Source organism: Sphaeramia orbicularis, chromosome 9, assembly GCF_902148855.1.
Source record: "Sphaeramia orbicularis chromosome 9, fSphaOr1.1, whole genome shotgun sequence".
In the NCBI taxonomy this organism is placed as follows: Eukaryota; Metazoa; Chordata; class Actinopteri; order Kurtiformes; family Apogonidae; genus Sphaeramia; species Sphaeramia orbicularis.
The window spans coordinates 50,642,841-50,714,929 of record NC_043965.1 but is presented as its reverse complement, the minus strand read 5'-3'; the positions used below and the strand labels follow the sequence as shown (position 1 = coordinate 50,714,929).

The window sequence follows — 72,089 nt, the reverse complement described above, 5'->3', positions numbered from 1 at the left end:
TCTAAAGCTACAGAAACTACACAGGTTAAACTGCACAAAAACAGGGGAGAAGTCTGAATACTTTCCTGAAGGATTTATTTAATGCAACAGTGGGAATAAAAGGCCGACAGATCAAACAGCGACCTGTCCGAACAGGGTGAAGGCCACGCTTTTTACAGCCTCCGTGACTTCTCCGTGCAGCTTTCATCAGTGTGTGTTATGTTAGGCTAATGAATGTATGTCTTTATCTGAGCTAATCCCAGGCGGACGACTGGGCCGAGGGGTCACGCTGTGGTCAGAGGGGCGGGGGCTCCGTCACCGCGGCTTGACACGCTCAAAGGAGCAACTTCCCTTTCATCATACCAGGGGTCAGAGTTTTACTACTTCACTGAGCCGCTGAACGTACTGCACTGTGCAAACTCAGGACTGTAGCAGCCATCTGATAATAATCATCGTATACACAACCGGAAAAAAAAAAAGGAGTAAAACAGAAACTAGGCAGGATATCATCCTGTGGAGACTCAACTCTTCTTAATCTCATTTTACACCAACATTAAACACAAGACAAAGAATTTCACAAGTGACATGGTGAAATTAATCTCATCTACCTTATTGTTGACACTCACTATCAAATTAACCAACAGCTATACATACTTGATCATCTTATGAGTGATTATTTTAAATCAGAAAATTCTCTGATTGCAGCGTCTTAAATGTGAATAACTGTTTTCTGTCCTCTCCTCTGACTGTAAATATACTTGGGTTGTGACTAAGGACATTTGAGGATGACATTTTGGCTTTTAGACCCACATTGTCACCATTCTCTGACATTTTAGAGACAAAACAATTAATTAAGAAATTAATCTTTAATTGCAACCCTGAACTCACCATTAAGCAAGTTGGATCTGCAATAGGTCCATTCACAACAGATGTTTTATGACATTATTGTTCTTTCTCTTCATCCTGAGTACCTCACTCTCCTTGTGCAAATGAAATAAAGCTCTATATGTTCAGATAAACAAAGTGCAGTGGCTCATTAATAAAATGTACATCTAACTGCAAGTTTTCAAGCTGATGGACTTTAATGTTCTAGTCTGCTATAATCTCTGCAAAAAAAAAAAAAAAAAGATAAAACATCAATCAAGTATTAATAAACTGAAATACATTGCAAACACAGCAAACCAATTATTTAAAATTAAAAATGTGTTTTCTCCTTTCTACTAAAAGCACAATCAACAGCATTTCTCAGTTTCTTCTACTTTAATCACAATGAATGCTCTCTTAATCTGAAGCAGTGTTAGTTTCTGGTGAGTATTTATGACCACCTTAAAAAGAAAAATCAATAGTTAGCTGCAGCCTATTGTGACGACTTCACTTCTATTCATGTACAAAATAACCTCAGAGGACATTCGTTCCTGAGTCTTGTGCTTATTTGCATTTGTGTGTGTGCTGAGGTAATGAGAAGACTAATGCAGAGCGCATTGGACAATTCCAACTCTTTAGCAGATTCCTGTTAAAAGACCGAGTCTGTGTGTCTTTTCTGTTGACTGTGAAATGCCTGCTGATGGTTTTCATCTGTAAAACACTGAGCACTGTTGAGGGTGTTTATCGTCATCAGCTTCTTCTGGATTTCAACCGCAAAACATGACTCCCCTGTAGGTTAAAGTGAGTTTATTCTCCAATTTAAATATCTAAGGGGGTAACACCTAACAGTTGTGACTGCTCACAAGAGACTACAGTTTCCCTTCTAAAATGGAAATGGCGTTTTTGCACTGAAACTCCTCAGCTGCTCTTTTTATAACCCTTTGACAACTGCATCCTCCAGTGCTGCAGTTTCACAGGAAAGCCATTCCTACTCAACATACCAAGTTCAGTGTTTTACAGCTGCCTGTAAACTCATCCTCCACCCAAATTCAAACTCAAATTGAAGACGTTTATGGCCTCTAGCTAGGCTACGCGTTGAATATCACAGAAACCTGACAAAAGCGTGACTCTCAGATCCCCTGCGTCACTGTACCAACTGTCCCCATGCATACTGTAATGGAGGGGTGTCAAAACCAGCCCGCCAAAGGGTCCGATCCAGCCCATTTTTGCATTTGTGACATGCAAAAATTACACTGGGCATATTAACAGTCAAGGATGTCAAAAATAATTTTAGCTCAGGGGTCACATACATGACGATTTGATCTAAAGTGGGCTGGACCAGTAAAATACTATCATAATCACCTTTGCATAATGACAAATTCAATTTTTTGTCTTTGTTTTAGTGTAAAACAAGTAAAATTACATGAAAATGTTTATATTTACAAACTATCCTTTCGAAAAAATGTGAATAACCTGAACAAATACAAACAACATAAAATGTCTTAAGAGAAGTAAATGGAATTTTAATAATATTCTGCCTGTTACTAAATGTTGTGTGTATTTGTAGATCCACTGTGATCTGTAAGTGGTATTGCACATATGTAAAAGATAAACTGAGCCATAATATTGTTAAATGGCACTTAATTTTCTTAACAAGGATTTATGTATGTACTTATTTAAGTTTCTGGTATGTTAATATGGGTGTGTATGTATGGGTATGTGAGGATGATAAAAGTGAAGTTAATTACTCATAAAAGATCTAACAGACTTGATTTTTCATATATTATGCTGATAGGAAGCTAAAGGATAGACTTGTATGGAGAAGGGGTGGGATTAAATAAGTTATACTTCCTCCCACTCTTTTTTGAATGTGCAAATGAAGTCGTACTTCACTTTCATGTATAAGTTTGTTTGTTTTGTTTTTTTTCGCCATGATTTTAAAGTATGTTTTATTTCTAAGGACTAAGAAAGATTACTTTGTTTTGTTGCATATTGGAAATAAACTACAAAAAAAAAAAAAAATCAGGTTGTTCACGTTATTTACATTTTTTAAAGGAGACTTTGTAGACAAACATTTTCATAATGCAAGTTTACTTTTTCACTGTTATTTTAGTGGTCTGGCCCACTTTAGATCACAATGGGCTGACTGTGGCCCCTGAGCTAAAATGAGTTCGACACCCGTGCTGTAATGCATCAGCCCATAAAAAAATACAACTTATGGCAGTGTGTCACCTCCACCTCACATCCTCCCCACAACATGCGGCTCATTACCAGCTGTTAAAGGCCTCGCGTTGTGCCGAGATTCGAGCTATCGAACATTTCGGAAAAGCAAGCCTTAGAGTCACTCGGTCAGTCAGCCATCACACACACGGCCTGTAGCTCATGGATCAAGTGGAGGCTGTAAATACTTTCCTGGGTTACATGGAGGTCAGCAGAGACCGGGCCATTAATGCTTCAAGAGCAACATCCCGCTGACCCTGGTCACCATTCCCATAGTGCTCACTGCCACCTCCCCCACTTGTCCATCACAGTCAACACAACAACAAAATAGCAACCGTAGCCCCGGGGAATCTCTCACAGCCCTGAAAACACAGCTGAAAGTCACACAGATACACATGACGCAAAGAGTGAATGCCGGATATTTAACCATCAGTCAAAAAAAAAAGGCTGAATCAGTCCATTATCACCTGAGTAGATGCATTTATACAGGTATTAAAAGTCGGATAATGGTAATGACTAACAGTTTTAACAGCCTGTCATCTTTCAATTCATTTATTTATTCATTTTATTCAAGTATATTAAGTATTTCTTTCATATAATTGTATGAATTTCTTCTTTTGCTTTGTTTGTTTTGCTGGCGATCATTTGCTTCATTTGCTTAAACTGGTGTTTGTATTGTTTTTTTATTTTTATGTCCCATTCATTCATTTACTCAAAATGATCCACACTGATTTAATCACATCTAGAAGTACAGAGAACATTCAAGTAATCAATTAGTCGGCAACTATCTCAACAACTGATTAAACAGTTGGCGCAAATTTTTTAAGAAAACAAAACATTTTTTGATTCCAACTTTATTTACTATAAATATATATATATATATATATATATATATATATATATATATATATATAAAAATTTGCAGGATTTTTTAGACTAAACAACCATAAATCAAGAAAATAGTTAAGAATGAAATAAGATTGGCTTCAGTCCTCATCTAAATCAAAATGTTTACATCCAATCTTCTACAAACACTGTATTTACCCAATTTTTAATGTCATTACTTAGAATCTACTTTGCGTTTCTCGCAACAGATTTTAACATGAAGGAAATGCACAGGTGAAAATAATAAATTCAATGACGGCTGGATTCCATTCTGTGGCTAATTTAAGACACTTCAGTATTTGCTGACTCACCATTTCCTGGCTTTTTTCAGCCTCTTTTCTTTCTCCCTTTTTCCTCTTAACAGCTCACATTTGTTACATTAAAACTGCTATGGGACTGATTGTTTTCTATCGATGCCTTGGGGCTGATCACTATTGATAAAACAGTACAATTCTCTTTTTTCTGTTTCTAATCTTTACTTGTTTTTGTATAATGAACATCATCATGTTAGGTCACTCATTGAGCAGATAGGTCAATCATTAAATATCAGGTCATATATTTAACAACTGGAAAAAAGGATTGTTTTATTTATAGTTTCTAAAGGTGTGTAAAAAGTAAAAGGACTGTAACACCACTACCACATAAACTTATATTAATTTTTCTTTCTTAACTTATAGAACCCAATTAATTTATCCTCTTTTTATGGTAAATCACTTTGTCACATTGCTTTCAGAAGGTGCTACACTTATTTTAATTTATTAACTTTATTTTTAAATAGAGATTAGTTTTTGCTTTGACTTTAGACTTTGTCACTCCATTAAACTGATTCATCTCCTCCAGGGTTAAGGGTCTCTGCGAGATAATGCGGCTGCAGTGTCGCCTCCGTCACATCTCACCTCTGTGTGACGTCATGTGACCATTTTCTCATGATAACGCAAGAGGACTGAGTGATATGTAATTTTTACGTGGGGTCAATGCTGTATGCTGTTGTGCATAGCAGCTGATTTGCGGCCTCTGTTGCATCGGTCTCTTCATTCTGACCACACAAACGTTGTGTTGCTTGGAAACAGCAGCATCAGGGATGAAGGACATCCAACCTCCAGACCTATTAGACCTCTGCAACTCAGCATCTAGATCCTTTGAACCCTGCATAAAACCTGATTATTTATCAAGCAAAAATCAAGGATTACACAAATAAATTAAAATGAGAGCTCTTATTTGATTTGCTAAATTACAAATGATTTTTTTTTCCTTTCATTTAGAATTGTCTGATGATTCCCACAGCTGCTAAATATTCAAAAATTTCTCAGTTCATTATCAATACGATGACAAAAGTCTTAGGCCACCTTAATCTTTGTTGTTTTTATGGGGTTGAAATGAGCATACATATTTATTTCTCAATCTTTTTTCTTCAGATACAAGAAAACACATGAAATATGTGCACAGCCTTAAAAGACACACAACAAACTGAACTATATGCATTCCAGGGGTTAAAGTCACTATTTAGTGTGACCTCTGACCCCATGACAAGAAGCAGCACAAACGATTAGAAATATCTGACAGGTATTGAATGAAACCGGTTATAAAACACCAGAAAATTAATGCAACAAATCTCATATTGTCTGCACAAAAGGGTTAAAGACATGTTAGTACAAAGGGAGGTCACACTAAATTCTATCACTTTGGTTTATAGAAGCAGTTTTTACCTTAAAATTTTTGTTTTTCCTGCTGTACATACTTCAAATATCAGACTGGATCTAAATACAGAGATTAAGAAATGCAAGTGTGGATATTATGACCCAATGTTGGCCTAGGACTTCTGCACAATACCGTATAGCCTATTTTAACATTTTATATCAGTGGTTCCCAACCTTGTTTGGCTCATGACCCCATTTTAACGTCACAAATTTCTGGCGACCCCAGACATTAAAAATGGAGACCTTTGTTTTGCTAAAATTAATTTGTTTTTGATCATGTAATAATTTGCTATACTATGTTGCAAATAAACAATTTTATTAAACATTTCAGCTATATAATGTATATTACTATGGATGGAGGCAGAAAAGCCAGGTGTAGATTATTGCACAAAGTGAGAAATTTATTTTTCGTGGTCAGGATATGTACAGTCAGTCCAGCTTGTATTTACAAGGCTGAAAAGTAATACTGAACAAACAAGAACTCAAACTATAAATTATGACAGAGCTGCAACATCTTAATCCGGCCTCAATGAACATTTGAAAGATAAACAGTACCACAGTGCTTCAGTTTCAGCTTCAGAATTTGTCATGTCTTTTATGCATTGTGATTGTCTCTCAACTCACCATATATTTTATTAGTAAGTTGTTTTGGGGTTTTTTTAATCCATTACTAGAAATTTCAGGAGACCCCTTCTGAATTCCAGGTGACTCCACATGGGGTCCCAGCCCCAAGGTTGAAAAACAGTGCTTTATTGCCTCACAGGTGTGAAATATCTTAATTTAATAATTAGCAATTCAATAAAATGTTAAATATTTCTAACAATTGTTACAAATACAAACAATTTTGGGCATTTTCCACAGTTTCATGATGTATTTGAAAAGGAAAAATATAAGTAAGTTGTTATGAAAGAAAAATAGGAGATAGTTCCACATTGGGAAAATTTACTCATAATACTAATATTAAGTGGGACACCTTTAAAAGGCTATAAGCCTAAATATACATGGAGATAAATGCTCCTATTGACAGTTGTGATTCCTGACTAAATATGGATCTGCTAAATTTAACATTTTAACTGCTGAACCTGACGCTATCAGCTGTTTTTTTTTCGTTTGCTTGTTTGTTTGTTTATTTTAACCACAAAATTCGTCTCACTCTGTATAAGTTCTAAAGTACAAACACGTTAAATCGACTCCACAGTTTCGAAACGGAGTGATACCTCCACGCGACAAACAATCTTTGGCTAAGCGCAAACTCATCCTGACGACAACCGGGTTTTATTTTATACGTCTTCAGATTAAAACCTGATAAGAGTGACTGAGGTTTTATCACTTCAGCAGACGGCGGTAACAATGGGGAGGAGATAACAATGTGCGCACAAGACAATGAGCTCTGCGTCGGAAGTCACACCGGTGCGTAAAAACTATTTTTCGCTTTGGCGCAATGGAAACTGCAGACGTGGTTGCGTCAAGTAAATTGCTTTGGGTCTTATGAGGCACTAAAACGTGACGGCTCTTATATGTGGATTAAAAACGGTATCACCTAAGCGTTAATGAGCCCAACTGATGCGCAAACAGAAGCCTCAAAAAGAAAATCTGACACAGAGGCCACAAACAAACCCAGTGGTGATTTTTGTAAAGGTTTATACTATAACTGTGGCCCATTTTCGATTTAAAAAAAAAAAAAAAAAATGATGAAAATGTTTGCTTATGAAACTGTTAAATATAACAGAAAGAAAATGACGCTCCTTAAATATGTTCAAATAATGCAATAATGAGAGGTTAATGGAGAATAAAAGCAGATGTTCCTCTGTAATCATTACTATTAATATTTAGCCTGTATCTAGATCATTTTGTCAATGATTAATTTAATGTTCTTTTTATTATTTTAGTTATATTAAAAGCACATGAGTACTGTGTTGCTGATTTTATTACTTTACCTTATTAAATTAACAGATTGAGCCAAATTCCTTCATAAAATAAGATGTATTTTTGTGTCTTTTTCAATAATGTTATATTTTATGATGAATAGATCATTAAACACTTAAATTTATTTTACAAACTGTCATGAAAGAACCATGTGAGCAAGTTAGGAGTTATGATATTGCGGCCTTTATTTGCTTCTATCTCTTCTTTAACACTAGTTCTTTTTTTAGTGTCATTTTGTGACATTGTTTTTATAATTTTAGTAGATTTTTTTTATGGTGACATTATGGGAAACTGACGTGTTGAGCAGGACTTGTTGGAAGATGAGGTATTTTCTCTCAATGGGGCCTTTCTGCATAAATAAAGGACACATAAAATAATTGAACTACCAAATTAATGAATCCGTCTTTGTTAATGAAAGACTACAGTCCAACTGAGGACAAATGACGGAGCCGTAGACTCATGTTGGACTTTTTATTGGCTGGTCTCGCTCATTTCCAGCCCCTCCAGCTCCTCATTATGAGGACACACACACACTGTAAAAGTGGCTTCATCCATCAAAATTAAGAACGCTAAAACCATCTGCTGTGTGAAGCGTGCTGAGAGATAAATCACTCTGTTTGAAATGCTAATCAGCCTGCATGAAGAATTATCTGAAAGCCGTTGATATTCCAGAGGAGCGTGCCCTAAAAGAGAAGGAAGCTGAGGCCAAATGTGATCGACATTAACCACTGAAGTAAATAATCAGACTGGAAGAAGCGTATGGAGACTGATTATGTGACTTTTCCAAGGTTTACTTTGTTTTGACAGGAATTTAAACACAGATGACAAAATGTCCAGTCTTTTCCCACAATTTCCAGAAGTAGAAATACTTGATAGATGTGAAAAATACCTCAAATAAACTGAGTTACGTGGAGTTTAATGATGAATCGGCGTGTTTCAGATGAGAATTCTAAGAAATCCTAGTTGTTTTTTTGCTTACTTAAGGCTTTATTTTGAACCCTTAAAGACATAAAAGTATTTTTTTTGGCAACTTTCAAACTATGTTTTCTCTACATCTAACTTACCCTCTCCATTAAAATTAAGTGTTAATTAATTGATCATGTAGACGTTCATAAAAGCCAAGCGTAAATTCAAAGGTTATTATATTAAAACGGAGAAAACTGAAGAAAACGTTACATTTTCAACAAAACATATCATTAACTCATCATAAAACAAGCTTCTCCATCCACTGTCATTGATCCAACTCCATGGGTTTTACTGGTGAATCAATGTTGTAGAAGATGACGGTGTTTCCACGTTCACTACAGAGCCTCTGAACGTCCAAATGAGTCATATCTGATGACCATGAAAAGACGACAAACTGCATTTTACACCAGTTATGTACATGTATGGATAAGATAAGTGGATCAGAAGGTAGTAACTATTTTGGATCAGTAAATGGTTTTGGCGGCCGGTGGCTTTTTGGGTCTGAGGGTTAAAATGCAATCTTGAGATGCTATTTTGTCTTATTTTGTTTGTTTTTTTTACTCTTCCTGTTGTTCATTTTATTGCTGTTTTAATGTTTATTCTTCTTGACATTTACTGCGCTTGATTGCTTTGCTCCAAAAAAGTGATGGTATTTGCTTTCAACCGTTATTTCTAATATAAAAATGATGTGCTCAAAAACGCAGACCTATGTTGTCAATTGTAGCCGTTTAATTTTTGTGGTTTCTTTGGGATTTTTCCCTCTTTGCAGCAGTGACTTCATGCATTTTCAGCAGCGACCTGTTGCAACATTAAACATCAATTCCAACGTCTAAAACTAAAGTGTGAAAGAGACTTGGGGTCCAGCTCCTGTCACCGTCCTGTCCACCGTTGACACAGAAAGCAGAGGGAGTCAAGTTAAGAAGAAAACACAACATGATGAATTACATCTGCCCGCATGCACCCCCACACACACCTCCTCCAGCAACAACAGCAGCTCCTCCTCCTCCTCCTACTGTACTCCTCCTGGCTCATCATTCAAACATCACAGCAGGAGGGGGCTTCGCATCCTGTCCCTGCCCCACCCGAGCAGCCAGCCGGCCGCCCGTCCCCTTCACCCAGCCCCGAGGGACACTGCAGACCCCGGAGGCCCCTTTTTACCCCCTTCAGCCTTCAGCAGGGGCTGACAAAGCACTTTCTTTCAGTCTATCTGCTCCGCAATGCCAGGCTGCAAACCCCCGAGGCCCAAACACTGAGCAAATATTTAACCCCCCATTCGACCCTATACAAGCCGCCTCCTCCTCCTCCTCCTCCTCCTCCTCCTCCTCCTCCTCCTCCTTCTGCCTCCTCCTCCTGCCTCCTCCTAATGAGTTCAATTACATTAAAACAAGCATTCTTCATTGAGCAGAGAGCAACGGGGGGTAAAGCCAAATTCCCGGTCAATTCAAAGATCAATAAAAATTGAGTTTGGTCTTTTAATGTGGTTATGTGAGAATGTGCAGCACAAGCAGGAAGGAGGTTTTGGCTGCCTTGCTCAGACTAAAAGTATAATAAAGACGGCTTAAAACACAATTCACACTGCTCTCAAAGGAGGCAAAGCCCCTGCAACATCTGTAACATCCGCCCATCTCCGAGCTGTCGTTATCTGCTCCAGGTGATTTCTCTTTAATCTAATAGGGATGATCATGGAATGTGACGTGTCTGGAATATAATTGGAATTTTCCACAGGTCAGAGGAACATCTGGAACATTTACATTTAAAAAAGGAAGAGAGCAGCCGATGAAAAACGCCGGGCAATTACAGGAAAATTGCATAAATTAATCAGTTGTCAAAATAAAACGTATAGTGTTGCTTTCTTTTTTTCCAGGGTTGAAACAAAAACTATGATTTACTCAATTATTATTTTAATATAAACAAAGAATTAAGTAAAACGCTAAAATGTCACAAAAATAGTGATAAATGAGAATATGTAAATTGCTCATGTTTCAGTCCAAGAGATTTCATGCAAAAGTTGCAAATCAGGGCTGGGCCTTTTCTACGTATTAATTCAATTAGTTGAGGTTTTGTTTTCTGAAAATCGTGGAAAATCCACAAACTGAAAAATTAAGATTATTCCACTACAGACTTTTCTCACTTGACAAAAGTGTGAAATGCAACTTGTTCGCGTCTAGTGATATATTTATTATTAATGTGTTTTTCCTGTCATACATGTCAGAGTTTTAGTAAAGAAAGAGTATTGTTGAATCATGTTATGTCCTCAGGTCATGTGACCAGAATTAAGCATCTAAAAACACTGAAAAATAAAAATGAGATTTCATTTTTGACCAAATCGTCAAAGTCTACTTCAGATCCTCACATTGGACAAAGGAACTAGAAAATAGCTGCATACATATAGTAATGGCCTAAAATTTGACCACTAACACAAAATCTGCTTTCCTGCTTCAGTTTTCTTTAATTTTTTCTTTTTATTCCCCACATGTTTCTGGATTACACTGAAGGGAATTGTAAGCATTTTATACGTTTCCAAGACTGTCACTGGCAAATAAATCAGTTTAATGCACCGAGTCAATTGGTGCCACTGACAAAACTAGTGGCCATGACCATGATATCAGACTTAAAATGTGAATTAAAAGGTTTGTGGATAAAAGAGCTGGCTGCTAGTCTTCCCTTGGAAAGGCTAACATATATTGTTAAAAAGGACAAGAAATTTGCCCGTTAATGGGGTCCATATATGGCTTTCTTGAAAAACCACAGCTCCGTATGACTTGATTTCCTATTCTGTGCTACAGCTGTACAATACTATGGTCTAATTTTATAACTGTATTGTCATTTTATTTTATTTCATTTATTCATTCATTATCTGAACCCGCTTCATCCTCACTAGGGTCATGGGGGTCACTGGAGCCTATCCCAGCTACTTTATGGGCAAAGGCTAGGTACACCCTGGACATGTCACCAGTTCATCGCAGGGCTATTTTATTTATTTATTTACTATTTCTATTTATCTAGAAAATCTTCCATTTTATGGTAATTATTTTTAAGTACGTATTTTCTGTATGTGTGGATTTATATTTTTCTGCCAGGATTGGGGTAATGTTATTTCTTTATTTTCTTCTGCAGATGAACAAAGGAAAAAAAGTGAATTAAATAATACTTTTAACACTTGAGCACCTTGATTTTTTCATGACCTTCCAGATAAACTTTCCCTTCAGAGTCATTACCTATGTTTATCTTTTGATAGTCATTAAATTAAAGTCTGAAAACCTCTGCATTTTGGCTCTTCTTCAGAAAAAACAGTAGTATCCAACTAAGCCTAAAGGGGACGGTGGGCTCCACAGTGGGTCATGGGTGTGGGGGCAGAGGTTTACCTGTCTAGTGTAAATCTACTCAACTGAAACTCAGTTCCAGGGTAAATCTAACCCCATTTTATCTGCCACTAAAAAGGATAATCGTTCTATTTCCAGAATTGCCATGACACTACATTTTGGAGGATAAAGCTGTTTCTATGTCCTAAAACACATGCGTGTGTTTCATCTTTCCTAATAAATTAATATGCATGTTACTTCCTGGTCTCAGAGGTTCTTTTAAGTCGACCTCAGCCTCTTCCCAAAAGGGTAGTAATACCGGACATGACAAGAATGTGTGTATAATTTGCTGCTTGTTCCTCACATCCACTCAAACAACTAGTCCCTCGACAAAAAAAAAAAAAAGGAAAAAAATCTGCTGATCAGTAAATTATTCTACAATATTTAACATTTTAAGCAGCACCAAATTAGGCTGAATAAAGCCTCTTAAATTTTCATCATTTTCAGTTTTCTTTCTTCCTATGATAGCAAGCTGAATATTTTAGGATTATGTACCAAGTATCTTGTAAAACTGTACCTTTGATTTTGAAGAAACGCTTTTTCTTAGCATGTGCATTCATTTTACAGTGTATGAACCTCAGAAAGGCACAAGACTTGTGTAAATATGTTCATACTTTGCTCTTTTACGTATATTTTTCTGTTCTTACTTATTGCTCCTGTTTTGACTGAATGGTACTTCATATTTTTGCATACATTTTTTATATTTTTATTTGAATCCTTGCTTAATATTACTATCCTTATGCTGCTGCAAACTGTAAATGCATTGTGGGACTAATACAGGATTATTTTACTTTATTCGCTTTTTTAATCTTAGTTTTGCTTTTTGAAAATCGTGGAAAATGCCTGAACTGCAAAATTTAGATTATTCCACTGCAGAATTTCAACAAAATGCAAAAAGCTACCTGTTTGTTTCTTGCAACTATGAATGTTTTTCTCCAATCACATAAGGCAAAACAAGAGATTTTTTGAGTCATGTCTTGTTTTCAGTTCTTGTTGCCAGAATGACTCATACAAAACAATGAAAAATCAAAAATTAAGTTTAATTTTTGGCCAAATCATCAAACTCTACTTCAGATCCTCACATTAGAAGCTGCAACCAGAGAATGGATTCCAATAAAACAAAGCCATGGACAAAAGTTTTAGCAATGACACAAATTCTGCGTTGCTGCTTCAATTTTTTTTATTTTTTTTAAAATTTCCCACATGTTTTTGGCGTACGCTGAAGGCAATTATAAGCATTTTATAAGACTAAATGGCGAATAACCAATACAAGATTATCTCATTCAGTAGTTTATTGACGAACAACTGAGAGTCATTGAATCTAGAATGAGCTTAATCATGTTAATGCAGCTGTATTTGTTTTTTTGTTTTGTTTTGTTTTTTTTTCCCCATATGCAAACATACTGTGTGTTAACTTCCAGACCCAAAAGTGACAAATGCAGTGTGGTCCCCTGCAGGCCTGCTCACATAAGACACCATTAAACCCATTAGCTCAACTGTTTTTCTACAATCACACACTGACACACAAACACAAACCTGACAACCAGAGTCCACGGTCCACGCCACTGTCTCTCGTAACTCACGGTAGTGTGTGCGGACTTAAAGGAATTTTAATCTTGGAAATGTCAATAAATCTCGAGTCACCCGCGTGGGGGCACGATATGGGACTGGCGCCTGGGACAGACACCGCTGCAAGGCATTGTGGGACTGAAGTTAGGCCTGCAGTGGGTCAATATAGAACCGAATGGATAAGAAACTGTGCGTGAAGCGAGTGAAAAGTAGGGAAGAGGGGTGATTTTTTTTTTTGCACTTTTGCACTTTTGCATTGAAGTCAGTGTTGCACCTGGATCTGCAATGCAACCCACACCTTTACCTGCATTTCCATGTTTTTAATTCTGAAAAGTCCCTGCTGCAACACTGGGGTTTGGGGACTAAAAAAAAAAAAAAAAAAAAAAAAACAAAGAAAAAAAACAAAAAAAACAAAACAAACCCTCTAATGGCTTCAGGGCGTTCTCCAAGTTCAAAAGTTCACCTTTTACGATCTCCCCGAGCCTGACTGACCACCTCCAAATAAAAACATTCCGACCTCTGTTCCCAGAGAGTCCTGCTGCAACTATCACACACACACACACACACACACACACACACGACAACAACACGCAAACACGGACGCAGATTAATGCAACAAGACGCAAAACGTACAAATAAGCGCAAGGAAGGTGCACAAAAAGTGACAAGATTGACCCATGATCAAATTTAACGTCTGCATGCATGACTCACATTAGTTAATGTCTGCAGAATAAATGTTGGAAAAACATCCCACTGGTGTTTTATTTTAAGATGTGGAAGGTGTGTGTGTGTGTGTGTGTGTGTGTGTGTGTGTGTGTATTTGTAGGTAAGTGTTGCAGTGCATGCAGCAGCAGTAGAGGATGTGTCACTGATAGGAGATAATAGGCTAATATAGAGATCTAATGCAGTGTTTTTAGGATGAAAAGTGAGAATGTGCGTGGACAGCAGCTGCAGCAGCGTGTCCGTGGATCATGCACGCACGTCCACGCTCCGCTTACCGTTTACGGACTTGGCGTTGTTTCTGTCCGGGTAGTCGAACCCGTTCGTCCTCTTCTCTATCTCCATCCTCCCGCATTCATGAGCGGATCTCGAGTCAGCTCGCAGTCGGCTCACACCGCCACGAAAAAAAGCCCCGAACCGGTGAAGATGAGGAGGAGGAGGAGGAGGAGGATGGTGATGAAGAGGTCGCAGGGATGGTGTGGTTGTACGGTCTGATGTGGATCAAGCTCGTCCCTCTCCTCAGCCTGGATGGCTCACTGCTCGGACCGCCGTCCCATTAGCACACTGCTTCCAATCAGTGGGGAATAAACTGGATCCACACCATCCACACCCCCAGGGACGATGCGTTCAGGTGCCCCGGGAACGGTGGAACATTTCAACTTCTGCAGAACTAAAAGCTCATGTGCATCAACCACCAAACAAGAGACACGTCACTCAGAAACGTTTTTGTGTGTCTGCATGTGGAGTGAAACTTTGGAACAGTCTGGACATCCAACACAAGCAATGCCAAAATATCCACAGACTTAAACTATTACATAAACACACAGTCTGGTCCCAGTATAAAGACAGAGGGTCTTCGTACTGATGTTACATCAATATTCTGTCTAACAATGTTAATGTGTACTTGTTGTTCATCATCTACTTGATATGTGTTGTCCATTACCTTCTGCTATTGTTCTTACCATTGCTGGTATGTGCTGTCCTTTATCATTTGTGGTGTTGTAGTTTTATTCTTACCATTGTTGGTATGTAATTATCATAATGTAAATTGACAGTTAACTGTTACCTGTGGTAACACCACCAGTAATGTACTTTGTTTCTTTTTTCACACACATTTTGGTTAAATAATGTAAATACTGTTGAATGAGTTTATTCTAATTTGGTATAGCCTATTTTGTTCATTGTTCTGCCTTGAAGTCTAAGGACAGGAGTGAGTAATGTTATCATGTTAAGTTATTTGGTGATGAGAATGGGGGTGGGATTAAATAAATTTTTCTTCTTCCCACTCCTTTTCTAGCGTAAATGAAGGATTTTGGAATTTTTGAACTAGCATATATTCTATAAATGCTCAAAATAAACAAGAAATGAAAAGAAATTAAAATTACATAGGAGAGTTTTCTGGAGTACAAATGTCAGGTAAAAGCTTAACAAATCTCATAAAGAAACAAACTTTATAACAAACTTTCTCAAAAACAAGTAACATAAAGATCATTTGATGTTGAGACGTATCTTGAAAATAGAAAAACCTCAAAGTAAAGAGATATTTTATTAAACTTCTCCTGAAAATAATAAGAGTTTTAATCATTTCTGAGGCCGATTTTTTTCATTTTTGGGCAATTCCTGTCACATTTCTGGACTCTTTAGACTTTGATTTCCCAGTGTGTGTCCGCACTTTAACAGTTATTTTTCTTCTTCCTCTTAATCCATTGCTCTCTGCTCATTGTATTATTTTACTGCATATATCGGTATTGTTTTGCACTTTGTCCTTTTTTTGTTCTGTGTACGCTGCAACTGACGATTTCCAATCTTGAGATTAATAAAGTTTCAGGATTGAAGATTTTTATTTGTCACATGGTCATGGTATAAACCAGGGGTCACCAACCCTGGTCCTCATGATCTACCATCCTGCATGTTTTAGATGTATCCCTCTTCCAACACACCTGATTCAAATGATAAGCCTATCATCAAGCTCAGCAGAAGCCTGATAACGACCGTCAGGTGTGCTGGAAGAGGGAAACATCTAAAACATGCAGGGTAGTAGCTCTCGAGGACCAGATTTGGACACCCCTGGTATAAACAGTGAAATGCATGAACTGTTCACAAAGACTGCAGCAGAAATTAGACACCCAACAATGTATTTACCAAAAACTTACTCTTAAGACTTAAGTGAAGTCATAAATAGATAAAAGGTAAAATGTAAAACATATATAAAATCTAAAATTTAAGCTGCTAACCAAAACAGACTTGAAACTAATTCTTATATTTCCATAATGAAAGTATCACTGATTCTGATTCTGTATTAAAATGATCTGCCTGTACAAAACTAAAAAAGCCTCTCCTTTACATAAACTTATATTATCAATGCTACCAAAGGTTCTTCTGGCATTAGCTTGCAAAGAATGGCAAGTATCCTTTTGATTTTCCTCTGTGTTGGTATAATTTGCTATATTTTCATCTGATATTAGCAAAGCAAATAAAAAAAATATGTAGACAAGTGTCAAAAACATCAACTACACCCTTTAAAATATGTCACTAAATTTGTAATGCTCTTAGAGGTGGTTAATCCCAGCTCCATAGAGTAAAACTCCTGCCATGAATTGGTTCTACCTGTTCACTTAACACAGGTGATTCCACTAGTTATCCCTTCATCTACCTGTACAAGGAGTTGTGCTCATCCAAATGGGCTGGTTCAGTGAGTGGTTGGAACAAACACATAGCAGGACTTTTACTCTATGGAGCTGGGATTACCCACCTCTGATATGATCTCAGATTTGGCATGGGCATAGTAGCTTGTAGAGTGATGTAAAGTCCTACGGTTCATGAAGGCAGCACAACGAAAGGAGTGGGTCTGACGGCATTATGGTCAATGGAGTCCCAGGCCGCCCTTTGGCCCCGGCTCTGAATCTGATGAGCTGCGTTTTACAGAGACAGGACACGCTGATATTGCTGTTGTCGGAGTTGGACAGCGTTAGAGGAAGTATTCTGATATTTTATTGAAGTAAAAGTACTAATACTGCAGTATTAAAAATACTCTGGATTTCCTGCAGACAAAGCCAAAGGGTGTTCTTAAGGAAACAGGAATAAAAGTAGGCTACAGAATAATATATGACCTGGATTATGATTACCAGTGCATTAATGTGTTCATCACTTTAACCATTAATATAGCCAACTGTTAGTAGTTTAATCTGAATTTAATATTGCATCTATATTGATAAGTATACTTTTATTTGATAGGTACATTAATAAAAGGAATCTGCAAAGTGACCTATTACTGAAATAATTTATAAAGAATGTAGTGAAACAGAAGTCCCTGGGGGTGTATTGTACCACGTGTTGGGCTATTCAGTTCCACTGATTCCTGATGTTCTATATCTTTGTAACTTTCAGGACACTACCATTCTTTAAAAGGATGAAATGTTGGATCAAATACTCTACATAGCTGGAAAACAACAACAACAACAAAAAACTATAACAAGGAACTGGGGGAAGGCAACCATTCCATCAAGGACCATTGGATATCCACTATTAAAAATATATTTCTAATGGAAAAATTAGCACACAGACTGAGACTGCAAGAACCACAACTGGATAGAAAGTGGAATAAATGGACTATATTTACACAAAACCAATAGACTGACTGTTGCTACATTGTTTTCTTTTGCACTCATTTGTTCTCTCATTTGTCTGTTCTTTTTCTAGTGTTTTTTGTTTGTTTGTTTGTTTCTTTCTTTCTTTCTTTCTTTCTTTCTTTCTTTTGTTTTTTTGTTTCTGTTTTGTTTTTGGGGTCTTTTTTGTTTGTTTTTGTCTGGATCTCTTTTTTGTTACTGTTACAATTCTACATAAAACTCAATAAAGATTTAAGTTACAAAAAAAAAAAAAAAAAACAGAAAGTCCCAAGTATCATAAAATGTTAACATCTTCAAGTAAAGTACAAGTATCTCAAAACTGCACAATACTTAAGTAGATGTACTTGTCAAACTCTACCACTGGTGTCACAGAAGCTACTTTGACAGGATTCAAAGGCAAAAGTGAAGATATGTTTGGCAAAAATGTGGTTTGGTTGACTGGAAGTACTTTACAGAAGTAGTTTATTCTAATTTACAGGAAACAATCAGTTGTTTGTGTATGCACGATGCAAAATTATAATGAAATTTGATACAAAAAGTCAAATATTATTTTATGAATAAACTATTCAGTTGTGTTTATTGAACAAAAAAAATAGTCTCTTGTTCACAGATTAAAGGTTATAATCAAACTGAAATAATAATAATAATAATAATGGACGCATATATTCATGGAAAAGTACAAGGGTTTTCAGATTTGGTTTTGCAGGATCCCTCAGATAGGCCAGGTACTATCATGTAACAAGTTCCTGGAACATTTTAGACTAAACAGCCATAATTAACACTTGACTGACACATAAAACAGGTTATTTAAGTGGAGTTTTAAACAGTTAGAGTCAAAACTATGACCAGATATTTTCACACATGAGTTGACAACCAGGCAGTGATATAGTAAGACAGGGTACACATACCCCCAAGGGTACTTGGAAGAAGCCCAGTGGGTACTTGAAATTTTTTTGGGAAAAATACATTAAATAAGTTATCATGTACTGAATACAAAATAAATAATGAGAATTAATGCTGAAATATAAAACACAATAAATACATTAATACAATAGTTTTATTGTCAATTATCTTGTTTAAGCTTTGGTAACATTTTAAGAACATTTCTATTTTATATTATTTAAAATGAGTTTATTTGAGTAGATAAGTAATTATTTTTGTTGATGAAAGGTTCATTTACTCATTAATGATCAATTTATCTATTTTTCTTATCAATGAAAGAGGGCACTTTTCAGTTTATATTTTATACACAAAATTTACTTTAAAGAATTTGTTATTTTTATATATATATATATATATATATTACAGTTAAATATATGTTGTTTGTTTACAAAGTTTTGAAAATATAAACAGACACCTTTGGCACAGGAACAAATTTTGCCTAATTTTTTTTCAATTAAAAATGCTGAAGCGAGAGTTGGAGGTACTTGGCTAAAAAAGTATATTCAGGGGGTACTCCACTGTAAAAAGTTTGAGAACCACTGCGGTAAGAGATTCATGCTTTCTATATGACCCACAATTGTTTCTGTACTTAACTACACATAACAAACACTTTGAAAAAAATACATTTGACTAAACTAACCGAAAACCTACAACACAGTGTGACGTAAAGACAAAATAAATGACCCTGTGCAGTAACTACTCAACAAATGTATGTCAAAACTTAGTAATATGCTGAAAATGTTTGGGTACCTTCATAGATCGACACCTTCATTTGACTGATAACCTTTTTAAAAGACAATGCAGAGGTAAGACTGAAGGACTTAGAGATGAGATAAAATTCTTGAGATGTACAAGAATCTGACTGAAGGCACCGTGTCTTTTAACATGGTGGCTCAGTACAGACACCTGAATGTCAGATGTGAAGCTGAACTGTGAGAGGTAAATACAGTGAGTAAAATAATCCAAAACATACAGATGCAGCTCATGTTGTGAGTAACAAAAAGGAAAATCTAGACGTAACAAGTGATCTGTGTCATCCACTGAACTCCCATTTTAAGATGCTTCCCTCAAGAAGGCATTTTATAAAATATGTCTGCAAGAAAGTCTTTTAAATTGAGTTAAAGACTCAGTGTGAACTGGATTAAATGCCTGTAACTGACCCCAAGCTCTCCTTTCTTTTTTTAAAAATGTTTTTTTACTAGTTGATTGTGTTGTTTCTGTCTCTAAATCCTGTTTCTCTCTGGAATTACACACAATTTTCCTCTTTGCGGATACTAAAGTCAGCCTAATCTAACCTAATCCAGTTACATGACCTCTTTAATTACATGTGGTTTAACCTTGATCGTTATTTGATCACATTTACAGGAGCAGCAACAAGTTTCATTGAGGTTTCATATGGCTAATTGACAGTGAACAGCGCCCTCTTGTGATGGTTTGATAAAACATGCAACAGACATTACACCAGGGGTCACCAACCCTGGTCTTCGAGAGCTACTATCATGCATGTTGTAGATGTTTCCCTCTTCCAGCACAACTGACGGTCCTTATCATGCTTCTGCACAGCTTGATGATAGGCTTATTACTTGAATCAGGCATGTTGGAAGAGGGATACATCTAAAACATGCAGGATAGGAGATTTGGAGGACCGGGGTTGGTGACCCCTGTGTAACACCATGCTGCAGTAGTTTGAATATTTTTACTCACAAATCCTGTTTTACTCAGGTGCACTCAGTTAAAGTTGCTTTTATTTGGGTGTTTTTTATCCACTCTGTTTCCGATGCAGATGCTATACTCTCCTCTCCATTTATCAACTAATTTTATTTGTTTAATTTACAAGAGTAAACTGCTTGAGGTCTTGAGGTCACAGAGAAAAAGAGCAAGACTGGAGTGATAAACTAAAAAGCAAATACACAAAAGACAAAAATAATGGAAGGTAGGGTGGGAATTTCGTTGTACATATTTTGCTCGGGGGCGGGGTTAGGGTAGAGCCCTTATAAAGAGAGTTACGACATGCTTTGATGTCACTGCTCCAGTGATCATGTCGTTCATGTAGGCCTGAATTGTTCCAAACAAACCAAGCGCTCTCATGTTCCTCTATGGGACAAACGGCAGTGAGCATGGTAAATCTGAAAATAAACCACACACAACCGTTGCGTCGCTACTGTATGTATTGTTGTGTGTGTTATACTTTTGAGTAGTGGGGTTGACCACTGAAAGGACTGCATTTAATACTTTGAAAACTTAAATTTTGGGGGGAAAGGTTCATGTTAGCTTTGGTAGACCACTTATGTGAGTGGTGCTAATATTACAAGTTCATTCATTCTGCAGTTGTACTGTACTGGTAAGGAGATGGACAATTTACCATTTTTAAGTTTTACTATTACAGGACTGTGGTACAAGCAGAAAACAGTGGTTAGCTGTGAACAGGGTGATTCTCTGAATTCGGTGCCATTTGGGGTCCATGGTTGCTGGAAAAAAAAAAAAAAGACTATGTTTTTGAACACTGCATTTGGTGAAGGACTATTTGAACCTCTGTGAAAACATGTTTTCCCACCTTAGGCATTAAATGTCATTCAGTATTATGATTGTGTTTGTCATATATGGTGTATTAAAATCAGCCCCATAACAGGACATTTTGACTTCAGTGTGAATATTATCCGAAAACATATTCAAACTAATTCTCTCTGTGTCTTGGGGAACACCTGTCCCTTGAGTAAAATAACTCATCGTAAGTGTATTTTATTTTATTCTAACTATTTTTTATTTGAGTGACTATTACGATATGGTATTTGATGTACAATTGGTCTTCATAAATCATGAAAAAATACTTTTACCTTCAAATTAGATAAGGCTTCCATATATTTTCTACTTGTCCCCTAAGGGCTGTTAACATTTTAACAAACATTTATCTTCTATTAGTTGTTATTATCAAAAAATATATAAAAATGTATCAAGTAACAGGGTTGAGCACAATGTAACGGGGTTGAACGCACTGTAACAGGGTTGAATGAAATCCAACATTTAAGCAAATTAAAAGGAACTTCATTGAATTATGAATTAATGAATGAATAAAAAACGTACATTGTTGTATTCTCTAAACAAAAACTTCAGTAAACTTCTCTAAAATCTTGAACTAACAGAAGTTTTCCTGCGTGCACGCTCCCTCCTGAGATATTCTTCCCTTTTCTCAGGATCTGAATTTATTCTCGCTCTGTACTCCCTTTGCCTTTCTGCATTGTACTTTCCCATATCTGAAAATAATGAACATGAAATAACATAACAGAGCAAGAACAGTCCAACCTTCAACTCCGTAACAATGATTCAATCCCGTAAGAGCATTTTTTGTTACGGGATTGAATGTTATGGGGTTGATTATTTTAGCTGAAAGTAGCCACAAATCTCCATTAGCTGGGATATGGGACACCACATGGCATGAGGAAAACAAGAATGTAATATATTTTACCAACATTATCATTAGATTTTTCCAAAATAATATTAAATATCATTCATACACATAACGGGGTTGAACGGGGGAACTTGACAATGCCAGTCTGACAATAAAAACAATGAAATATAGGAAAGAAAGCATGTTAACACCTACCTCTCTTTACAGTGTCAGTTGGAGAAGACTTGAGTGATGTCACTTCCTGGGTGCTGAGGAAGTTGGACTGAACCATTATGTTTAAAAAGGGGGGTTTGGTGTTCTGTTACGGGGTTGAGCGAAACTGAGGGACATGATTAAATAGTGATATTTTATTAGTAAACTGTGTATTTTTCTCAGATTTCTTTTATGTAGGTTAAAGTAAAAAAAATCCGGTCATTTCATCAATATAAAAAACTTTGGGGTACAACTGTTTATTCTTGGTTTTAAATCCAGTAAAAATATAACTTTAGTCACTTGGGACATGCATATTTGGCTGACCTCTACACTTTCAGCAATCTATAAAAAAAATAAATAAAAAATGATTTTCACAGTATGTTTGTGTGTTATAGTCAAAGACACATGGGCCTTTCCATTTCTGACTTAAAAATGCATTTTGTGGTTTACTGTATGTGAAAATATTTAAGGTAAACCTGTGGGACACAAAAGGCACCGAATTCAGAGAATCACCCAACACTGTGTGTCTGCCAAGCTCTGCTCTGATAACACACACAATACGACATTAACCAGCGGAGAGCATATCAGCTAACTTAGCATGTTAGCGTTAGCACAGACGCTCAAAACGGAAACTCAAAACTCAATAGAATTCTTATAGGATGACTCAGAGATTACAAATGCCAACTTATAGAAATTTCGCTTCCTTTAACTCATGAATAATAACTTTATTGAACTTTTATTGGCAGAGCTCAACTCTACAGCAACTCTCCTCCTAATTAGTAAATTCCCTCAGCTGACAAACTTAAGCGAACACCACCACATTCAACAAAACAACTAAAGTAAAACCCACTGATGACAACATTTGGACTAACGTTACCTTATCTTAAAAACTCTACAATTTGTAGTAGGGATGGGAATCGAGAACCGGTTCTTTTTGAGAACCGATTCCCAGTAGCTCAATTCCTTGGAATCGTTTGCCTGCCTGCTTAACGATTCTGCTTATTGATTCCGCCTTTGTTGTGCATGTGCGATGACGTCACACATACCCTGCATTGTTTTGGTCAGAACGTAGCCAACATGGCGTTGAGGCAGAAACGGTCTAACAAGACAACACCAGGTCCACTTACTTGGAACACTTGCAAAGCTTCCATGTCTTCAAAAGGGTGGAATCCCTCCAATATCCTCAAACATTTGTCCACAGCATGTGAATCATTTACAGGAATGTCACATATTTGATACTCTACTTAGCGGTGCTTGTGAATGTAGCTGCACCGGGCCGGTTCCGGTGTGGGCAACAAACATCGTAACTCCTCAAATACAAGTTTCCGAAGGTAAGAAGGGAAAGGAAATGAGGTGCACAACAACGGGAGACAAGCCGAACCGAGTCAAACCGGTTCCACGTGGTAGAAATGCGGCAATAGAGGAATTAGTAAAGCATCTTCAGTTTCACTTTCACTATACGCCCCCCGCCCCCAAACACACACACACACACACACAACCGGGCCCGGCATCATCTGTTATTATTATTTGTACATACTTTATATGGTATATTTTCTGTGCAGAGATGGAAATATAAAAGACAGTTAATGCAAACACACCTGTTTGTACTCTTTTATTCCCTCACCCAATGAGAATCGATAAGAGAATCGATAAGGAATCGGATCTATAAGCAATATTGATAATGGAATCGGAATTGTTAAATTCTTAATGATTCCCATCCCTAATTTGTAGTTATAGTGGTTAAATCTTAACAGCTGGACAAGTCAAGCTAGCAAACTATAGGGCTACAGCTGAAAATCCAACATAACAGTAGTTTAAGATATAAATGTATACAAACTCTAACACATACCAAATAAAACAGAATTTATAACATAAATGTCCACTAATACAGGAAATACACTTGATAATTTGAAAGATGACGATATCTTATTAATTTAGCACTGGAATTGCTAGATCAGCTGCAATAGAAATGAATGTGTTCCTACAGCTTTACACCCAATGCAGGAACTATCGGCCCCTCCATAACCCGGAAGTAGGTCCATATTTTGTCCGCCATGTTTTACAGCGGGAGTCTATGGAAGTGTTGTGACTCTGTTTATATCAAAAACTCTGGGTTATGGGTTAGGATTAGGGGATAACCGGATTATGACATCATGCCGACCCACATCAAACACATCAGTGATGCAGGACATAACCTCACCCCAAGGCCAAATGCCCCAAAAAATAAGAGTCCCAGGTAAGGTGACCAAACGTCCTCTTTTGTCTGGACATGTCCTCTTTTCACGTCCTGACCAGGTGGTTTATACAAATTAGCGAAAATGTCAGGTTTTCATTGTTTTTCACAGGAAAAACTCTTCAAATGCATCTGTATACACACGCGATTTCGATGTCCGTCACTGTTTGTGCAATCGGAAAAGTTCCAGATCCTGCTGGAAGAAAAGACTTTGGTCTTTCCAGTAGCATATGGGACATTAGGGCAGTGGAAGGCACTGATCCACAGCAGCCTGTGGACATGGGTGGATGGACCTGTCCATAGACACACAATAGCAGGAGTGGTAAACATGCGGCCCGTGGGCCAAACCCGGCCCACCAAAGGTTCCAATTTGCCCCACTATATGGATTTTCAAAGTGCAAAAATTATACTGAATTTAAGAGTCAAAGGTGTCAAACTTGTTTTAGTTCAGGGGACACATACAGACCAATATGATCTCCAGTAAAATAATATAATAACCTATAAATAATGACTCCAAATGTTCTTGTATGTTTAATGTGAAAAAATAAATTCATAAATTGAAAAAATATGTATATAAGTCCTTTGATGTGATATTGATGGGATGTCCTTGATGTTGTTCCTGGTATCTGCTGGTTCCATCCTCCTAGTTTAGGGGTCACTGCCCCTAGTGCCCCCATCACTACTGGGACCACTGTTGCCTTCACACACCTCATTTTCTCTATCTCCTCTTTCAGCCGTTGGTATTTCTCGAGCTTCTCATGTTCTTTCTTTCTGATGCTGCTATCACTTGGGATTGCTATATCTACCCCTCCACTGTCTTCCGATGTTTATCCACCACCACTATGTCAGACTGATTGGACATCACCATCTTGTTGGTCTGAATCTGGAAGTGCCACAGGATCTTGGCTTGTTTGTTCTCTGTCACCTTCTTGGGTGTTTCTCATCTGGACCCTGGGACCTCCAGTCCATACTCAGTACAGATGTTCCTGTACACTATGTTCTCTACCTGGTTATCCTGTTCCATGTACGAGTTCCCTGCCACCATCTTACACCTGCTGTGATGCGCTGGACTGTCTCAGGGGTTTCTCCACACAGCCTACACCTGGAGTCTTGTCTGGTGTGGTAAACCCCGGCCTCTATTGCTCTGGTGTTCAGGGCCTGTTCTTGTGCAGCCATGAGTAGTGTCTCTGTGTCTGGTGGTGAATTCTCCAGTTCCTGCCCACTTGGCCCCCTAGTAATGTTGGGTCAAACACATGACAAGCCATTTTTTGGGTCCGGATACAGTAAATTAACAATAGAAATGAATATATTTAGAACATATAAAGTTAAACTATTTTGTCTACTTTTTGATTTCACTTATATTTAAAGCAAATGAATTGCAAACATATGTGTAAAATTATCTCTTGCGGTGCAAAATTGTCATTCAGTGTAATGGTCCGAAATTCAATATCACTATTACATCTTTAAATAAATACATAAAATAACAAGCAAAACTATGCTTTCACTTTCTGGACATATTTTTATGAGTGCTATGAATGTTATATTAAAAGCACTAAAGGCAAGGCAGCTTTGTGATATGTTTACATGCCGAGTAGGGGTGGTTAATTGTGATGGCCGTCAATGTGATGTTTTCTGACAGGCTGATGTTTTTCTTTTCTTTTTTTTAAAATGCTATGTATTCTCATTTCAGAAAGTGCCTTGCCACTGCTGTTGCCTATTTCCTGTAGTTTTGCTTATACCAGGCCAAAGATTCAAAAGATTCAAAGATTATTTATTGTCAATTCACTAGATGTACAGAACATACAGAAAATTGAGATACTGTTTCTCTCTCACCTTGTTAGATGTCATGCAATTAAAAAAAAGAAGTAGAAATAGAATAAATAAGAATAAATAGGTGGTGTAAAGAATAAACTATAGCAGAACATAAAGTGTACATTGTCAATCTATTTACAGTAGCAGCAGGGTGAAGTCAAGGGAAGGTTAATATCTGGTCCAAAAAAAATTAATTACAATAATCTACACCAAACTTATATTTTTATGAGTGTGAATGTTTGGAAAGTGACATAGTTTTGTGCTGTCATTCTGGGTTCATTTAAAAAAAAAATTCTCATAAATAAACTAAATTTGTTCCAAATACATTGATATTTGACTATTATATTATTTATGTCATATTCTCTTTATCCAGAGAGATGAAGATTTCCTTCATTGCAACACACATCATTATTGATTGTTTGAATTAGTTGAAGTAGAAGCTTGTATCTTAACTGCTTTTCTGAAGTGAAAAGTAGACATTAACCAGTAGATGGTGCCAGAACAACTGCTAATTTATGAGTGATGGCCGTTTTGCGCTCATAAAGGAATATTGTTTTTACTTCACCACAATTTATTCATTTATACCCATCATATTACACAACACTCATATACTGGACTACAATCATTATTTATTTAAATCAGGCCTGAAAACACTATTGTTTACCGCAACTTTCTCTTAAACTCTAAGATAATGTCTTTAAAATGAACTTTAAAATCACATTTTAACGCTAATAATTGTAATGTCTATTTTAGTTGTAATGTTAATGTTTTTAATGTAATTAATGTCTTTTATTTTAACTTTCTCTCATCTTAAATGTAATTTTATGCCTCCCTTGTGATGCTTTATGTTTGATGTAAAGCACTTTGAATTGTCATGTACATGAAATGTGCTATACAAATAAACTTACCTTGCCTTACAAAAATTATGAAATTCAATATATACACTACATAATAATAATAAAAGCAGAAAATGTATATATTCTATTATTATTATTATTGTTGTTGTTGTTGTTGTTGTGGTTGTTGTTGTGGTTGTTGTTGTTGTTTTGGAAACCCCACCTTTTATTGCAGACCAAACACGCATTGACAGCAATTGTGTTTGTGCGTAAACCCCTCCCATCTGTGGATGACAGATGATGCGCACAGTGCGCCGAGCTGAGGACAGGGCGCACAGCACAGTCCACTGACATCCTCACACACAGACGGACACACACTGCATGATCCTCTCCGCGCAAAGTAAAGACATGGAGCTAAAATAGGCTCACTTTTGCACCTGACGGACTGAATGTAGCGACTGTCCAGATTTGGATTCCTCAACTTTACGCGCACAATCAGAAGAGAAAATGTGGAGATACACGAACTTGTTTGCCTGTCTTCTAGTTTTGTGTAAGGATGCGTCTTCACAGAGCAAGGTAAGAGAAATGTCACGCAGATTGTATTAGTTACAAATTTCAATAAATACACGAAGTAAATCAAAGTATCTTCTAAGTGTTTAGTACAACTGTAAAGACAAGGGAACCTATTCTCCACCTCTGTTCTGTCTACACCTCACCTCTCACCTGACTCATGTTCTATGTCACGGTGCCTCTGTTTCAGACAAATAAGTGACTTGACCTATACCCAACATTTTCCTCCAGCCAGACCTTTAAATTTTCTGTCTAAGGTCGGCAGATGTTTCGGGTTAAGTGTCATTTTTTATGAGTCAAGGTAATCCTCCCAATAAGAGCCTTTGTGTGACACTGGTAACAATAGGTTTATGTAATGATACGTCCAGTGCGCGCAGGCCTGATGCCAGCGAGTTGTGGGAGAGATGGCACCCAGTGGGGTAACAGTAATATCTGGCTGCTGGTGTTTGTACAGCTGCTGGACTCCGGTAACCTCTCACTCTCCCCTCAGCCTAATCCGGCTCTCCACACCCATAAATACGCACACACATTACGCAAAGATAAGATACACGTACAGGGCATGTTATATAGAAGGAAATCAGACGCACTGTCATTAATATCTGACGCGTAAAAGAGTTGTAATCAGCACTTAAGTAAGTTAGAACCGGCACAACTCCCACTAGTGTTGTAAGTGTAGAGGGATTCAGCAGTAACTCTTGTTAATACCACCAATAATAGAAGGAATATGTGGGATTATTAGCAGTAGAATAAGTGGTATTTACACCTTCCTGTTTGGTTCAAGTGTTTGGATTGTGTTGTTTTATGTTCTTAAGTCTGCCATGCACTTCCAAGGAGATCAGAGTGATATTACAGAGGCTCCAGCTTAGTGAAAACAGCTCATCCACCATTGCTGTTCAACATGATAAGACCTCACAAAGCCAGCTCCTTCTCTGTACTCTGGAGGAACTCGACTGGTCTGACCTCAACTCCTTTCCAATATCTTTGGGATGAACTGGAACACCGACTGTCCACATCTGTGTTGGACTTTACTGATGTTCTGAAGCTGAATGGGAGCAAATCTAGAGAGTCTGATTCCAAAATGTGGAGCAAAGCATTAGATAGTGTCCATGGTTGTAGAATCACACATTTGGAGACTGTGGATCATATGCTAAATGTCTCATAAGGCCATAATAGGTAGAATTGTCAGCGCTAGTGATTATATGTGCAGACATGTAGTTGCATTAGTGATAAAATTAGTAGTGAAATTTAGAGTGGCGACTTAACTGTGAGAGCAGTATAGGAGCAGTAGCCTGTTAATAGTTGGACTCCTTGATTACAGCTTTGACAATTAAGAGACCAGTGCCAACTTCCTGACTCTAACCCAGTTTAAAACCTCTGAATGTGATGAGGTGGAAGACAGATGGTCACAAGCCATTGCGCAACAATGAGCCAGTTGAATTTTTGTGCCAACAGTGGCATAAAGCAACCGAGAGCCATGTGAAAAACTTGTGGAGGGAATGACAAGATGAATGAACGCTGTGATTGGAAACCAGGGTAATGCCATGAAATAATGATTTCTGACTTAAATATAATAATTTATTTAAGAATATGTACTTATTTTCTTTGCATTGTTCAAGGTCTGAAAATGCTGTATCAGCAGTTTCTGCAATAAAAAAAAAGAAGGTTCAATACAACAGCCTTTTCCCCAGATATTTTCCAGGCTTGTAGGTTGTCTGCTGCCACTAGTAGAATGTAATTGATAGTAGATCATGTTTTGTTCATATTTCTTACACGTTTCTGCTGCTATTGTGTGCAAAATAAAGATTTTGCTAGTTCATTGTCCAGCTTTAGATTAAGTTAAATTCCCCCTGTGAGAAGGCTGGCGTTCAGGTGGGCGGTGTGGCAGTGAGGAGTGTGAGATTGAGAGATTGAGAAATTTCTTGGTACTGAAAAAAAAGTTGATCCTAACCTATGTGTCCTTGGTATTAACTTCTTGTCTGGTCAGAAGGCAAAACCACTATATCATGGTTGCATGCAGCACACCTTTCAAAGCTACATGTTTTATTGATGTGCATGCATCTACATTATCAGTGTGGCTTGATAAATTACTAGGAGAGGTTTTCCAGTTTATTACAAAAAACTTTGATCAAGTTTGTAAAGCAGTGGCCCCCCCTTAGTACTTATGTAGGCTCTGAAAGGCCATGATTAACTTGTCAAATGAATTTAATGAATGTATTAGAAATTTTGTCAGTACTGTGCATCTATTGCTTTTATGTGTTTTTCTGTTTTGATGGTTTAATAGTTTCTGTTTGTTTTTTTTTTTTGTTGTTTTGTATATGTGCACACTTTTGGATAGCAGTGTGACAAAGGTGTGTATTTAACTTGACTATGCTATATGCACACAGCTGATATGACGTTTCAAAATAAAACAATGAGTGACAAGAACCGTTGCAACTTATAATACAGCGCCAATGTTAAAATTGTGTGTTAGATTCATTCATGTTGCAAAGGGACTATACAATCTATCCAGTGACCTAGGCGAAGTAACATTGAAGCTATGAAGTTTTAATAGGAGCGGTAGTAAATGTTAACAGTGATATACGGTTGAGCGGATCACTTCAAATATATCAGAGCATGACAAAAGGGATTATTGATCTCAAGCACAATGTCTTCCACCTTACTTTTGTACTCATAATGAAGAACCAGAAGTAAATGTTATGACCAATAAACTTGATGCAGGATCTTCAGTTTAGATTTAACTGAAGCTCCTAATGCAACTGCATTAGAGAAGGTTGAATGTGCAATTATCATCCATCATGAAAACTTTATGATTATGTATCTGTAAAATATTAATGTATGGTCATGACTGTTAAGCTCCTTATGTTACACGTCATTCTTTACTTTCCTATTAGTTTTTGTTAGATACTTCATTACTTTATTTTCACCAAAAATAAAATTCATTACTAAAGCTCATAAAATGATGACAACATTGTAAAGAGTACACAGTACAGGGGTGTCAAAAAGTGCAATTAGAAAAACTATTATGTCTCAATTTACCATTTACACATGTGCATTACAGCTTACAGTAATTTTGAGAAATTTGAAATAAACATGGACACAATTAATAGGAAAAAAAAAAAAACTACAAATATGAACAAAATAAAGAATTACAAGAACAAGGTCCTGTGTATGATTCCAACACCAGCCGATGGGGGGGACCTTTTTGTGTGGAGTTTGTGTGTTCTCCCCGTGTTTGCGTGGGTTCTCTGGGGTACTCCAGCTTCTTCCCACCACCCAAAGACTGCACTGATGGGTTAATTGGTTAACCCAAATTGCCATGGGCGAGACTGGTTGTGAATGCGAGAGTGATTGGTTGTGTGTCTCTATATGTCAGCTCTGCGATGAACTGATGAGTCATCTGGGGTGAACCCGCCTTCACCCATAGGTAGCTGGGATAGGCTCCAGAACCCCCATGACCATCCTGAGGATAAAGCGGTTCTGACGATGAATGAATGAATGAACAGAAATAAACAAATAAAAAAAGCCAACCGATACGATCAAATTAACCAATAACAAGAACAAACATGCCATTATTTCTAGGTTATTATGATAGTATTTTATTGGTCTGATCCACTTTAGATCATATTGCTCTGTATGTGGCCCCTGAACAAAAATGATTTTAATAAAGATGTAATTTTTGCATTTCACAAATTCATCCTACTGGCCAGATTGGAGCCTTCGGATGGCCAGTTTTGGCCCATGGGCCATATGTTTGACACCACAGACATAGTATGATCTCACAACGACATGCCTGCTCATGTTTCAGTATCACAGATTTTAGGAGTTGTCTGCTGAGTTTCTCCAGCCTGTCTGGGAGCACTGGCATTAATGAGAGACAAAGCCCACTCAGATGAGGGCACAGAGGGCACCGTGGGGTGGCGTGGGAATCAGCGCGTGCACCTGCTTTGTGTTTTGGTTGTAAACAAACCCGAGGACAATCAGCACAAGGTCAACTGAGGGCTAGAGAGAGGCAGACGGCGGGCTGAGATGCTCAGTCTGAAAGAAACGATCCAGAGCCCAGACGATAGGCTGGAAGGAGCATGAAATGACAGTACGTGATGCCATGTTATGTCAACACCGCTGCGTTTAATTGGGGCTGTCACATGGAGTTTGATGAAGTGTCAACATTATCAGTCCGCGCAGAGTTAAAAGTCTCTCTGTTTGTGGTTAAAACAGAGCTGCAAGCGAGAGGCTGTCAAACTGAGGCAATGATCCAGTAAGAAAGTGTCTTTGGTTGAGTGGGTTACCAGTCAGCATCGGACCTGCAGGTGCACAACCATGCACATGACCACGGCCTGAAACAAGTTTGCTTTTCTCCAAAAATGGTAAAAATCAACATATACCATATTGTAGGCTTTTAACCTGCTTAGATGTTTGATGGACATTTAATGCAGAGTCTAAGAGTGCAAAGGCAATACAAGCAAAATATTCCATTCTTCCCTCTCTCCTGAAACTACCATTTATCACCATGTAAGATTTTCATATTTACCCTGTTTTTATCTGAATTCTACATATTGATGCTTCTCGCCAATGATGCACCTACAAGAAGGCATGTGTGGACCAGGACCACCCAAACTGAGAGCTCTTTGCCAATGCAGGAAGTATTGATTGCTAAACGTTTTGTCAGTGAAACAAACTGACTCTGCATTGGAATCATTTGCTGATAAATGTCTTTTAAACTTTAACTGTTCTTCAGTTGACATCTACAACATAATTTAAGTAAAAGTCACTGACAGAGATTTCCATGACAGGTCTACAATCAGCATATCCTCTTAAGATCCTGTGACCTTATTAGGATGTTGCATTTTGGGGTTTTTGTAACTACTACTTTAAGCCTCTCCTGTTAAACTCATTGTCATAGTCAACACTTGAAATGTATGATATGTATGCTTCATAATATTTGGAGTTATGGTGCAAATGTCACAATTTTGAGAAATGCTCAGATGTTACTAATGAGGCCACTGAAATACATTTGGACTTCACTGTAAAAGTCCGATTGAAAACAATTGTGTTTTGCAGAAAACAGTGCTGTTCAGACATAAATACATGAATACAACTGATCCCCTTCAAAAGTGAAGTGAATTGAACAAATGAAGCCTTTTAGCTTAGTTTTTTTGCACGGTCATGTTCAGATATTGAAGTACTTCAGTGTTAATCCTTGTTACACACTGAGGTTTAGAGTAAAATAAACCCATTGTTTCTATATTACATCATTTGTGTTTATCAGGTCCTACTGACACCAGATAGTTGGGAAATGAAAAACCATGACAAGTTCAAAGCTCGGATCTGAGGCCGTTACACTTTCCTGACGCAAAGTCCCCTCTACTGAAATTAGTTCACTGTAATCTCTGACTTTCACCGTGCAGAGTTTTAGGGTTTTCTCATGAAGGAAGAACAGTGCTCTATGCTCTAAGCACCAAAAGCCTGAATTCAGGGGGTTGAGCCAAAAGCAGATTTGTCACAGAAATTTTAAAGGAAATCGATTCCTATTTATTGTTGAATCCAAACTGCTGCACCCCAAAGCGTATTAGACGTTATAGTCTTTACATAACACTGATGATGCTCCTTGGCGTTTTTGTATTTGCAAATTATACATAGATTTCTGTGTTAATTAATCTAATAGTGGTAAGGAATTCCATGTTTTCATTGCTCCATATATGTCTATCCATGTAAGAACACTACCTTTGAGACTGAAAGTTGGCTTTCTGTTGCCTTTTTGGTGTGTATATGACCCTCAATTAAGCATTATTTGATTTTACTAGTTTGTTGGAGTTGAAAAATGTTCCATGTTACACATAAAAGTGCAGCTGTCATCCTTACTTCAATTTCTAACCACATCACAAAAATATCATGCTATTTAATTCCACCATACGGATGGAGAACAAGACATTCTGCTGTGTTACGAATAGCTGAAGCTCGTCTTTCTTCTTTTTGATATTCGCTCATGTCTGGTTATAATCAAGCTGCAAAAGAATAACAGTATTTATGACAAAATTAATTAATTCAGATGTCAAGTATTTTCAACATCTCCTTAAGTACAACTAATACTGTTCCCATTTTATTGAAGACTGTGTCGATGTGTTTTGACCGGAGTAGTTTATTATTCTAAGTTATTCCCAGTAGCTTAATTTTCTTCACTTGTTGGATGGATTTACTATTTCTAAACAGCTTAAACATGGGTTTGTTTCTTTGAGAATAATTTAAGCCAAATTGTGATCTAGTATGCAACTTTTACAAGTGACTAGGGAGGTGGGAAACATCAAATACTGGTGTATTTTGAGATTCCATAGGTCTCATGTCATAACTAAAGGGTGTTTTTGGAAAATGTGTTAGTTTCCCAGCGAACGTCAGTTTTTCACTATGATGCACGAATAACAGATTTCACAGGTACTGGCTCCAGATGTAGAGAATCAGCCAGCATCAATATTTTAATCTTAAACTAGGTTTCCAAAATCCTGTACAACAGTGGCTGCTTATCACCAAATGGGGTGTTGTCAAAGCTTGTGGTTGTAGAATCTCCTGTACATTTGCTTGTCACCTTCACAAACCAAACTTTCTCACAGCTACCCTAACAGTGCCTACCAGTAGATGGAAAATGGTTAAATCCCTTCTTGTGGTTCTGAATCTTTCACAGTAAAGTGATTATGTTTGTAGCATCTCCCTTAAACCATCTGTTGTAGCAAGCCATCTGGAGGAAAGGCCTTGGCAGCATCTGTCATTCCAGTCATGGTTGAGGTCACCAGACACACACTAACAATTAAAAAGTATCTTTTTCAGCTTTTGAGCATATTATTATACACACTTTATTTGGGACCCAGATGTATTTGTTTGTTTTCAGATGATTTTCACCTCAAAATAGACAGTAATTGTTAGGAAATAGATACAATCTGCAGAAATCCAGTTTGAAGCTTTTCCAGGGGAAATGCCTGATGTCTTTATAAAAAAGTTATTCATTGCATCCTTATTTTAAAGTACAGTGTGTGCTGTGATAACTCAAAGGTCTGAGAGTCTGGACACATAAACAGACCTGGCAGGAATGTAGATGTGTACCCCCAAAAGCAACGAGTGCTTGATACACTTTGTGTTCAGCTAATTAACATCCTCCTGCTAATGCTGCTGTTTTTACTTCAGCTCTGAGCAGCCGACCTCACTGTTCATCTCCAGACTGAAGGCTTTAATAGAATCCCCCCTTTGTACCAAGTTAATCTTTACAGTGGCACAGTAAGACTGTTTATCATAAGCACCGCTAATTAGATTAGAAATCAGGCGGACTCTTTGGACTGGAATGTGGACCCTGGTTTTGGTCCTGACAGGGGATGATGTGGATTTTAAAGGGATAGTCCATCTTTAAAAAAAAAAAAAAAAAAAAAATCACAGCCTTGATGGGCTTAGGCTGATTAGAATAGGTATTTACGGTGCCTTTTGAGCATTTGTGGGAAAGTAGTTCAAAAAGCAAAGAGTGAGGGAATTAGCTGCAGGTCAAAACAGGAATCACAGCGCTCATGTTTGTTTTTGGAGAAGGTTGGAACGCACAGCTGAACATTTGAGGTTTGCTACAAAATACCTGCACTGCCTGCCCTTTTTCACCATCCAGTTTTCCGAGTAATTAGCAACTGGCAAAGCACTAAAAGCGAAGGATATCCTTGTTTATGTGAGCAAGGCTACAGATGCAAGAGTTCACCAATACTGAAACACAGACCTCAACTCTGAGGTGAACAAAAGTTTTTAAATGAGCTTGTGTTTGAAACAATCTGGAGTTTCACTTCATCACTGTCAGTGCATGTTAGCCGCTAAAGGCTGCATCAGTTGATCTAATAGAGCTCTCTGCGGCGTGCAGGCTCATTTCCTTCCACTGTGCAGACATGAGTTCATGTTGGAGCCCTGTTCTTTTTGACCTGAAACTTGACTGCACTTTAGAGGTCAAAGCCCAGGACTCAGAGCTCAAAGCATGCGTTAAATGCCCTGTACTTTTAATTATTAGCACTCTTAATTGTGTTGCCTGTTCTCATGCTGATAGGTCAGCTGGCATGAGATGCTGGAGGTTCAGTTAGGCATTGCAGCACATGTGATTTGACAGGAGGCAGGAGGCAGAATGATTTTGATTGTGCATGATTTGCTGAAGTCAAACGTTTGTCTTGCACTAATGTATAATGGCTTAGTCCTTATCGACCAGACAAAACATAAAGCTGCAAAGTAAATCTGACTGGAATTTCTTTGACTTCTCTGACTTAAAGCTCCTTAAGTTGACTTTTTTTTGGAGTGGTCAGCGTTGAACAATGCAGCTCAGCAGGGCGGTAGGCATAGCTTCTCCTAAAGATGTTTAATCTGCTAATCCACTCTGTTTTCATGTGGCTGCAGCATTTGTCAACCTGCTACCTATACGTTTGACATTGGTCAGGATTGGCCTGGCTTTGCACACAGGAGTCCTGCCCCATATAGGACCCCCTGCCCCACCTCACCCTGCCCATCCACTCAGTACGCCTGCAGTGATGGGGGGGCTGCACCCCCACACATCTTCCCCCATCACCCAGCCTGCATTCCTTCACTAATGAGCCCCCCCACCCCACCCCACCCGCCCCTTTACCTTCACTAACTCCGCTGTCACATAGGATATTGTTTACTATGCATTCCTGCCATTTGTTATAAATGTTCAAACTTTAACTACCATCTTAATGCATTTATGTCAGATGGAAGTTGGGCCTGGATATCATTTACTGACTGTATCTGCCAAATGAATGCATGCACAAACATCTTAAAATGTAAAGAATATGAACACTTTCAAAAACAGTTTCAGAAAAGTCAGTATTAGAAAGTTAAATAAAGTCACAACATGTGTTCTTTTCTGCTTTAAAGCCATTCAATATTAAGAAAGAAGCATTAAATACAGGACCAAATAACTGACAGATGTGTTAAAACTATATTAATTTTCTACAGAAGCAAAAATCTGCTCATGCCAGAACAAGTGTAGGCACAAGTTTTTGTAAATGAAAGACTTAGTGACTTATGAGTGATTTATGTTCATTAATTTTATTTCTGCAACAACTATTGGAATGAATACTGTACAAATTTAAGGCATTCTTTTGGTTTGTTGGATGTTCAATGCAAATTTCAAATCTAGTGAAAAATAAGCAATTTATAAACAAATAGTGCTGAAATTCTGCAAATCTGTTTTGACAAACATTTACATGAATGTGTGTTGGATTTTTTCAGGTTTCAAAGAAGTGAAAATATTTATGAATAAATATTGCAGTCTCAAGTAAATTTATTTGGATGGCTTTGGCACAAATTCACTTACTTCCAAGGTGCATGCAGAAGGAGAAACTTGAAATTAAAAAATTCCAGTAACATTTTGGCTAGTGATCCATATTTGGAATGAAAAAACTTTCTTGTACAACAAGTGCTGTCGGAGATTTTGACCTGTAAATATTGCAGTCAAAATGTTTTCAGCTTCAAAATTATTTACCAAATTACACAATCAATATCTGGTGATGATAGTGTGAAAACTAGTCTACAATGATTGATTGATGTATTTATTTCAAATATGAGTGTCAAAACAGAAGAAAAATAAATACCCAAAACATTTAAACCTAAGACATATGACAGAATATATTCAAAAAGGAGTGAGAAGAAGCATAACATACATTCCCGCTCCTTCTCCTCAAATGATTAATAACAATAATAAGCTTCCAAGTCTAAACGTATCTATACAATAATATATCTATACTATAATGTGCCTGATACTTATTATTAACTAATTTTGTTTCTGGTTTTATATTATTACGAACAAATATTACATATATACATTAATTAATTAATTCTCTATGCTGCTTAATCCTGGAGAGGGTCACGGGAACCTATCCCACCTACCAATGGGGGGTGGGGGGGTACATCCTGACATCCTGGATATGTCACCAGCTCATCAGTTAACCCTTTAGGTGCATGGCTTTGGACAGCTTGTTTGCATGAAAGTAACTCAGAAATTATTCTGATGGCTTGTTGGATGTGATTTTCAACCTAATTCAATAAAAAAAAGCAATAAATGAAGCTGAGAATAAACATGTTAGTGATGAAATTCTGAACTGAAATAAGTGTTTTGAGTAGAGCTGGTGGATCATGTCACATCTATTTAGATACATATCTTTTGCATTTAAACCGAGTGGAGGGTTGTCTCTTTCCTTCTCTTTTGTGTGTCTTTTACAAACTTAATAACAAGTAAAGAATGGATAAAATCTATCAAATCTACCTATCTGCTTTGAAGATAACTGGAATCCACTCATAAATTTTCTAAACTCAACCAAAACATAGCCTAAAGCTGCGTGTATCACCAGAACACACACCTCCTTGTCCACTCCACTACCCCCATCCCCAAGCACTAACTTTCTTATTTCATCACTCAACTTCCACTCTCAGTCATCATTAACATAATAATAATACACACACACACACACACACACACACACAGTGCACTCATGCCAGCACAATACATTTGACCAACATCAGCGTTTCCAACAGCAGCCACTTACCTGTCCTGTCCCACTGTCTTCCTCTATGTATATGTACACTAACAAGGACTGGATAATAATGTGAATGTAAATACTGAGACACTTAAGCACAAGTTGTGATTAAAAATAAAGTTGTCCTCCAAAAAGGAGGGGCAGTGGTGGGTTAAAAAAAATAAATAAATAAAATTAAAAAAATATATACATATATATGTATGTATGGGTGACATGGTGGTGCAGTGGTTAGCACTCGTGCCTCACCACAAGAAGGTCCTGGGTTCGATTCCAACACCAGTCGACGGGGGGTGGGACCTTTCTGTGTTGAGTTTGCATGTTCTCCCTGTGTCTGTGTGGGTTCTCTCCGGGTACTCCGGCTTCCTCCCACCATCCAAAGACATGCACTAGTAGGTTAATTGGTTAATCTAAATTGCCCATAGGTGTGAATGTGAGAGTGATTGTTTGTCTCTATATGTTCAGCCCTGCGATGAACTGGCGACTTGTCCAGGGTGTACCCCGCCTTCACCCCTATTTAGCTGGGATAGGCTCCAAGCGACCCCCATGACCCTAGTGAGGATAAAGCGGGTTCAGAAAATGAATGAATGAATATATATATATATATATATATATATATATATACACACACACACACACACACACACACACATATATATATATATACATATATCTTTGTGCTTCTATGAAACTGGTCCCTAAAAACAGGACATCGGGGCTAAAAATTCAAACCAGATGTAGACTAATGTTATGAGGCAAGTTTGGAATCACTTTGGGCCTATTTTAAAAATAAATACTTACTGAGATAAAAGAGAAACTATCTTTCAGATAAAACACATTTTTATATTATTTTACATTATATTTATTACAAAAATCTGCATGTAACACGGTAAAAAGGATCTGGAAATTTCACGCTCCTATTTTTAAAAAATATCTCTTTATTGTCTCACACATACATTTTTGGAATTTAACCAATTATGCAAAGCAGAGTGTTTCACAAAAATGACAGCTGTTGAAAAATCACTCACAATTTATATGCGTTTAACAGGGCAGGTTCTGCATGTAACGCAAGTAGACACTATGGGTTACGTACAAAACCTGGAATGAGCCTATTCATGAAAAACCCACATGTCTGGGTTAGAAAAACCACTAGGATCCTCAAATTTAACACAGTTTCTTTATTTATAGCAGTTTATAAGACCATTTACAGCCATGTGGTCCAGATCAAATCCACTGACACCTAAGTAGTTTTTCATGTCCCAATTTTGGTCCTCTTTTTTTTGCCCAAATATTTTATTAAAAATTCATTAATTTTGGGATGACATAGAGTAAAAGTGTAATTTTTTTTTTTTTTTTTTTGCATTTATCTGAGGTCATCATTAGGTACATCTTGGGGGGAAATATCTCTATTTATTATTGGGTCTAAAAAAGCTGGCAAAGTGCCAGGTACCAAAATGTACCCAGTTTCATAGAAGCACTCATCGGCTACACAACTGCAGTCATTAAGCTAAAACTAAATACAGTAGTAAGTAAAACCCCAGAAGATTGTTGGTTCTTGTGATGCTTGTAATAACTGAAATATCTCTTCACTGCATGATAGGAACAATGCTGTTTCTTTATTTCCATTTCTACATCGACCAACGGTTTGTGAAGATGCTGACTTCTGGAATAAAAGTAAAACGGAGGCAGCTGGAAACATTAAAAACTCAGTCAGAGGTAGTGTTTTCAACACGCACCTGGTGCTGATGGTGTTGAATTCTCTAAACGCCACAACTGATAAAACCTGCTAGTAACAGCTGTCATTTCAGGTGATAAGAGCTATAAATCCATAAAAAACAAAGCTTGTTGTAGTTAATATCATATTGGGTGAAAGAGGTTAAACTAACATTCTTTTTGTATACATTTATGAGAAGTGAAGTGGGATTAATATTACTTTAAATTTGACTAATTTTATCAGCAACAAAATGGACAGATGAACCAAAGATAATCGATCAAATTCAATGAGTTCAGCATAGTCACTTTACAGAAGGACAGAAAGGAATAAAAATAGCAGCTATATTTTTACAAGACAGATCGTGTCTGTTTAATTCAGTCTCGTGCTCAAATAGACTTCATGTCTTGGATCATATGAATTATGCTGATAAGATAAGGTCAAAGCACTCATACATCACTCACAGTAAGTGAAACTTTTGCCTGGTTTCAGTGCTGAATGAAACTTATCTACTTAATATCCTTTTTTGTTTGTCTACAGTAATTAGAAGTACTCTACTTGACCTTTCCTATTTGTCTGAAATATTTTCTTCCTGACATGTTCATAGTTGCATATTGAAACCTGCGGCTTTCTGTCCCCTCCTCCTCCCTAACATTTGTGGATGAAAATGCATCTGAATATAAAATGTTGACGTTGATGGTATAAGGTAGAAGCAAACTGACTGGTGAAATGATGACTTAGAGTTAGATTCCTTTGAGTCGCCTTGACAACCTTTATTAAAAACGACCAAGACTTTTAATGAGTTGCAAAGAAACTGGTTGAAAGAGTTCATCCTTATGATTCTAACTCATGGCTTCAGTCGTATGAGGACAAGACTGCACCTCATTAATACAGAGAAGAATTTCTGTGTTGCAGAAATTTTCCTGATAAAAGTGATACCACATGTGGCTTATAGATCACTAAGTCTCACCAGGAGAAGATGACAGCCCAGTCGTCCTTAAGCTCATGATCCAAATGTTATGATTCCAAATGATGCGAGATGAGCTCTCCATCAGTGATGTGCATCACATTAAGAGAACAATGGCAGATAAAACGCCAGTAAGAAATGACTAAAACATTGGAAGTGAACAGTGGTAGAAGTATGCAGATCCATTGCTTTAAATAATAATACTTGTAAAAATGCTCCAGTGAAAGTTGTGTTGTGTTGAAATGCTGAAGTTCCTGTCAGTGTTTACCATTGTATAAGATGTTGATAGTTCATTTGAACTACTTTATGTAAAGTTGCATGTTTGTGACTGCGCATTTTGCAGAAAATCCAAAAGAATTTATCCATCTTCAGACGGAGGAGAGATTTCCCAATTTATAAAGAGGCATCAGATCCTTCAGTTTATCACATGTGGCAGTACATGGTTTTCACTAGCCGGGAAGAGGATGGAAAACTTTAATTAAATTAACCAACTCAAGCTATATGACAAATGTGGACATGTAAAATTATAATATTCTCTGAGATGTTGTGGAATAGAAGTATAAAGATGCAGAAAATAGAAATACTCAGTTAACTGTAAGTGCAACCACTAAGTACTAATTCCACCACTTAAAGCCAACAGGAACAAAATTATCTGCATGTATAAGGTTTACAACCTGCAGCCAGATTTATGTCCACTAAACACTACACAGATCTATAACAGAGTGCAAATAAAGCAGATTCTCATGTTTTTGGTCTTTTTTTGTTTAATCACCTGGATTAAAAGGATTAATAGTCATAATAAAACTATTTGCATTTTTCAAAACAAGTGCAAGTGCTTCACAACAATCAATATACCAAGTGTTGTGCAAGTTACTTCCACACTGTAATGCATTACATATTATTTCTCAGAATTGTAATGCATTACATGACTCCCATGTTACTTTTGAGTTACATACAAACTGGTCATAAATGACACGTGCACGTGCGTAGATGATAAAATGCATGGACATGGTCTGTTCGTGAAATGGACTTATGGACTGACACTCTTGGATGTGAAAGTGGTGACGTCCACACTACGATGAGCATATATCCTGATGATTGTACATGTGTTACGTTTCTGCCTCTACCAGGAACTCCAGTCTGACATGTTTCTTCCATGTGTTTGTCTGCAGCTTTTTCTTTTGTCTTTTAAGTCATACAGCATCTGCATATGCATGCATTTCTCAGCCCATTCACATGTGTCTTGGCCTCAAGCTTACATTCTCTTGTTTCATCAAAATAACTTTATTTGCCGTAGAAAACTGTCTGAAAAAATACCTTTCATTTTGGTCTGCTTACAATGACGTGCTTATTAACAGTCAGTGTTTAAGCTGAAGAAGAATTCAGGTGGAAGAGGCGTGAAAAGATCTGAATGAACACCTAGAGGTTTAAGCAGCCAGCCAACTCACCTTCACCACCTGAACATTTCATCACATGTGTGGAAGCTACCTCATGCCAGTGTGTGTTTGTCTACAGGATCTGTGTCCACTGTCTGCTCAGGTTGCCATGCACTACTTCCTGTTTATTAAGTAAGCCATGACCATGTTCTGCCAAAGCTGTCATCATACACAGCAGCCATTGGTAAAAGTAAAAGAAGTTTTATGAGTTATGTGAAGAGGCGGGAAGCATGTGCTTATTTTTCAAGATCACTTTCCTTCCTTTGCTTTTGTTTCATGACAGTAAAAAATAGATTTATTATTCATGGAGCCCACAGGGGGTGACGAATGGAATACATGAGTGGAATGAGTCACTGCCAAGGAAAGGAACAGGATAACTACAGAATATATGCATTGACCTTCAGGTTGATGTAGAAAATTATTTTCAACATTTTGTGTGTGTGTGTGTGTGCGTGCGTGCGTGCGCGCGCGCGTGCGTGTGTAAATCCACCATTGAATAACGTAAGGTTGGTACCAGGAAAAGGTGACAGTTGATCAATCAATAGATCATCCCAGACCCTGAAAATCCTTCATGTATGCCTGAAATTAAATCTGAGTCAGAGTAAAAAATACCTAAATCAGTGAATATGAATCCATCCATCCGCCCATCCCAGCTAGACATACTCTAAACACCTCACCAGAAAAGCATCCAAATCAGATCTCTGAACCATTTCACCTGGTTCTTCTGGATGTGGAGGAGCTAAGGGTTTAACTTAATGAACATATGAGGAACTGAACATCAAGCTAACATTTTTTTTTTAATCAACTGAGTGATCATTTTCCCTTGAAGAAAGCATTTCCAGATTAAACGTCTCTATTAACTATCAGTGTCAGCTTTTACGATCACTGATAGTTTGTAGGACATCGTATCATATGATGGGTGGCACAGCAAAAAGGGTTTTGAATTCAATCCACCACTGGACCACAACTTTTCTGTGTGGAGTTTGTATGTTCTTTCCATACCTGGGTTTCCTCCATGTTCTCTGGTTTCCCCAGACTATCAAAAACATGTATGCTAGGTTAATTCTTCTCTTTGTGCCATTGCCCAAGATAATGGCATAGATCTGGAGTTGGTAGAAGAGGCCTTTATTAGCAGCTTCTACTCCTTGTGTGTGAAGTAGAATGCGTTAAATGCAGACGTTGACTTTCTCTAAGGCGACAACAAAACTTTAACATGATCATACCAGTGCCAATTAGATAAGTTAAAGCAAGACAACACGGGGGCCTTACGTAAGTTGTGGCCCTGTATTCTCTTGATTGTCCAAGATTAATTTTTCCAAATAAACTCTAAATGTTTAACACCTCCATCAATGCATTTCAGAGCTACTGAAGTGCAAATATCAAAATAACATAATACAGCTCCAAGTATGACAATACAATAGAATTGCCTTTATAGAATAACGTGTCATCAAGTGTTTGCTCCTGGAGGGTTCTGTTGGGTTCTGTGAATTGGATAGAAGGTCTGGTTTCGAGGAGCTCTATATGTAAAGTGTCATGAGAGAACTTTTGTTATGATTTGGTGCTATACAAATAAAATTTGATTGATTGTATTGTTGTGTGAACAATGAAATTAGGATCACGTACCTCTTTTTTGCAGATCTTTGGGGAGACTGAGCCAGTTAGGATGACGTCTGAGGGCTCCGATTGTCGCTGTAAGTGCATCATGCGCCCACTGAGTAAGGACGCATGTCTGCGGTTGCGCAGCGGCAGCGTGCGTGTGGAGGATTTCTACACTGTCGAAACCGTCAGTTCAGGATCTGACTGTAAGTGTTCGTGTACTGCCCCGCCATCGTCCCTCAACCCTTGTGAGAATGAGTGGAAGATGGAGAGGCTGAAGAAGCAGGCCCCTGAGTTACTGAAGGTAAGGAGGATGGTTTAAAATCGGCCAAATTGTTCTGACATATGGGTGCTTCTGTGAAACTGGTACCTAAAAACAGGACATGGGGGCTAAAAATTCAAACTAGATGTAGACTAATGTTATGAAGCAAATTTGGAAGCACTTTGGGTCGATTTTAAAAATAAATACTTACGGAGATAAAAGAGAAACTATTTTTCAGATAAAACACTTTTTTTTTGTTTTACATTATATTTAATACAAAAATCTGCATGTAACAGTCAAAAGGACGCAAAAATTATGTACTACTTTTTTTTTTATATATCTTTATTCTCTCACAGGTACATTTTTGGAATTTAACTAATTATGCAAGACAGAGTGTTTCACAAAAATGACTGCTGTTGCAAAATCATTTGCGATTTATATATGTTTAACAGGTTCTGCATGTAACTTAAGTGGACACGATGGGTTACATACAAAACCTGGAATGAGACTACCTATTCATGAAAAACCTACTTGTCTGGTTTAGAAAAACCACTAGGATCATCAAATTTAACATAGTGTCTTTATTTATAGCAGTTTATAAGACCATTTACAGCCATGTGGTCCAGATCAAATCCACTGACATCCAAGTAGTTTTTCATGTCCCAACTTTGGTCCTATTTTTGGCCCAAATATTTTATTAAAAATTCATTGATTTTGGAATGGCTCAGAGCAAGACTATAATTTTTTGTGCATTTTTCTGAAGTCATCATCAGGTACATCCTGGGGGGAAATATGTCGAAACATCCCTTTTATTATTGGGTCTAAAAAGATGGCAAAGGGCCAGGTACCAAAATGTACCCAGTTTCATAGAAGCACACATATTAAAACCATTTAGAAATTTAACATTTGCATAGTCTGATTTTTTTTTTTATTCACCAGAAAACACTTAAGTCTGAAATAACATGTAATGAAAGAAAAAAACAGTATCTGTTACTATCACTGATAAACATTAAAACCCAGATCACACTTTAGGCAGAAAGTGCATTTATTATACATTTTCCTCATCTAAAATCCATGTCAGCATGTTGGAGCTGAAAGGGGCTCAGCATATTTATGAGAACCACCTCATTCTGAAACGTTTTTTCTGCAAGTTGAAGGAGTGCCTGACGAGATGCAATAGTTCAGGGGATCAACAAATAATCTCCTGTTGATGATACTGTAAATATTAATGATAAATTCAACATCATTCTGTCTAGTAGCTGTTGAGAAGTGTCTTGGCCCGTGTCAAATTCTGGAAGGACATTGACCAGAGCTAATGGTATAAGACGACTCAACAAAAAAAAAAAGAAGAGAAAATCTGCAGCTGGTAGTAATAGATTAATTGTGTGAGTCATTTTCCAAGCAAAATGTTCCAGCTTCTGAAATATTTCAATTTGCTACTGTGAAAAGTTTAAAGTGATCACTGTAGTATTATTTTGTTGGCAAAAACACATTTGTTTCTGGGTATTTTAAGGTTGTATTTGAAAGAGAAGAGACATAAGTGGTCATAAGTGCAAAGTTAGAGGGGAATGAAATGCTCTGATCTGACCTTAAAAATCAACTATAAACCACTCAATCTATGGGCAAAATCCTTCATTCTGATCAGTTTACTTATCAAAAAATGTCCCGTCCTCAAATTAGTGTATCAGTAATACACTGATATGCATAACTTGCAATGGAAAACCAACAATTACATTTGCAATGAAAATAATAAAGGTGAAGCAGCACTGATGTGTTCTGCTGCAACCTGAAACAAACCTCATTTATATTTATCCTGAGGTCAAATGTCAAGGTCAAAGGTTAAAGGTTAATTCGCTTTATTATCCCCATAGGCCAACTCGGTCTCTGTGTTGTACCCATCCTAATACACACACAGCATTAGCATTAGCTATTAGCATTAGCACATTAGAAGGAGTGAGTTTCCATTGACGGTGCTCTGGGACTAACTCCAGATCTTCATCAGCATTGTAGTCAAAGGCACTGACAGGAGAATTAATAAGTTATATGTACCTGTTTTTAAACTCCAGTTATTCCACCCCCTTTGTCCAAATATGGTCATTTCCTGATCCAAAAAGCCAACGTGGTGATAATATTTTTTCCGTGCTTCATTTTCTTAACATTTAAATTTCTTATGTATTATTTTCCTCCTGATGTCCCATTTATTTATCTAAAACCACAGTGAACTGCCTCCATGTACAAAATGTGCTTTATAATGTAATAAACTTGTCTCATCTTGCCTAATAAGATCACATTATAATTCTATTTAAATGCATTTTGCATTGGAGGTGCTATCTCCCCTTTATTCTTCTTCTTTGAGGATTTGTTTGTAGTTGTAGTCAGGTCTTTTTCATTTATCAGAGTTTTTAAAAGACAAGGAGTTAAACAGCATAGAGGACGCCAAGGATCTACAGATGCATCCTTGAAATTTCTCCAGAGGAAGGAGTCAGTCCTTTGAAGGATCCTAGACAATGGAATAGTCCTCTGGTGAAAAGTGATGACATAGCTTTATGTTAACGAACCTTTGAAGGATCCGACCTTGAGATTGAGAAACATCTAGAATTTTAGAGTTTTGGGAAACCCCAGTGCACTTTTTTTTTTGGTACTATTTATGATATATAAATAGAAAATAACACATTATTAAGAAGTTTATGATAACATAATCAAGAAATAATTATCTTTATCTGCATTGTATTATGATAATGACCTCCATACTGAAACTATTATGTGCTATTAGAGCAGAGGTGTCCAAAGTATTCCCATTCATTCCTCAGGTAGAAGTATAGATACTAGGGTTTAAAAAGACTTCTATAGAAGGTGAAGTATCAGCTCAAGCTTTTTACTCAAGTAAAAGTGTGAAAGTACTGGTTTCAAAACTTAAATACTTAAACTTAAATAATACTTAAAGGATATAAGTAAATGTAAAGGGAAAAAGTGCCATTAGGACAAAAGCTTAGGCGACACCACAGGGGCCTATAGTGCACTACCTACCTCCCCAAAAAACCCTATAGGCCATAATGACTATAATGATATATTAAAATATTAATGCTGAAACATTTGGGATATACTAGTCTGCCTGTTTCAGCCGCAGATGTGAACACTGAAAATGAATGCATTTTAGTCCAATGTCAATGTATTAAAGAACCATATATATGTAGTACTGAGCATTAACATGTGTTTCATGGAGCGGAAGATATGAGGACTAGTTGAATATAAATACTGGAATGGTGCAAAAAGCCAGGTGTGATGAATCATGTACAAACCAATAGGGTGTCGGAATGGTACATGTTTATACTACTCATCCAACCACAATCAAATTCACTCTATCCAGATGGAGCAATTTATCTGGTTAAATTATTTTAATTTGGACGATGACAAGCTGGAATGAAAACAAGCCAAAATGAAATAGGAATACTGAGACTATTTTTAAAATGTAAGTAGAAAGTACAGAGAATTGCATGAAAATGTAAAGAGTAGAAGTTAAAAGGCTGCTGAAAAATAATTACTCCAGTAAAGTATAGATAACCTAAATTACTTCTTAAGTAAGGTAACAAAGTATTTGTACTTTGTTGCATGACACCTTTGTATTAGAGCAACCACTTACTATCATGATAGATAAATAAGCACTAAATCTATGAAGACCAAAGAAAATGAAATGAATTCCAGTACACAGACGTCCAAATACCAGATTCACTGTCAGTACTCACAAACTACAGTAAAAAGAAAAGCAGAGGGTCTATCCTGGTTCAAAGCAGAAATATGGAGAGAATGTGGTCTCAGAATGGCTATAAATGTGTATTTATTACATGATATATAATTATTCCCTCCATACATTAGAGGTCATCGTTCAGCTCCCTGTGCAGCTGGATGTCGAACATCTTCTGAGAACACATCAGCACACCTCCACACTTACATAAAGCATAACTTCATTGTTCACAGGCAGAAGCACGCTATGTACCACATGAATCTTCCAGATGTACATCCAGATGTGTGATATGTCTGCAGAATCAACAGTACATCCACTCCATGCAGTCATAGCATTGCAAAGGAACAGCCCCAAATAACACATACACCCTGAGTGAACCTCCGGCTCTGAGTGAAAGTACCTCTGTTTATTGAGTGGATGTCAATAGTTGTAATCAGAGCAAATGTTTAGGAAGTGCACTTAGGCTATTACTGTTCCTCACTTCGTTAAACAGAGGTAAATAAAGCTGTCAGCTTTGTGCTCAGAGGTGATGAATAATGCTGGTTCTTTTCTTTTTGTGGTATGAATGACCAGCTTCAATCTATGGTGGACCTCCTTGAGGGAACGCTTTACAGCATGGATCTAATGAAAGTTCACTCTTATATCAACAAAGTGGTGTCTCAGATGAATACACTAGAAGAGGTAAGTGAAAGCAGTGTTCATGTAGTTCATCATATTTTAACAGTATGAACTTTGAGACTCAGATTAATAAACTGGCTTCATTTCAACCTGTGGCTTTTTCATCCACCTTCAGCACTTTTAACCTGTGAGTGTTTATCTGAGCCTCATATAAATTTTTGTAGTGTTATTTGGTGTGTAGACAGATTTACAGAAGTTACATAGACATGTCATTTTATGTTCCAAGGTCACTACTCCTGTTTTCTCTTAAACTTACTGAATATTTTCTCATTCACTTTCAAACAGATGATTATTTATGTCACTGATAAAAAACAGATCTAAGAATATCTCCTTATAAGGACGTAGTAACTCAATATTTTGAGTATCCCATTAAGTCATTATCTTTGTTAACAGAGCCTTTTTTCCTACATGGTGGCAGAGATAGGCTTTCATACCATCTTGTGTTTTATATTGTGCTGTTTTTCCATTTATCATGTGTCTTGGTTTTATTTCAACTATCTGACCAATGTGAAGACCTGCCTTTCCCCAAACTTATACTGTGTCCACACTAATGTAAATATTTTGCAAAAATGGATATCTTTCTCTAGGCCTCCAACACCATTTTAGGTCACAAAAATAGAAATTTTTAGAAACACTTTCCATGGGGAATTTTACTGTTAGGACAGCAGATTGTGAGAGTAAAACCACCACTGCAGAAACCAGCTTGTGAAATACTGATAAAAGTGTTGTTTTCTGACAGACAATCAAGACAAACCTTACCCGAGAGAACGAATTTGTCCGAGACAGCATGATGAGCCTCACTAACCAGTTTAAGAGATATGAGAACTACTCCAACATCATGATGAGCATCAAGAAGGAGATCTCCAGCCTCAGCCTTCAGCTGCTGCAGAAAGACTCATCAGAGAACAAAGCACAGGTCAGAAGAAACACCACCAACGATTATCAGCTGAGATAATAAATAATCCTTGTAGTAGATGGATTAAATGTGGTAGTAATATGTAGGAATCTGGTCTTTGCAGTGTTTGGTATTGATCAAGAAACAGTCTGCTTTTATTGCAGACAAATGCTGCAAATTGTGGCCAAGAGTCCACTGTTACTTGAGAAAACACAAGAAACATAGCAAATTTTAAAAAATCATCATATTTTTGACAAAACTGCTGCAAAAACTTTTAAAAGTAAGATTCATATATAACCCCTTAAGGAATTTGCCTCTTTTGATGAGTTGTAAGTATTGCATTGTTAAATTGCAATGAGCTCTCTTGGATGCCTTAGTTAAGATAAGATAAGATAAGATAAGATAAGATAAGATAAGATAAGATAAGATAAGATAAGATAAGATAAGATAAGACTTTATTTATCCCACCATTGGGAAATGTCAGAGTTAACAGCAACAACACACAACAAGCAAGTGCAGAGAAAAGACTGGTAGAAAAACCACAAATGAGTGAAAAATGACATATAAAGAGAAAAAGTAAGACATTTGGTATTTATATTAATATGTATATACATTTAGAAATAAAATTCAATATTATTTACATGTTCTCCCCGTGTCTGCGTGGGTTCTCTCCAGGTACTCCAGCTTCCTCCCACCATCCAAAGACGTGCACTGATAGGTTAATAAATTTATCTAAGTTGCCCATAGGTGTGAATATGAGAGTGATTGTTTGTCTCTACTGTATATGTCAGCCCTGTGATGAACTGGAGACATGTCCAGGGTGTACCCCACCTGAGCCCATAAGTAGCTGGAATAGGCTCCAGTGACCCCCGTGACCCTAGTGAGGAAAAAGCAGGCTCAGAAAATGAATTATTATTATTTACATATTTACATTGTGCATAATTACATAAAATATAACTGTGTTACATTAATGCTTATTATTTGTTTTTATGTTTAGATACAGCGTCATTGACATACACACAGAACTAAAGTAGGGCTCATTTTCATTTTCCTGGATTCCTCTCAGTCTTAAAGTTATTCATTTTTCAAGTCTTGTCTTAAAACACCAGTCACAGAGACGGTTTTTGCCTGTTGTGTTTACACTGGTCATTTGCAGACCACATCCTAACATGGAAGTGATGATGGTAAAATCTGCAGTTATTATTCTGTGCAAAGATATGTTGCGACATTTATTTAAAGCTGATGTAAGTGCTTGTCAACTTGAGTTAAATGAATTAAGTTGGTATCAGCCAAATTTTGTTTTACTACCAAAGCCCCTCCTTTCAACATTTTCTTTTCTGGAGAAAAGCAAAGTAACTCGAAAACAGAGTTTGTTCTGAAAACACTTGAACTGAATTACAGATGATCTGACTAAAGCAGACAAGCTGAAGCCTGTTGTGAACCTCAGCTAAAATTTGGAATGTCATTCTGTAAAAAGAGACATTGTTGATTTGGTCCCAAAATGTCACACCCATGCTTGAAAGTGGTATTTCAAGTATAGTTTAAACAAAAACTGCTTGAGAAGCTACTTTCTACTGTCAGAGAAGAGGTGTGTCTGTTCAGTCTGAAACAAAATGTGTTATTTTGATCATCGCTGTCATGCAGTGATGGGTCAAAGTTGATCCGATTTAATGGCAGTCACTGCATGAAACATAACCCAAAGCATGACTTAATCAGAAAGGAGCTGGAGGTTTGTTGCTTATTTAACAGATTTCTTGCTGCCTCACTTACAACCTATAAAACCACAAGTGGAACTTCTGTCAAAAATTATATAAACTATATCAAATCCCATTTTCAAATAAATTTTGACAATTTGTTGCTGTCAGCATTAACCTTAAATCTGGCAAAACAGTGACTTACTGACAAATACAGTTGTTTTTGGACAGTTAAACCCTTAACTCTGTTTTACATTGTGAGGTTAATGTAAACTAAAGAAAATGCTGCATGACATGTTGCACCATTTCTGCTGAATCCTTCCACTATCCTTTTGAATAAATGAAGTGATTGTAAGAGTAATAGAGGATGTATTCACCTCCCAAAACCACAAAAAGTGGAAATACTTCATTACAAATATAAGCTCTCTATTTAAAACATGACTGAACTAAAAGTATGTAAATAAATCTCAGTAGAGCAGTAGAAAACATTTTCATGTCATCACTCTAAAGCGACTTTACTTCTCCATAACAGCATAAAACAATGTCAGATTCATCCATATTGCAGAAGGAAACATGGGACTTTTCAAAGAATGGTTACAAAGTGTTTGACAGGATAAATGCACTGTAAAAAGTAAAATGAAACAGTTAGAAGCATAAAAAAACTGGCATCTCAACAAACTCTGTATATAAAAGTGCATAGACTCACCATGAAAATAAGTCAGACTTTATGCAAATGGAATAAGTACATTAATATTTGCAATAATATTATAGAAAAGCACTCGGAGAGCACAGACCTCCGCCAAGGCAGATCAGTGTTACCCCCCACACACACACACCCCCGATCACCACCAAAATGTAATCATTTGTTCCTTGTGCCAGTATGAAAATTTCATGAAAATCAGTCCATAACGTTTTGAGTTATTTTGCTAACAGACAGACAGACAAACCCCAATGAAAACATAACCTCCGCTGTTACACTTGGCCGAGGTAATAACAGTATCAGCATATAACCGGTAGTGGTGACATCATTACCACTGTTTGCATTAGATATCTGTTTACATTCTCAGAAACAATGAACCGACTGAGCACAAATGTTTATATTTACAGGACACTAACGACGAGAGAGCAAAGGAGGCTGTTAAACAGACCAACAAAAAGACCCCTGCGTCCAAACCCCCTCCCAAACCGCCCAAAGAAAAGGTCGTAAAACCTAAGAAGGAAGTCATTAAACCCGGGAAGCCTCTGAAGCCTGACCCGACAGCCAAGACCAAGGTGGTGGGTCACCAGCCGGGCGTGGTGAGGGGCATCACATACTACAAAGCCACCAAGAGCGATGAGGATGAGCAGAGAGAAGGTGAGTTTCGGGCTCAACGGGGACGCTCTGTGTTCTCCCGCCAGCGTTGTGTTCATAGAAAGCCAGCTAAAGCAAACATTACGCTCTCACTTTAGCTGAGTGTGCACTCCCATCTGTGTGCGTTCATCTGTGTGTGATCCACTGTGGGTGCTGAAAACGATCCAAATGAGCTTCTTTTACGGTCTAATGTGACCCCACCTGACACTTTACTGGATCAGGATCAGGAGGCTTTACATGTCCTACAAACATGGTTCAGATCTTAATTTGTTGGATTTAGTTTCCAGTACAGATAGTGTAAAGTTTTCCTGACAATGTTGTTTTACACAAGTGTGAGATAAGGCTGTAATTGTGCCATAAACTTTTCACTTAAGCACGAGGCAATAAAAGAGGAAATCCACCTCTGTGTGGCACACCAGATCCCCTCAATACAAGATTTATTCCGGTGTTGTCTTTAGCAAAGCTGGTCTAGTCCGCGCAGGGTTGGATTGCTAGGGTGTATTCAACAAGCAGGAAATCCAAATCTTTTATTGACAAAATACATGGACCTGATGGAATGCTGTCTCAATGGAGCGCTGCCATGCCCATGACATGCCTCAGCTTCACTCCTCACAACAATGTATGGGGACCCTCACCAACACAGAGAAAACATTTCCTGACTCCTTCCAATCCTCTTTAAGTCTAGTTGAGTGAATAGCTATGCTGCGTTTGCACAGGGCACACGCACATAACCCTGTCAGAGTGGATGTTCTGCCATGTATGTCAGCCTCAGCGAGACCATCCACCCTTGTCAAACCGCTGAAAACATCTGGCTGCATTTCCATAATCTCCAACAAAAAGCAGGATACCATTTTGTCTAAACCTTTATTCATCCAGATAACCTCGCTCAACCCTTGTGCCTTTTTCCTGGAATGCATTGCTTCAAATTTAGTTACAGTTACAAACATTTTTTCCCACAATATCTGATGCTGATGATCACTGAGGAAGTCCAGCAGAGCAGCTGAGGATGTTGGCAAAAGATACAGAATGTGGAATCGAGTATTTGTCAGTAAAAACTGCCAACTGCAGACTGCTGAGTTTGGTGCAAATGAAACACTAAAATTCAAATATTTAGAGCCACATGAAAACATTGCAGAGTTTCTTTGAGCCTAGAAAGGTTTTTTTTAGATAAGCAGTATTATGCAGATTTGCAATGTGATATACATTGGACCACGTAGTTGGAATCAAATATTTTTACCTTTTCTTATGAAATCATTGTGACAATGTGATTTCGTGATAGATAAAGTGTAACTGGGACTCATTGTACCTGGTCAAAAGTTAGTACTCATGTATATAAGCTGGAATAAAAAAGAGGAAGATGTCTGAAAGCAAAATTATTCCAACTTTATCAGCAACAGTACATTATTAGGGATAAATTCAGTTGCCAAAAATAAATAAAATCAGTGAAAACATGCACAGAATATAATATGCACATATACAGCTTTGGAAATGATCAATGGGCCATTTCTGGAGAAACTTGACAAAACAGCTCCTCCAATTTGGTGGCAATTCACCAATGTAGTTAAAAATCTGATCAAAAAGTATGTGTAAAACACAGAATATCAAAACAGTCTGACACCTGATGACCAAACACTTTTTATACCCTATTATTATGAGCATCAGGTGCATATATAATAATAATAAAATGAGCAGAACTTATCATAAGTCAACCAAGAGATGATGAGTTGCATGGTGAGGGGAAGACAGACATTGGACAAACGTCAATGAAAGAATCACTGTTCTGAGACTTGGACTTAATAAAAAAAAACCAAACTGTTATTACAAGGTCCAGAAGAAACTACAGGCTGACTCCACCAAGTTCTGCAGGAAAAAATGGAAAAAATATATTTCAAACACATTTCAGCACCGCATCACAGTGGTATTATTTACCAGTCTTACATGCACAGAATTACATAAGTCAGTAAACAGATCAGAAATTTGACTTGGTTAAAGTAGGAGGATATGATTTTATGACAAACAAGTTAGACAAATAGAGTTGATGTATGAATAGAACCGGACACCAGACTCACTGAGGGCGACTTTGTTGTAAGAACTGATAACAAAAAGACTAATGTCCGCCTTTGTTTGCGGTTGTAAGTGTCCTGTCAGCAGTTTTACAGATGACTCTTTTATCACTGTGGTCTGAGGGGAAAATGCTGTGGCAGGAAGGCTGAGTGGCGGTGGTGGCGTATCCAACTCCAAAATTATAAACAGTTAAAATCAACAGCTGAAAGTGTAGATAGACTGAAATTATTAATTAAAAAGTAAAATTAACTAAGCAGTCTAAGTAGTTGAGTGTGATGGGTGTATGATGAAATAATGTGGTTAAACTGGACAATATGGATAAAAGGGTCAAGTAGAAGCAATTGATTTATTGCGGAAATAGTAATAGATATAAATTTTAAGACTGATGACTGATGCTGTAATATTAAGTTTATAGGCATTTAAATAGTATCAGTAAAGGGGTACCACAGAACACTATAGAAAAAAAAAGACATTAAAAAGTCCTTCAAAGTGCACTAAAATGATGGTCACAGTATTTTAAAAGGGTCTTTGAAGTCCATAATATCAACGCACACAATGTGCATCCCATCTGCTTATAAGCACTGATGAATGTCATCGATTTACTGATTTCTGCTTTCACGTACGCTCCACTTAAAATGATTAGTTTTGCTCTAGAGATTGCATAGTTTGGACACATTTGTAGATTTGGAGCATGGTTTGAATATTAGTATTAAATTTATGTTCCACAGTGTTGTTAAATTTTATAAAAGGTTTAATTGCTTTCTCAAACCTTCTACTGTGTATTTCAAAACATTCCTCAGAGTATTGTTTGTAGTCCAGTGTTTATCAGGTCCATGTGTTCAGATTAAGTGTGTCAGGAAGATGCATTGCTTATGTAGCGTGGTTGTAATCCCACATCTGTCTGGCAGCAGCAGACGTGGCATCAGGACCAGAAGGAGAACAGCCTCTCCTTCATCTCCTCCTTTGATTCATCTGGTGTTTTCTTTTGTTTTAATTATACCAAAATAGATACAAAAGTGTACAAATTGGGAAGATATAAATATATTTTTTGGAAGGTTTATGGTGAACTAGGTTTTTGCGAGGTCCAGAACCGAGGTGGACAATGTTGTCCATATTAATTTCTGGGCACAATATGTACCACAGTTCCTCATATGAGAACCTGGAGTCAATTACAAGCCAGTTCTCAGAGGTCAAAGTCAACCCAATCAAATAAAATCAGTCTTCAATTACAGACAGGATAAAAAATTATGTCTGGTGCTGCCATCTCAGCACAATGTTCACCTCTATAAGTGAGTAATGATTAAGAATTCTTAACCTTATAACACCAAACGTGTCATGTTTGACACATGAGTTTTGAAGTCCTCTACATGATCAGGGTGATATTTTTTTCTTGAAAAACCTGATGTATACAATTAGATACATGCAATACATAGATAATCCACCGGGGGGAGGAATTCATTCTCCAGAGGCCTTTCCAGCAACACTACAAGACTATCAATAATGAGGAAGGAGGCAGAAATCTGGCAATTTTGAAAAGGAATTTCCAATTTGTTAGACATGTTTGTGTTATATTTTTATATATTTTAAGGGCATTGAAGTTTACTGTTAACATCACAAACATGAGTGGTTTTGCGTTACTTCCAACCATTTCTTTTCATTAAACAGAAGAAATTGAAATACAAATCACCTTCAAATAAAGGCCTGATACTTTATGCTACTGAGGTAAATGAAGGCATGGGCTGCTATTGGAGGTAATACAGCATGAACAATTTCTGTATACACCTATTATGCTGAGGTTTCTTCCTTTTTTTATGCTTTTTAGGGTTTTTTGGGGTTTTCCTTACTTTAAAAGTCAGAGTATGGTGCACGTTGTTCAGATTATAAAGCTCATATTGTACAAGTATCATATCTATCCCTAAGAATATGTTTTTTTAACTCTGTTTTAAACCTTTAAACCCCAAGCCTAAAATGGTCCATGTGGACTTTTTTCTTTATTTTGACTAACTTAAAGCTTAGAAAATATGCTGAGTGAGTCCATTTATCCATTTTTCCAGAGCGCTGCTTTTTTGACCAGATCTTTCAAAAATCCAGCAATCATTTACAATTTACTGTATAAAATACTGCTAAAACAGCTTCTTCTCCAGGTTCTAGTACAGGCATGGGTGAAATTACTGTACTGATTCAATAAAACCTATGAAGTGCAACATCTCAGGTTTCAGAAACCATTGGAATTTTTCCATTTGCACAAACAGTGAAAGAGTCACAGCCATCCAAACTGCATATGGACAGGGTGTGTCAGCGATGACACCAGGAGCAGATTAATGCACAGGCTGGCCTAAACTAGGGGCCCCATGGGTGCAGGGGCCCCGGATCGGCCAGACTATTTCAAATTTTCCTGAACAGAAACGACAACAACGACCTCTATTGGCCCATAAAACAAAGCTTTACTGTTGATGGTGGCACAGGCCAGACACTAATACTGTAAATATATTTATTTATTTATTTATTTATTTATTTATTTATTTATTTATTTATTTATTTATTTATTTATTATCATGATTTAAAGAGCTACTTCTATGCACTGGGCCCTCTGCTTGTTTTGTATTTGTGTTTTGTTTGTGATGTTGAATTTCTCAAGTAGCTGTGATGTGGTCATTTTGTGGTGGTCCAACAACTTGAATGAATATAGAGGAAACACTTCAGTTTTGGCTGTCTTTATATTTGTGTATGCTGGTTCACCTTAGTATTTGTATGTGGTCCATTTATGGCAATAAATTATTTTTTCAGTAAAGCATGAGTAAGTGGGGGGTGGGGCACCCACACAAAGAGTAGCCTAGGGGCCCATGACCACCTTAATCCTCCTCTAGATGACACGTCAGGTTTTAAAGAGTTAAACTAGATCTAAAACATGTTTCATTTTAAAGAAACAAAGAAACATTTATTTTAGAGATAGAACATTAATTAGTTATGATGGGATGTTTACAAACTACTGATATTAGCAGAATCAGTTTCTGATGGTAGCTCGGAGCTACTGTTGACTGACTGAAATAACTGATTTTGAAGGAAAATAACAGCAAAAATTGATCCTAACGCACTTTTAAGGCTTCACTTCCACATTTATTAATTACAGTGCAAATGTTGGATTCAGAAGACATCCAGTTTCTCAGAGTCAGAGTAGGAGGGACAGTGGGATAATATTTGCTGATTAGTCCAGTATCTACTCTTTGTGTTCTAAAATATTAGTATTATATGGGCTATAAAGTCCACCTGAACCTTTTTTTTTTTTTTTTACAATAAGATACAGTGTTTGATTTTCAGAATGCCTGGGGGTCATTGGACGAGATTTAAAATGTTAACTAGTTTGTCTGCCTTGTCAGTTTCCAATATAAAAGGCTTTTTCTTTGGTTTTCAACATGTGTTTGTCTTGATAGAATTAACACTCGGCTCAAACCAATGAAATAATTTAAGGTTAAAGCTTCTGTCTGAACATTTTTCATTCTGGATTACACATTCCCATTCCTTTTAAAAGGCAAAAGCTGCAGTGTATTCTCTTGATCTTTTAAGAAAAAGAATCAGCAGCAGGGCCGGTTTACATAAGTGGAGAAAAAAACACGAGAGCACAGAGAGAGGAAGTGAGTATTCTCTGTGTGCTGCATTGCTAATGTGTGGTCTTTGATGTGAAGTTTTTGGAGCAGAGGAGGCTAAAATGTGTCTCCTGCTGACAAGAAGCCACATGTTGTATGTAGAGCACAGTGAATGACTGGTTTAGAAAGGGACAGTCGGCTGTAACCACTGTTAACAGATAACAGAGGCCTTTTTTTGGTCGATTCCGTCTGACCCCGTTTGGCTGTTTGTTGTATTTTCACTCAGATCTCGACGTGTTTTATCTCTTGGCCTGACTCTCCACTTCCTCTCCTCCCTCCCAGACAACTCTGCCAAAGTCTACACAGTCCATCACGTCAAGGAGAGTCAGTCTGAGGACGGGGGAGCAGAGATAGTCCTGGAAACTGTGGAGGCGACTGAAGCCAGACCTGCTGCCACCACTTCAGAACCCACCACAGTCAGCACCACCACCACTACCACTACAACCACCACCACAGCAACTACTACACCAACTACCACCTCTACTACACCCACTACTACCACTACACAGAGCACAACAGCACCTGAGAGACCGGCTCCCACCATTGTGTTGTTACTCGACAACTCCAACAACAACAGCCGGCCCACTCTGCACAGGGCAGGTAGGTTCAAAAAACTGATCTGAATACGCTCAGTATTGTGTTACAGGCTGTGACCACAGTGACAACAGGCCAGTTTAACTGTAGATAAGCATGCAGGTCCACTCCGCTAAGAAACGTACAAGTGTGAAATCAGTTAATGCAAGTCATTCTTTCCCAGGCACACATGTTCAACGCTCAGCCTTTGCTTCTTTCTTGCAGGAAAAATCCTCAACTGTGAAGGGACTCTGGCATCCATCGAGCAACCGGAGAAGCACCACAGTTACGGACGCAATGAAGGAGCCTGGATGAAGGACCCCCTGGCTAAAGACGCCAAGATTTACGTCACAAACTACTACTATGGCAACAACCTGGTGGAGTTTAGAAACCTGGAAAACTTTAAGCAAGGTTTGTCTCAACCACGCTAGAAAAAAAACTAATTTGCATGAAGATTCCTCATGAAATTGGAGCTAAATATTTATACCTTGTTCATTCTAACATTGGTATTTTCTTCATCTGTGTCTTAAAATAAGTTCTGTTCAAGTGACTTCCATTTTATAAATTATCTCTGTCCACATGACAACGTCAAAACATCTTTATAAGACTAGTCCAAAGATTCAGACAAACCATATTTACTGTTGTTCAACCTGTGGACACCATTGATAATACTGGACGTAGCAGAGGCAGAGGCTGTCATGAAGGTGAAGCAGAAACAACAAGTTCAGTTGTAAACTTGCATTACCTTAAAGTGAACCTGTGCTGGTCATTATGATTTGTGTATTACTTTTAAGGAAGAGAGGTGGAAATTCAGTAAAAACATAATCGCCATGAATGCACCACACTGGACCTTTTTATCATGTGAATTATGCGTGGGGACAGAACCTATGGGGAGCAGCCATTGCCGGCCAGAACTGACGTACCTTTGTTTGATTCCGGGTAACTGAGTGCGAGTAAACAAGCAGCAGTCAGTGAGCAAGATTGAGTGGAAAGCATGTGTTCGTGCTTGTTGTTTGTGCAGCCGTAAGCTTTGCACTCGCTAATATGTCATCTTAAGCCACGTTTTCACTATATGGTACCAGCTTGACTCGACTCAAGTACCAGGTACCATTCCTGGAGGTTGTTTTCATTACAGGATAGTACCAACTTTAGAGTACCTGGTCGTCATAGCAACGCTAATTTCTTCAGCTTCTACCTGCATTGCATGAAGGTCCTTTGGCAACCGTGTGCTGTCATCTGCTCTGAGAGTTGCTGATAAACTCGCTCGTTGCGTGTTGAGCTCATACTGAATCTTTTCATCGGCCACCAAAGACAGAAATGTCTGAACTTTGTCCACCGACCACAGTGTCATTTTGTGGACTGTCATCATGGATGTATTTAGCATACCTGTATATTAACTGTCAACTTCCAAATCTGGTTTGTTAAAAATGGCGGAACATGCATTGATAATGCAGTGACAACTCTCTGACCAATCAGTGGTCTGCAGTGTTTACACATCACATTTTAGTACCTCTTCACCTGTTTTAGAACCTCAGCCAAAGCAGATAGTAAAAAAATAGTACCAGGTAAGAGATTCCAGGTACTTTTATGTAATGGAAACGCACAAAGGCCAAGTCGAGTCGAGCCGGTACCACATACTGGAAACACAGCTTTAGACTGTTGTCTTCTGCAAGGGGTCAGTGACCAGTTCATCGCAGCCCAGGTGATCGGATAATACATCATTACTGTGTCACTACCACCGCTGGAACAGCCCATGAAGGAGGCAACATGTCACTGATCATGCCTGACTCGTGTACTTGACAACAGGCTATAATGGAAGTTATGTGAGAGTTATACATGATCTTTTGAAATAGCTAGCAATGAAAATTCACTACAGGTAGCCTTTAAGTGTTGGTTGTGGCAGTGTATTCTTTACATGATTTGGCTTTGTCCATAACACTGGTTTGGTCCGTCTATCAAAGGCATTGGTTCTGACCTGGACCTACTGCAGGTCACACACTGATTTATACAACTGAATTTGATGTTTCAGGTGCAGCTTCATAACACAAACACCTAATAGACATGAGCAAAATCGGTTTGATGCAATAGTTTTCTTAATGTCTCCATTGTACTTGTCCACTTGGATAAAATGTTCACTTTATAAATCTCAGAGGTTCATAGTTTTGCAACTTAAAACATTATTTTCATGTAGGCAACAGGAGAAGCGTTGAGCAAAGTAATGAGGACATTTTTAATGGGGCAAAGTGAACTGTAATTCTTGTAATGAAAGTGACGATGATGAAAAACAACAGAAGGCAATTTTGTCTGAGAACGGTGAACGTGGCATCAGGACCAGAAGGAAAACAGCCTCTTTCTGCTTCCTCTCCATCTTTGATTCATCTGCTGTTTTCTTTTATTTGAACTAGACCAAAATAGATTAAAGAGTGCATGGACAATTTGGGCTTTTGAAGAAAAAAATATAATGAAAATATAAACAGTTTTGATTCATCTGCTGTTTTTAAACAAAAGTTCATAGTAGACCAGAATAGATTTTACAAGTGTTAACAATATGGGATTATAAGGAAAAATGTGATGAGTTGAACAGATATAAAAAAAAAAAGTGTTTTTGTTTTGTTTGTTTTTTTTTTAAATCAGAATTTAGAGTCTAAATCATTGCAACTTTTACATGGTAAAAATCTTTCTAATGAGTCAGTGTCGAGGCTCCTGTTTCGGTCTGAACCTTTACAGAGATATAAACTTTTCAAGACAATATTTAACCATTCTTAGTCATTTAGTGCCCCAGTAATAAAGCTGTGGAAAGTTTCATGTTCATTAATTTATTCAACTTTCAGTCTTTGTAATATATAAGTAAAAGTAAATATATAAGTAAAGTATATAAGTAAAAAAAATTACACAGAAAATACACAATAATGACAAAAAAATAATAAAAGGAAACTCCATATACCCAAAGGATCTTTGCAAACATGTTGAAGTTATTTAATCTCCAAATACTTTTATGTTTACTTTAATGTAAGACGTATGATCTGATATATTTATTGAGCCAATATGACAACTTTAAACCACTGTTACATACTGTTTCAACATAATGAAACATAATTTTATCTATGTTATATTTGTATGTTTTTGTAATATGGATAGAACATCCTCCATGTGTCTGCAAGACCACAAATTAAATTTTTTCTGCTCTATGTATCTGAGGAAGTGTCAGCTCAGATTCAGATCTCCCCCTGATATTACAACACATTTTTTTTGGGTCAAAATTAAGTTATTGAAATACAAGACAAAAAAAAACCAAGAGCAGTTCTAAGTAAAATGTGATAGGATTATAGGATGATAAAATCCCTTAAGAGGGAAAAAATGAAGTGATCTTAAAACAAGAGATTCTTCAGTTTGTTTCAATGACACATACTCATTGTACTGTAGAAACTCAACACTGCAGAATAGTAATAATAACATAATAGAGTCCAATCCAATCATATCAGTATAGAACGACACTTTGTGATCCAGACCTATGAACTGGCTGCTGCTCAGTCTCAGATTAATCTCCTTAAACTGCGGAATAAATGTGAAACATCATAAAGCTCCTTGTGGGAAATGTGGGATTAAAAGTTTGAAGTACAGTGTCGTTTTTTGGATGGTGTTAGTAATATTAATGATACTCTTTGTTTAAAGTCCTTAACAGCCACTGGTGACCAAAAGCCTCTACTGATCTGAAGTGATAAAAAAGTTTCAAACCATTAATCTTATCAATACATGTTAAATATTTAGGTAAAATGCAGTTTCCCAGGTTTTCAGGAACATGTGTTGTGACCCATTTGAACATTCAAAGGCTCTGTCATGAATGTGGAAACACCATCATGCTTTGCTGAATTTTCACTAGAAAAACCCATGTAATTTCACAAATGAGATTAGTTGAATGTGCTTGTTTTCATGTTCAGTTAATGATATATTCTGCACAAAAAAGTCACTTCTTCAGTTTTCTCTGTTTTAAATAAAAAGTTAAATATAAGAAAATATCTGATTTTCACATAAAAATGTAAAATTCAGAGGATACTATTAGAATAAATGGTGATAAAATAGTTGTAGGTCTTTTAGCATTAAGCGCATCATATTTCACATTTACTAATGATTAATATTACATAAATGCTCAATTATTTCCCCCTCTTTTTTTTAATCAGTCCATATGACCATGCATAGGGCAAACTGTTAAATGATAAACACTGTGGGTGATCACTTAATATTAGACATAATCGGCACAGAGGCTTTAATGTGTCATGAAGTTCAGCAATGACATATTATGTTACAAACTTAGGTGAACTTCTAAGTGTTGGTTCCAGTTTTTGAGGGGGTGTTTTTGTGTTATGCTATTCATTTTTACTGTTATTTTACTTTCTAAAGCTCTGCATGACCAGGCCCTTAGATATATGAAGGATCTCTACTCATGGGATATGCCTGGTCGTTCACTTCAATCTGCAGGTTCTGGTGTTTTGGTCACGTCTTTTAATCCTCACAGTTTTTAATTTTTGCCATAACTATTGTTTTATTGGTTATATAATTGAATTTTTGTGAAGCACTTAAGAAAAGTGCTATATGAAGACACAGTACTTTTATATTATATTTTACTACTACATATATGCACATGCTCCAGTTAAGATGTGACATCATTATTTTCTAATCTCTTCATTTTCCTTATTGACACAGATACTCAAGAACAAGAGTTATACAGATTTTCACATTGTGAGGTCGTTTTGGTGACCTAAAACACCATATGTGTGAACAAGAAGTCCAAATGTATAAAAATTGCTCATTTAGCTAAATATCTTTAGTACTTCAGACAGAGCGTTAATGTGTTGCTCTGTTTTCTTTCTGGACATTAACTGACACTGATTCATGCTGATTATTCAATGAGCTCTGTAAGTCTGAGGAGATGTGTGGAATGTAGGTCTTGATTGTTCCACGGCTCCGGTGGGTGGGAAAGTCAGCGTCTTCCTCATCCAACTCTACGGAGGAATTGGATTACACTCTGTAAGAGAGTTAAGATGATCTCCCCTCGCAGGACGCGGCTTGTTGATCTAGATGTGTTTGGACAATGAGCTCTCTAAATGCACTTACATGTGAGGCGTCCTGCGGCGCTGCGAGCCTACAGCTGCGTGCGGATGACTAGGTATCTCGGTGAGTGGCGGTGAAGCCTGCTGTTCCCTGACATGTGCTCTGGCCTTTCCTTTGAACTGGGCACAGCAGAGAGGGATTAAGAGTGTGGGCTGGCTTCAGGGAAGGGGATGGTGGGTGGCTGTGGGGGGATGGCGGTGGGTGGGAGGGTGTCCTGCAGTATGTTGTTTTTGTCCTCCTCTGGGCCTTTCATTTATTATCAGTATTGAAATCAGACTTCCTGAGGCTGTAAGATTAAGAGCGTAAATGTGATTAGAAAAGGACACCTACAGTACACAACATGTTTATTCGGGAGGGAAGTGCTAAACAAACTGTGTCCCTGTCGCACGAAGCCAGTGTGTACACAGTCTGGTGTTGTAAAAACATGGTTATTAGCTCTGTGACGGGTATATAATATCAGAAAGAATACACACCACAGAATGTATCCATTCATTATTATCACTGTAGCTGTTATTATGTTAAGAGCTACATCCATTATAAGGAGGCCCATTAAGGTTATCTGGGAGTTTGTTTTTATATCCTCCAACTCAGTTCTCAAGCCTTTATAAGTGTAATTGAATAGCTATGTCAAGACATGTATATGCCTGAATTGATTTTTGTTTACAACAGTCCGTCCCTCTGTCTGTCTGCATTTTGTTTCCAGAGCATATCCAGCAAACAGTTCAGTAGTTTTCTGCCAAACATGCTAAAAGTTACCAAAAGGAACCACTACAACATATTAGATATTTTGTCCACTATGTCCATCAGGCCAATGATGCCTCCTGTCATCATTTGTTTTGCTGGAGGAAAAAATAGAAACCCATTCAGTATTTTTCCAATAGCAGAAACAGAAATGTACCACTTATGTGTAGGTTGTCGCTATTTGCTTTTTCATCTATTCTTAATCCATTCATTTGTCATGTGTCTATCCATAATGTCCACAATGTTCATCACATTTCACATTTTGTTCAACTTCTCTACAGCCACCGGACAAACAGTATGAAACTCTACAGGAAGTCAGTTGTAAAGAACCACCGTCTGATGACTCCTATTTATTCTCAAGTAACCGGAGCTGACAAATACCTCTGCCCAACACTTTGCCCCTCTTGCTCATTCATACCCTGACTAGTCAGGGTTAATCTTGAATTTTAAATTAAAGACAATTGTAAACGAGATTAAACTAAAATCACTGTCATTTTTAGTTTAGACCAGCCGAGACAAACATTATTCTTCCCAAGTCTTTCTACCTTTAAAAAAAAAAAAAAGCTCAAAAAGTCATTCAAAATCCAAAAAATTAAACTGTATTGAAATCAGTGTCAGGCAAATGAATTTGTGTACACTGGCTTAATGTAAGAGCTTCCTAATACAGCCAAATAGAAGATGCTTTTCCTGTGTTTAGAACATGATGTGCCCACTTGAAAACCCTCCGCCTGACTTATCAGTCGCTCTACTGCCACTCAAGTGGCCCAACTTATCAGCACATGCCAACATCTTTGAGCATACCGACGGGCAACCAACTGGTGACAATAGCCTTTGGCCACTGTGGCCGAGGGTAAAAACCAAAATGCCTTCTGTGAAAACAGTCTACCAAGCTAAGTTCTGGCAGATACCAACCATACCATACCATATGTGTCAAGTGTTCATATCATGAATCAACATCAGTCACCTATAAAAACATCCAAAGGGACAGTAGATTGTGTTTGCCTGAATCTTTATTCATCTATGGCTTAAAAGTTTCTAAAGCTGAAAAAATATTTGGTACATTGAGGACAGGCTTTGGCAGGAGCAGAGGTGTGATAAGAAAGAGTTTTGGCAATAGATGAATGCTGACTGGCTTTTCTTTGAGACAGAACAGTTAGAGTTCTGTGGCATGTGCACACTAGTAACCGATGGGTAACTGTAGTGTCTTCTGTGCAACAGAATATGTTCACTGACAAATGACTGAAGACAATCATGACAGCAAAATAAAATCTCTTGTTCTCCTTTTTATCCCAGGACGCTGGAGTAACCTCTTCAAGCTGCCTTACAACTGGATTGGCACTGGCCATGTAGTTTATAACGGAGCCTTCTATTACAACAGAGCCTTCACCAAGAACATCATAAAGTACGATCTGAAGATGCGATATGTGGCAGCCTGGACTCTGCTGCATGACGTTGTTTACGAGGACACCACCCCCTGGAAATGGAGGGGCCACTCGGACATCGACTTTGCCGTAGACGAAAGTGGCCTGTGGGTGATCTATCCTTCAGTGGACTACGATTACCATCAGCAAGAGGTCATCATCATCAGTAAACTGGATCCTGGAGACCTGTCCTTGAAAAAAGAGACAACCTGGAGGACAGGTCTCAAGAGGAACTCCTACGGAAACTGCTTCATCATCTGTGGTGTCTTGTACGCTGTTAATGTGTACAATCAGAAGGAAGGTGAAGTGAACTATGCTTACGACACCCACACCAACAGCGAAGCCATCCCACGCCTGCCGTTCACCAATGAATACTCCTTCACCACCCAGATTGACTACAACCCTAAGGAGAAGGTTTTGTATGCCTGGGACAATGGTCACCAGCTCACATATAAAATAAACTTTCTCGACCAGTGAGCACAGCTAATTTGTGCTACAGATAAGCTCGAAGTAGGCCTGCCAGTACGGCACCTAAGCAGAAAGAAGACACTCAGTATTGACAGCCCAGAGACAGCCATAATGGACTGAACAGGACAAAGGATGAACCTACACCAGCCTTCCAGTACCAATGCATGCCATTCAAACTCTTGACCTCACAGTGTAGAAAAGCACACATCTCAGATGTGTGGATTAGAACATGTCTGTATAGTATTTCAACGGATAGACGGAGTAGGGTGGAAACAATCTTACAGGTTGGGGTAAGGGCTTAAAGGGTAGAGCTAAATACTTTGAGGAAATAATGCTGCTCCTTTATTAGACCATATTTAAAAAAATAAAAATAAATGCAGTCTTAAATGGGCAGAGAGAATGATTGAATCTACTTTGAATAATGCCACCCATTAATATTGATATTTGTTACTTAAATAGACCATTTAGCAAATCAAGAAATTCACAGGTGTGTAAGACTCAACATCCCCAAAAGTCATAAGTTCAGAATTGGGTAACACTCCTTTCACATAGCTGCACCTCACAACATGATCGGACTTGAAGTGGTTTCCACTGGTTTTAATATTTTGTCTCTTGCTCTTGAAAAACAAGGTGAATTTGCCAAGGCAAGGGCCATGTGATTTATGTTGTGCAAGGCAAGAGATATAGTTCACTGAGAGGTTTCCCACAAAAATAAATGTTACTTTACCATCTGTGCAACAAAGTTAAACTTTCTTGACTTCAAAAACAATCTTTTAAATTGACAAACATCTTATAGGTAATAATGTCACAATTTTGTCTCTTGCTGTTGACTGCCTTTTTAATTCCCCAAAGTAAGATTCCATGGGAACATTGGGAGACATACATAGCCCTCTCTATGTCAGCAGACTGGCTAGTAAGATACCTAAATAGAATATGAATTTAAAGAATAAACGCCAAAAAAAAGAAACATGTACACAGTATTTTTCTTAAAGACAGAGATAAACCTAAGCTGACAATTAACTAAATATAATATAAAGAATGATTATAACACAGAATTTGATTTGGCCTGACGTTCCCTCATACTGGCCGAGCGACCACACTGTAAAGGATGACAAAGAAAACTCTGCTGTTCCAAACTTATGCCCCATCCACACTAATGTGGGTGTTATGCAAAATGGATTTTATGTTTGGGCCTCTCATCCACATAAACAGTATTTTAGTTCACAAAAACTGAGATTTTTTTTCCAAAGTGTAGATTTTTAAAAACTCTGGTTTGTGTGTATACTTGTAGTCAGGAAAAACAATGACATCACACCCCATTTTGCTCATGTATATTATTACTTTGTGTAATGAAGCTGCACCTGAAATATCACATCCAGGTGTATAAATAAGTATATGACCAGCAGTAGGGATCAAGGTCAGCACCGATACCTTTGTTAGACAGACCAGACCGGCATTATGGACAAATCCACATCATGTAAAGAATACACTCCCACAGCCAACACAAGAATATATCAGCTTTGGAAAATATTCATGTTACTGTAGACAGGACATTAGACTGTTTAAGAGTAACAACAGATGAAACTAGCTTACAAAGGTGACGTCACTTGGCTTGATTTGTAACTACTTTAGTCCTCAAATGCATAAGTTAATTAGTACATTCAAACTCAAGCATTCTAAGTGGGTTATTTAGCTCCACCTAGTTGGGTTTAACTCACCCTGTGAGATTATTTGTGCCCCCAGTGCAGCTCTGCTTCAGAGAAACATTTGTAAAACTCTCAGCTTTTGTTTCAACTCCATCCAATAACCAAGCACTTTGATCATGACTCTGCGTTTATTATTCCGGCCTCATGATGCTTCTCTCTTTTGCAATAATGTTGTTTTGGACAATATGTTGGATATATTATGACCTCCAAAAAACAATGTACACAGTGTTTAAGATTTTTGTTGTATTTACATGAGTTCATTTGACAATATCATAAAATGTTTTTTTCTGATTTTTGTAAAATTTCTGATGTTTTGTAAAAGTATGCAGCTTTTATATTGTTAATAACATATGCATAACCACATTTGTCATAGACTGTGAGCATTTGTACATTTCCCAGTGGATTTGCCACCCATAAATTACACCCATGTGCACATCCATTGCATCAACAACAAAACCCCTAACCCCCAAATGCCTATTTTTGAAGATGGCTGGCAGCACTATGTCAGACATGCTGTGGGAATGGTGAACTTTAAGACAGACAAGATAATTGTTAAAGCAATTTATGGTCTTGTTTTGGTCTTGTACACTAATGTTATGATTCAAAACATAATTTTGTCTGTTCTTTAATGATCAGGAGTGTTTTGTTATTCAGAAAAAGGGCATGTAGCTTGCTATAAATTGTCTTCTCACATAAACAATAAAGTCATGAAATGTAACACAACACTTGAAAACAGAATTGTGTGTCAGTGCTATGAAATAAAATTCTATCAAACCAAGTTTGTCACAAGCTGTGTTAGTCAATCTGCAATGCACCCAGTAAATGTCTTGGATTAGTAAGATTTGCCTGGCCCACATCGTGTTGCTGGGATGATGAACCGTGACTCAGATCTGCCTTTTTCTGAAGCTCTCATGAGCTGCGTTTAGTTCTGGGGTAAAGGTTACCATATTTTGCTTGATCTCAGTCCTAAATACACCAAAAGGAGCAGCTCGAGGTCGTGGTAATAAGGGCATGGCTGCCTGATTTCTTGGCTGGGTTTTCAACAGTCCTCAGCTCCAAGTCATGCAATCCTAGAGGGAGACAATAATATAAGCTAATCGCCGAATGGTGGGTGTGGTAGGTCCGTGCGTGTGGACCTCGTTTAATTAAATCAACTCCTCACATCTATTTAAAGGTTGCACAGAGAGTGTGTTGTTTTTAACACCCAGAAAAGGGACTCCATTAATGACTGCAGTGCTTGAAGAAGTACTCAGATCCTATGCTTTAAAAAAGTACCAATAAAAGTAAAGTACTAATATCTAAATATGAGAAAAGGCAACCACAAGTACAAGTTATGCATTCATTCATTCTAGAAAAAGGACAAGCATTAAAGGGACGTAGGCTAATTGATTGCAGAAATATCACATTCAAAATTATGTTTTCATTGTGTAATCACGCAAAATCGAAAATCCTTTACTGTGTCTCCAGTCGCCTTCTTCCATACTTGGTCAGGTTTAACTCAGCCTGTGTAATAATTTCTGTTTCTCTGCTCCAGAAAAACATTTGTAAAACTAAACTCTCAGCTTTTATTTCAACTCCATCCTCTCACCAAGCAGAGTTAACGTCCCCAGAACTAAAAAGTCATAGCTGGCTGTAATGAAGGACTGATTTTTTTTATGACCACTATGGATGAAGTTGTGAGGGCTTTCAGTTAGTTTCAATCTGCTACTTTTCTGATAGATGTCACTAAATATCACACAGTTAACTTTTAAGCATAAGTATTTTTGGTAAAATGTACCTCAAGTGCAGAGAATATAAAAGTACTCATTAAACAGTAAAATTGTCCTTTTTAGTCTTTTACAGTTAGATATGATATGAATTCATATTAAAGCTGCATTAAGGTGTATTACTGTTTCTTTATGGTAGTAGATGTTTAAGCTTGAGCTTATTTTAACTACTTAAATTCTGCAGTTTAATCTACAGCAATGCATCATATCTATAAGACTGTTAGTAACTTCATTGTCCTGTGAGAAACATGTATCTGTAAAAAGTCACCTTTTAATTAATTTAAATTAAGAAGGAGAATTGTCTGAATCCATGTATGAAACACGTCTTTCCGTTTATCACAAACACCCAAAATGGACACATGGAGGAGATGAAAAACAGTAACTGAAAAGTCATTATCCTGTTACACAGATGTAGTGGACTGAAAAAGCACAGTATTGAAGTATAAGTACCTCAAATATGCACTTAATTACAGCACTTGAATAAAAGTACTTGGTTATCTGGCACCACTGTAGGCCAGACCATAGTCTTGATGAGCGCAGCACTAATGGTGTGTCCAATCATGAACTCTGTCACAAAATGTTGACATGTTGTTGTAATGGAACAATGACGTCCACACCGGCTCTGGTGATGAACACTGACAATTCACATGACCTATGGTACTTCGGTCCCAGTGCCTCATGTCACACACAAAGGCTCTCCTGTTGCTAAACCAGGACTCAAACCTTGAACCTGTTCACATCAGCAGGGCCTCCTGTTCATCACCATCATGTCCTCACAGCGCTGTGATGTCCAGGCTTTTGTCCCCATGTTACATGCCACTTTGAAGCTGAATCTGCACCACAGAACTGTATCATTCATGTTCAAGAGGTAATTGGGTTAGTATAGGAAGGGACCTTTGCTCCGGGACCCCCCTCTTCACAGGCCTCCGCTGCACTGAGCTCATTTTGTCCTGTGGTGGGGACCTTCCATCGCATGATCTACATGCAAACAATATAACATTATTTCTGTGATATATGTTTAATTTCTAGAGCATTAAATATCTCAGACAAGAAAACTGTCCATGTTGGGTCAGTCAGGTTGAAAAATTATCCAAATGAACATGTGCAAATGTAACACTGCAAAGTCCATAATGCAATAGGGATAAGAAGGTTAAAAAATGTGTGTGAGAGGGGAAGAAGAAAAAAAAAAGACCCATTTGTGATCAGCGTCAGAGTTTAACAACCATGAACTCACTTTCCTGCCTATTTTAGTGGACATCCAAATGGAGACAAAGTTAAAATATTAATGTGCATGTGAGGAGTAAAGACTCATACTATGAGGAAATGATGCATGTTCAGAAGTTGGTTTGCTGAAGGAAAATAGGAATGCATACCAGCTGATAAGACTTAAAAATATGTGTTTACCTTTGATATTCTTTGAAGAAACAGCCCTGTCTACCTTCAGAGGTTTTTCAAAACACTTACCTTATTGCACAATAAAAAAAAATAAATAAATAAAAATTAAGTAATTTAATTTGAGACAGTTTTAGCAAGTGTTGTTTGCACAGTAGTTTCAAGATGCTGATTAAAGATTCCAACTAGTATATACACAACTCCTGCTGCGAGGAGTCTCGCACAATCAAAACAGTAACAGCGGATGAAGAAACAGAGGATGGCGTGAAGAAGCGTGGGATCATGGGAGCTGTTTTCACTGCTGTTTGCCAACAAAAAATCAACATGATATGTCTCAGGTGGAAATTTACAGACCAGGTCAAGTATTCCGGTAATATTCTGTTAACTTCAATAATGTATATTTATGTAATGTCACTGCTGCAAATAATGTTAAAGCTGTAGTATTTGACATTTTGTTGCCATTACTGGGAAAAAATGCGTAATCACTTTTCAGCATATCTTTTTATATTATAAAAGGG

At 37.5% G+C, this 72,089-nt stretch overlaps 1 protein-coding gene across 1 annotated transcript; it reads left to right on the top strand.

Moving 5' to 3' along the window:
* Positions 1–27,742: 27,742 nt before the first annotated feature.
* On the top strand, positions 27,743–69,191 carry olfml2a (olfactomedin-like 2A). The gene is made up of 8 exons (XM_030144195.1): positions 27,743–27,811; positions 44,106–44,369; positions 48,643–48,750; positions 49,487–49,663; positions 52,444–52,690; positions 58,678–58,995; positions 59,194–59,379; positions 66,112–69,191. The coding sequence occupies exons 1-8, from the start codon at positions 27,743–27,745 to the stop codon at positions 66,714–66,716; spliced, it is 1,974 nt and encodes a 657-aa protein (XP_030000055.1). The 3' UTR covers positions 66,717–69,191.
* The last annotated feature ends 2,898 nt before the right edge of the window (positions 69,192–72,089 follow it).

Bases quoted from the DNA above. Each gene is read 5' to 3' on its own strand.
- olfml2a (XM_030144195.1), top strand. From the start codon at position 27,743: ATGTGGAGATACACGAACTTGTTTGCCTGTCTTCTAGTTTTGTGTAAG. The intron at 48,751-49,486 runs GTAAGTGAAAGC...GTTTTCTGACAG, and splicing joins AGATGAATACACTAGAAGAG to ACAATCAAGACAAACCTTAC. The intron at 49,664-52,443 runs GTCAGAAGAAAC...TTATATTTACAG, and splicing joins CATCAGAGAACAAAGCACAG to GACACTAACGACGAGAGAGC.